This window comes from Helianthus annuus, chromosome 5, assembly GCF_002127325.2.
Source record: "Helianthus annuus cultivar XRQ/B chromosome 5, HanXRQr2.0-SUNRISE, whole genome shotgun sequence".
Classification (NCBI taxonomy): Eukaryota; Viridiplantae; Streptophyta; class Magnoliopsida; order Asterales; family Asteraceae; genus Helianthus; species Helianthus annuus.
The window spans coordinates 171,661,198-171,730,645 of record NC_035437.2 but is presented as its reverse complement, the minus strand read 5'-3'; the positions used below and the strand labels follow the sequence as shown (position 1 = coordinate 171,730,645).

General features: G+C 36.9%; 3 protein-coding genes across 7 annotated transcripts; 2 read left to right on the top strand and 1 right to left on the bottom strand.

Moving 5' to 3' along the window:
• The first annotated feature begins 13,181 nt into the window (after window positions 1–13,181).
• LOC110942120 lies at window positions 13,182–20,221 on the top strand. 2 transcript variants are annotated; one of them, XM_022183842.2, is made up of 5 exons: window positions 13,182–14,126; window positions 15,486–15,655; window positions 16,825–17,556; window positions 18,852–19,068; window positions 19,532–20,221. In XM_022183842.2, the coding sequence occupies exons 1-5, from the start codon at window positions 13,844–13,846 to the stop codon at window positions 19,885–19,887; spliced, it is 1,758 nt and encodes a 585-aa protein (XP_022039534.1). In that variant the 5' UTR covers window positions 13,182–13,843; the 3' UTR covers window positions 19,888–20,221. The 2 variants fall into 2 exon arrangements, with proteins under 2 accessions (XP_022039534.1, XP_022039533.1); XM_022183841.2 differs by having other exon boundaries at window positions 13,184–14,138.
• Window positions 20,222–25,663: 5,442 nt separating this feature from the next.
• Window positions 25,664–46,229, bottom strand: LOC110942122. Of its 4 annotated transcripts, none has more exons than XM_035990409.1 (9): window positions 46,105–46,229; window positions 45,498–45,613; window positions 44,819–44,959; window positions 44,612–44,717; window positions 44,102–44,284; window positions 43,226–43,385; window positions 41,793–42,097; window positions 40,766–40,855; window positions 25,664–25,734 (listed from the first exon to the last, which is right to left on the bottom strand). In XM_035990409.1, exons 2-9 carry the CDS (start codon window positions 45,510–45,512, stop codon window positions 25,679–25,681), a joined length of 1,056 nt encoding a protein of 351 aa, XP_035846302.1. In that variant the 5' UTR covers window positions 45,513–45,613; window positions 46,105–46,229; the 3' UTR covers window positions 25,664–25,678. The 4 variants fall into 4 exon arrangements, with proteins under 4 accessions (XP_035846302.1, XP_035846303.1, XP_022039536.1 ...); XM_035990410.1 differs by lacking the exon at window positions 25,664–25,734 and adding an exon at window positions 37,281–37,878; XM_022183844.2 differs by lacking the exon at window positions 25,664–25,734 and adding an exon at window positions 38,131–39,192.
• LOC110942121 (heterogeneous nuclear ribonucleoprotein 1) lies at window positions 27,945–35,283 on the top strand. Its single transcript, XM_022183843.2, has 4 exons — window positions 27,945–28,078; window positions 29,650–29,951; window positions 30,612–31,779; window positions 34,813–35,283. Exons 2-4 carry the CDS (start codon window positions 29,700–29,702, stop codon window positions 34,824–34,826), a joined length of 1,434 nt encoding a protein of 477 aa, XP_022039535.1. The 5' UTR covers window positions 27,945–28,078; window positions 29,650–29,699; the 3' UTR covers window positions 34,827–35,283.
• Window positions 46,230–69,448: the final 23,219 nt, after the last annotated feature.

Below are 69,448 nucleotides of genomic sequence, written 5' to 3'. Positions count from 1 at the left end.
GCTATAAATTGCCTGTGGATGGGACTTGAATCTGTGTTCGAAAATTTAGATCAAAAATGTTTCTTACTGCTCAAATTCGAAGTTTTAAGTAGGGAAACGCTGCTACGAGTACAGGGTATTAACTCGATCACTCGTACGATACAATGTCCGATCGATTGAAACCGATCCGATGGATGTTTAAGTGTTGCCCGTATTTGGGCTATACTTTATCATTCTTCGTGAGGGTTTTGATTTCGTGAGTTTATCGTAAATGTTGTATTAAGTTACTAACCTAGTTTCGTGTGCATTATTATTTAACTAGGTAACAAGGCTAAAATCAGTAGGCAAAGTTCTGTACAACTAAACTTGCAATGTGAGTCATTCTCTTTTTTTTTATCAAAGTGTTTTACAAAACCCTAAATGTTTTCCAGTTATATTTTGCAGTGATTAAGTCCTTGCTAATCTTTAATTACTGGCAATATGTGGGGGTTTTGTGCACATTACTACTAACGATTTATCACTGTCAGGTGGGCGAGCCTAACTAGTGATATGTTCACAGTCATAGATTCGGTCGAGTGACAGCTGAACCAGATAATTATATGATAGGGGCAAATATAAAAACCCTTAATGCTGCAAATTGATAACAATGTGTCTTTTGTGCAAAATGAATGACTCGCCAGTATTTCCCCGCTGATAAAAATCTTTTTAAACATGTTTCAGCTGATTTACTGTGAAGCAAGGAAAAGGTGCTATGTAGCATTATAAGCTTGAAGATGTGGCTCAATAAAAATAAAGAAACATGTTTTTGTAAAAACAGGGATTTCCCAGTGAAATCACCTTTATTGTAAATTATGGGTGTTATTCCCAATTTGTGAAATAAAATAATTGGGCAAGTTCAGTTTAAAAGATCCTGTCAAATATTTCCGCTGCCAAATTAAATAATCAATACCACGGTTTCTGTCCCGCGGCCACTGGACCGGGTCACACCGAGCCGGGGGCCGTGACATAAAAATGTGGTATCAGAGCAACTGATTTAAGCCAATTAAGTATTTAGAAATACTTATTTTTTTCTGATTGCCATTCTGTGATTTCGTGAAAAATTAATTTATAATAAATAAAATTTTAACTTAAGTTTGTGTGTGTCTTCATGTGTGCTAGCAGCATGAATGAACTATTTGAGGCACTCCGAAATTTCACTATCCATACCACCGATATGGATATCACAGGAAACCCATCCGGCTACCAAGCAGATACTGAGGAGCCCATGATGTTCCAGGCCCAACCACGGGAGAAACCAAAGCCTAAAAAGAGGAGGAGAATCTTGGACTCGAAGCGTGGGCGTAGGAATAAACCAGCTGCACAAAAGATTAAAAAGACTGAGGATCCAAATGATAAGGGGAAAGGAAAAGAGATCGGGGAAAGTTCAGGGCAAGCTCAGGAAATGCCACCATGGGAGGAGCTGGATCGTAAAGTGGCAAATAACGACCTCATCGGACCTGCCGATGAAAACCTCTTCAATTACCCAGCTGAATCACAACTTCCAGTTAATTTGGAACCTGCTATCCCAGATCCTATTGTCAACCCCCGACCTCTACCAGGAGAGCTGGAAGAATGGTGGACAACTGACTGGCAATTTCAGAATCTCTTGAATAACCCTAACACCTATTTCCCCCAGTTTGACCCTGAGCCTGCACCAAACCCACCTATGAGCACAGAAAACTTGGCTGAACTCCGCCACTATGGTGAGGAACTGATGAACGCACGAAATCGAATCCGAGAAGTGGGAGAACAGATCTCCTGGAAATACGACGAGAGGGAATGTCGTTTCTGAAATGCCAACTGACTGTGGTTGTGTGGTTATGTGTTTAATAATAATAAAATAATAATAAATAATAAAAATATAATAATGTAAAATAATTTAAAAATAAAACTTTTGTAAGATAATGGTGTGTACGGATGCATACTAAAATATATGAAATATGAAAGTCGTAAAGTCGACAATTTTGGCTATACGTGTTGACATGATTATGTGCGATTGCTTTACTGCGTTTGGTTGTAATTTCTTTTGTGCCAATAACTTATATATATATATATATATATATATATATATATATATACATATATTGTTAATTATCAGATGGAACACGCTGTTAATGAACCAGTTAACGAAGTTAACCAATCCGAGCAAAACAACGAGGATCACTTTCTTAATAGGCAAGATATAGAAAATATAGTTGCCCAGGGTATAGCCAATGCTATCCCGGCAATCGTCGCTGCTGTTAAAAGTCCTGTTGAGCCTTCGCAAGCCAACCCCAGTAAACGCACGCGCGACGATAATTTTAGTAACAGTGTAAATGGAGGCGACAACAATGATAATAACGTGATTCAAGCCCCAATACTCTAGAAAATGAAAGTGGCAACACCTGGTTGCACTTACAAAGAATTTCTTGCCTGTAAACCTGTCGAATTTGCAGGCAATGAAGGGGCGACTGCTGCACTACGTTGGTTGGAAAAAACCGAGGCAGTAATTAAAATAAGTAAATGTGCCGAGGAGGATAAAGTTATGTATGCTTCTCACCTTTTTGAAGAAGAGGCATTAGAATGGTGGAACACGGTGCTGCAAGCCAAGGGAAGTGGCATGGCTTATGCCATGGGTTGGGAAGAATTCAAGCGATTGGTGGAAAGGAAATTTTGTCCCGAGTATGAAAAAGAACAAATGGCAAATAAATTCCTGAGCCACCGGATGGTAGATGTGGATTATAGAGGGTATACCTCGAAATTCTTCGAATATGCCCGAATTGTACCAACTCTGGCTTCGCCATAACCGGTACTTATTTCTCGTTATGTTTGGGGTTTAATTAGCGAGATTCGGGATATTGTCAAAGCTGCAAGACCCCGTACAATATACGATGCAGTGGAATTAGCCAACACTCTGATTGACTGGCTGGTGCGTATGCGAGAAGAAAACAGGAAAAAGGAGTTAGCCCAAAAGATTACCTAAGGATTTCGTGTGGGTAATAATAGCAACTTCAAGAAAAAGGGAACTGGGTCCTCTTCCAGCCCGCCATTTTACAGAAATTGCAAAAAGAAACATTTTGGAAAATGTAGAGAAAATTGTAATTTCTGCAAAATTCCGGGCCATCGGGAGGAGGAATGCAAGAAGAAATTAAAGGTCTGCTACAACTGTGGGGAAGCTGGGTATTTCAGACCAGAATGCCCTAAATTGATCAAGCCAGTGGATAATAAGCCCAAACCTACTGAAGGAACTAATAAGAAGAACGCAAGAGCCTTTCAACTGACAACCCAAGAAGCCGATCTGATTCCGGATGTAATAGCGGGTACGTTCTTAGTTCACAACGTTTATGCGAAAGTATTATTTGACTCTGGTGCAAACCAAAGTTTTATAAATACTTCGTTCTGACAAACTCTTAATCTACCTTTAACCAGGCTTAAGCAAATTTATTCGGTGGAAACGGCAGATGGGAATTCTGTTAACATAGCTACAGTTTTGCAAAAAGGAAATATAGAACTTTCAGGTCATAAATTTTCTGCAAACTTGTTACCTATGAATTTAGCTGGATTCGATGTCGTATTAGGAATGGATTGGTTAGTAACCAACCATGCTCGAATCCTCTGTGATAAGAATTCCATAGAAATTCGTGCGCCATCAGGAGAAATAATCATGGTTGCAGGAGATAAGCCACGTAAGCCAATGAAGTTCATTTCTATAATGAAAGTTGCTAGTTATGAACGAAAGCAAGGAATGGTGTATATGATTTCGGTAATCATTAGCACTAAGGGTAAGGAACTTAAGGAAATTCCAGTAGTATCAGAATACCCGGATGTATTTCCGGAAGAGTTACCAGGATTACCTCCGGATAGGGAAGTAGAATTTAGAATTCATCTAATTCCTGGAACTACACCCATAGCCAAGGCACCCTACCGATTAGCACATACTGAGATGTTAGAACTGAAAAAGCAGCTAGATGAATTGCTAAGTAAAGGATTCGTACAACCTAGTTCATCCCCTTGGGGAGCTCCAGTGTTGTTTGTGAAGAAGAAAGATGGTTCAATGCGAATGTGTATTGATTATAGGGAATTGGATAAGGTTACAATTAAGAATCGATACCCATTACCTAGGATTGATGATCTCTTTGATCAACTCCAGGGAGCTAGATATTTTTCTAAGATAGATTTGCGCTCCGGATATCATCAGTTGAAGGTACAAGAAGAAGACATACCTAAAACCGCTTTCAGAACTAGGTATGGCCACTACGAGTTTATAGTTATGCCATTTGGACTAACAAATGCTCCTGCAACATTTATGGATATGATGAATAGGATCTGTAAACCGTATTTGGATAAATTCGTAATTGTCTTCATCGACGATATACTTATTTATTCCAAAAGTCAGGGCGAACATTGCGAACATTTACATGCACTCTTAACCCTGTTAAGAAAGGAAAAGCTTTACGCCAAATTCTCAAAGTGTGAATTTTGGCTGCAGGAGGTACAATTTTTAGGACACATGGTGAATCACGACGGTATTCACGTAGACCCTTCCAGAATAGAAGCAATCACCAAATGGAAGGTCCCGCAATCAGCTATGGAAGTTAGAAGTTTTCTAGGTTTAGCTGGATACTATAGACGATTCATTAAGGATTTCTCTAAAATAACAGTACCATTAACTAAGCTAACCTGTAAAACAGTTAAGTTTGAATGGGGACCTAGGCAAGAAGAGGCTTTTAAGATTTTAAAGCAAAGATTAACAAATACTCCAATTCTAGCCTTACCAGAAGGGACAAAAGATTTTGAAGTTTATTGTGATGCTTCTAAGCTAGGATTAGGATGTGTGTTAATACAACGCAAAAAGGTAATTGCGTATGCCTCAAGACAATTGAAGAAGCACGAAGAAAATTATACAACTCATGACTTATAATTAGGAGGGATTATTTTTGCCCTTAAATTTGGAGGCACTATCTGTATGGAAGTAAGTTTACAGTCTATACGGATCACAAGAGTTTAAGGTACATATTTGGGAAAAAAAGAATTAAACATGAGACAAAGAAGATGGATGGAAATTCTAAGTGACTACGATTGTGATATTCAATATCACGAAGGAAAGGCAAATGTAGTAGCAGATGCCTTAAGTCGTAAATATCATGAAAAGCAAAAGCGAGTTCGTGCTCTTAGATTAAATCTACAATTAGATTTAATGGAACAACTGAAGAATGTTCAAGAAACAGCAATCAAAGATGATGCTGAAGGAATGAAAGGAAGGATAAAGGAATTAGAGCAAGGACCTAATGGAATTTGGAAATTCCATAAGAAAAGGATTTGGGTACCTAAGCAAGGAAATTTGAGAGATAGGATTCTAGAGGAAGCCCATAAATCTAGATATACCATGCACCCTGGAAACAATAACATGTACCAAGATTTAAGAAATATTTTTTGGTGGATAGGAATGAAAAAGACATAGCTAGATATGTATCTAAGTGTCTGACCTGTTCACAAGTTAAGGCAGAGCACCAGAAACCTTCAGGGTTACTCTAACAATTAGAAATGCATGTATGGAAATGGGAACTAATAACAATGGATTTTGTTACTAAGTTGCCCAAAACCAGAAAGGGTAATGACGCGATTTGGGTAATTGTGGATCGATTAACCGAATCAGCTCATTTTCTACCCATGAAAGAAACTTTCAGCATGGAAAGATTAGCCAAGTTATACGTAGACGAAGTAGTATCCTTAGATGGAGTTCCACCCTCTATTGTATCGGATAGAGATAGTCGTTTCACTTCGCATTTCTGGACAAGTTTCCAAGAAGCCATGGGGACTAGACTGAACTTAAGCACTGCATACCATCCCCAAACAGACGGACAAAGTGAAAGGACGGTTCAAACCCTGGAAGACATGCTCAGGGCATGTGTGATAGATTTTGGTGGAAACTGGGAGACCACCTACCCTTAATTGAATTCTCCTATAACAATAGTTATCATGCAAGCATTGAAGCTGCCCCATTCGAAGCACTGTATGGACAAAAGTGTAGAACTCCTATTTGCTGGGCAGAATTAGGAGATAATCAATTATCAGGTCCTGAAATTGTACAAGAAACCATCGAAAAAATAACTCGAATCAAGGAAAGACTAAAAACGGCTCGAGATTGCCAGAAAAGTTATGCAGACAATCGACGCAAGCCGCTGGAATTTCAAGTTGGAGACAAGGTACTCTTAAAAGTTTCTCCTTGGAAAGGGGTAGATCGATTCGGAAAGAAGGGAAAGTTAAGTCCAAGGTACGTAGGACCATTCCCAGTAATTCAGCGAATAGGACCAGTTGCCTATCGCTTACAACTACCAGAAGAGTTAGCCGGAGTACATGACGTATTTCATGTATCCAACCTTAAGAAATGTTTATCTGACGAATCTCTGGTAGTACCTCTTTAGGATATAGAGGTAAATGAAAAGCTAAAATTTGTTGAGAAACCACTACAAATAGAAGACAGGAAGGTCAAGTTTCTCAAGCACAAAAGACTAGTACTGGTCAAGGTTAGGTGGGAGTCAAAAAGAGGACCTGAGTACACCTGGGAACTGGAATCAGAAATGAAGCGAAAGTATCCTCACTTATTTCACTAAATCTCAAGGATGAGATTTTAAATAAGGTGGGGAGGATGTAAGGACCTGCAAAAATGTCCCAAAACGACCCTTAAGTAGTATCCCGGACCTCTGAAACCCTAATGTTCATGAAAAACCAAGAAATTAAGAAATTCGGTTTTCACGCGGGCCGCGTAAGCCATAAGGTAAGGCTACGCGAGCTGCGACAGAACAGCAAATGACCAGATAAGCATTCAGGCCACGTGTTAGACACGTGGCGGGCCTACATGTGACACGGTAGCCCTAGTTGTAGACTAGGTGGCCCTCGCGGGCCGCGTAAGATCTTATTAAGGTTTACGCGGGCCGCGTAAAACCTAAAAATCAGCTATAAATTGCCTGTGCATGGGACTTGAATCTGTGTTCGAAAATTTAGATCAAAAACGTTTCTTACTGCTCAAATTCGAAGTTTTAAGTAGGGAAACGCTGCTACGAGTACATGGTATTAACTCGATCACTGCTACGATACAATGTCCGATTGACTAAAACCGATCCGATGGATGTTTAAGTGCTGCCCGTATTTGGAGTGATTAAGTCTTTGCTAATCTTTAATTACTGGCAGTATGTGGGGGTTTTGTGCACATTACTACTAACGATTTATCACTGTTAGGTGGGCGAGCCTAACTAGTGATATGTCCATAATCATAGATTCGGTCGAGTGACAGCTGAACCAGATAATTATATGATAGGGGCAAATATAAAAACCCTTAATGCTGTAAATTGATAACAATGTGTCTTTTGTGCAAAATGAATGACTCGCCAGTATTTCCCCGCTGATAAAAATCTTTTTAAACATGTTTCATGTGACTTACTGTGAAGCAAGGAAAAAGTGCTATGTAGCATTATAAGCTTGAAGAGGTGGCTCAATAAAAATAAAGAAACATGTTTTTGTAAAAACAGGGATTTCCCAGTGAAATCACCTTTATTGTAAATTATGGGTGTTATTCCCAATTCGTGAAATAAAATAATTGGGCAAGTTCAGTTTAAAAGATCATGTCAAATATTTCCGTTGCCAAATTAAATAATCAATACCACGGGTTTCTGTCCCGCGGCCTCTGGACCGGGTCACACCGAGCCGGGGGCCGTGACATATGTACTTAACGTTGTTAAGTTACAATTAGCTAGGTTGTGGTAACCTATAACATATCCTCCATCTTCTCGTCATCTCATCGGATGGTCACTCGTGCTCATATCGTCGTGTTTATCTTCGCGCCTATTCCATTCCTACTTTTGAGTATACTACCTTCATCCATCGCATGATGCTAAGACTATTGAACTTAATGCGTTACACTCTAACCAGACCTACATATCGGTGTTGACTACTGCTCAAGCCAACATTTTAGGTTTGGAAAGCTCGCATATTTAAACAATCAAATCCAATCCTTTGATAATTGGTCCAAATTAAAACTTTTTATAAACCAAATGCATGAATTCTTCTAAGGCGACTTCATAAAAGTAACCATTCAAGAGTTTTGTTGCATACATGTTTAGCTACCTTAAAACAGGCCCAAAATATAACTAGGGTTTGGTGATATGACAGTAACACAAAATATAATTAGATTGTTAAGTTCTGGTCTCATAACTTGATAAACCAAAAGAACATGTATGTATTCTTTCGTTGTCTTGACTTGATCTTTAGATTGATGATTTACCTTGTTGGTCCATTTTTATTGTAAGTGTTGAAAAGAAACTCCAAGAAGAACGTTTGCATCTGAGAAGTAACTGATAACAGAACGAGTCACCTGAACTTGGTAATGAAGCGTTTAAAGTCTATATAGACGCAGTTGAAGATCTCTAGAAGCGAACTTTAGATGAGGCACATATGTAATAATATAAAAAGACTAGACCAAAGATCAGACAAATGAAGCTTAATTTCAGACGCCTGACGGTGGCTTTCAACGATAAAGAAAAGCTTCAAAAGACTTAAGTAATTATCATAAGCCATTAATCCAAAACATGAGATTCTTGGAGGAAATATTGTTTATATATAGATTCTTGGAGCCTCCTTGATGGAAGACTCTGAGTGAATGCCTTCTAGAAGCGAAATAAGTCAACAGAAGCTCACAAATTGTCCACATACTTCAGAGGTATAAAGTGCAAGTTAACCAATTGGGATAAATAAACTATAAACTATTGTTTATTTATCCTCAAACTTGAGGTTTTTCTATAAATAGGAATACAACCGAATGTAGAAGACAACTAATTTGAAGAGAGCGTTCAATCTGTTCAAAATATTTTCTCTCATCCATCAACAACCCGAAACTCAACTGTTCCATATGGGTATAATTTTTATGTATTTTAATTAGCAAATGCATTTATTATTCATACTTGTAAAATGTCTACAACTTGAACAACATGAAAAATTCTATATCTCCAATATTGTCATGTATTCATTTAGACTTCCGCATTAAACACTCGGTTAAATCTGTTTTATTGAAATCATTAATTGCTTTATTCATCGTTTAATGGATTTGGGACCAACATACCTAGATGAAACCACAACAAGTTAGAACTGGTTCATACTTTCTTTATCATTGTAAAATAAAGTCGTATATTTTCCACAACCATGTTACATCCTTCCATATATGTTCCTTTCATGCCATAACCATTCAAAACTTCATACATTCATATGTAATACTTGCTAAATCTGCAGTCGAAGGTTATGTGGAAATCACTCCATGGAAACTCATGGTTTCAATCCTTTTTCAAGCATTACAAATATCTTATCCAAATTGATCTGCTTTAATAGGTTACATTCTTTCGGAATAACAACCACAACATTTTCTTTACGACTATTTCACTACACTATTTACGAACACTTGCACTTAATCTACACATCAAAACAATAAAGGTGTAAGATAGAAGACTTACCTCGTTATTGATCTTCTTGTTTTCTTAAATGACTTGGTCCTTCCTCCTTCACATCTACACATGATGAATTCACATTTAGATCCCCATGAATTCATCCTTTGTCATGTTATACTCTTAGACTTGACATTCAACTATCACATATATAAATTTACATTATAATCATGTCTATGATGCATTTGGCACAAAACCATCTACTTTTACAAACAAGACATTTATCAAACACTTGGTGGGCAACATTCAAAAGCTAATTAGGAGTCTATATTCTTTGGCATCTAACACCATAATTTCAACCAATCAACAAAGTTCATGCATCCATTTGCGTGTAACTAACAGAATTTCATGTGATTCAAGCTAATACATTAATTTAACCAAAAATTTAGTATGAGTTCATCCTCCATGTGGAAGCCCACCTTAAACCACACACAAACTCCATTCAAAACTCTAAATTACATAAATTTTACAGACACACTAATTAAAGTAGTGATTCCAAACACGAATTCTACATTGAATTTTTAGGGTTCATAGAAGATTTCTATTATTCAAAAGTCCTCCATTATGATTTATGCATTTCTCCATTGAATGAAATTTTACAAATTACCTTAGGTTTGTTATCTCAAGAAGATCCGAATTCTTCATACATGCAAGGTTTTAACATAAAATTTAACTCTTATTTTGCTGAATGTCTAAATTGTGTTCTTGACCCCTTTTATCTCTTCTTGTTGTCTCCATCCACAAGAAGGAAATCTGTTTTTTTATATACCTTTTCTCTTCCACTAACTAGTTATTACATACTTACACATTCAGGCCTTCTTGTTCGATCCTTAAATTATTTGTAATACTAACTTACATAATAAATGCAATTAACTAGATAAAAACAAGTGTGGTTATTCACATACCTAGTCCTTTAATATAATCACTTATTCCACATTTATATTTACATTATAACTATCTTAACATTATGTGCATTTATTTAACTAAATTTCATTTTTTTTTCATGCAGTTTTAGATTTGGGGTGTTACTTGGTTGTGAGTGGACGGGTATGATTAATAGACACCCTTACATGTTTCTAGACGTTTTCACAATAAAAAAAGATACCAATTCTACTCAGAAATTTAGCGTGATTTTCAAACCAACCACTGTTACGTTATCAATTCCATTTCACATGGATAAGGTATTTGGCAAGTCGAAGTTAATAAGACTCTTACTCAAAAAGATATATATGATACCGTTTATACGATACAACCTACTGTCTTTGCTGAATTAATCACCCACACCATGTCTACTTGATTCATGTGGCTTTTTACGACTATAAACTGATCAGAGAGCTTTGTTTTCCAGGTTATCCAAAACTTTAATCACATTTTGCTTTATTTTACATGTTTATAGTAACTACAAGTTCCTTTATTGTCGACATTTAGTTACTTTTCTATGCGAGTTTATATGCTAAAGGCATCAACATTACTTAAAGTTCCTCAAAGTTTGTGATTGACTTGGTTAGGTGTTTACATTCTTAATCTGAACTCAAAGACTTGCGACGTTAAATTACATTATGGGTATATGTCATATTCTCTAATGATTTTATTTATTCTTCCACGCAATAGGTATTTAAATTATATATTACATCATACTAGTCTTTGTCAATGCATACCCTTGTATACTCTCACCTTTTTAGGACGGAAACTTTCCTTGGTATTTTGATACGCCCATGAATGATCCTTAGATCTACAAGAGCACTATTGGTACATTATAGTATCCTTTCTTGATTTATTAAGAGATTACTTATGCAATACGTAATGTTTCGTAGTTTTTATATAAAACTATTGATTGCATTAGATAATTTCAAGCTTATTATTCGATAACACAAGGTACTGTCATTCATGTGTCAACTATTCACATGTCTTATAGTCTTGATTTCATGCTCACGTAGATGATGACTAGTCTGGTCCAATGATCCTTGTTCTACCACATGTTAGCGTGTATCTCCTTGACCAACTCTATGAGTTGGAGTTCCAAGAAACAACATATGATTGCTCATTCTAGTATTATACATGTGGGGTATTGTGCCTTTGCTTACATTGTTATTAGGCTTCGCTATATTACTTATGCACCTTATAAGTTATATATGCCTCTACCTAATCCACCTATAATGTGATGTGACAATATCAATGATACATATTCAATGATTCATCCGTTGTTTCATAAGAATATGAAATACTTTGAGACTGACTTGCATTCTACATGATACATGGTGCTAACATAGAGCCTTCAAGTTTGTTATATGCTTACTGTTGTTCATATTGCAAATCCTGTAATTGTCTTCAACACAAATTGGCACTATTGGGTTCAAGAGTTACACGTTGTTGTTAATGTCCAACCTAATAAAACATATCAGAGCAACTATGTAGCTAGTTCACAATAGTTATTTTATGTTATTCAATTCTATAATTAGCTTTAGCTATTTACGACATCTCTATAAGTAGAAGTGTGATTTTCATTAATGTATATATTAAATTTTTGTATATAGAAAATATGATACGTCAATACATTTATCTTAACTAAACACTTTTTCCATCTTTATACTCTTCACACACGTAAATTTTAATTGTAAACACAAATGACTTAGGGTGGTCGGAGCACTTCGTGAACGAGTATCGTGACCATCGTGAAAGACTATCACAAATGGTGTGTCACGGTTAGTGATGGTGATCATGGCTGTGATGGTGAGCGGTGAACGTTGCCAACGGTTTTTCCAGCGTTAAATCCAAGCTATTTATTTTAATTTTTAAAAAAGAGTTGCATGTACAAACCATGAAAAAGATGGTATATTTTTTTATATTTACATAACTAGCCTCTCAAGTTTATAATAATTAATTCCTTCAACTTTGTAAATTAACATAATAATAATAATTAGCCCCTTCGATTTTGAACTTTTTTTACTTTTTTTTTGTAAAATTATAACGTTTCTATATGTATAACATTTTTCTTTTATCTATTTTATTGTATATTTAAATTTTAAAACCACTCTAGAGATAGAAACGATGATTTAGTGTTTAAGTGATAGAATTAGATGGAATGAAAACACTTTTTGTGATTAATGAACTTTTAAGTGGTGTTTATTTTTCTAAAAAAAATATGCGTAAGCTTTTTTTCTGCTCAGCGCAGACCATGCACATACATTGTCATTTGCAGACTGTTTGTTTTTTCGAAGACGTTTCATTAAAAAACGTTTGCCTGAGCTCTTATTGATGTAGATTTGGCTCAGCCACTTCTAAGATATTTTAAGATCTGCAGAGGATTAAACACAACCACCCACCACCACCGTCCACCATCCACCACCGTCCATCACCACCACCACCCGTCACCGTCCATCACCACCACCAACGTCCACCACCCACCGCCACCGCCACCGTCTACCACCACCCGTTTATTTTTGAAGTCTACATATATTAAAAAAACAAAAAGTATTCTTTTTCAAGACTGCAAAGATTTGGTCATACTTTCTAGTTTTTACACACGTAAATCATGACTATAAACACAATTAGTGTACCATTCTCCTAATTTTCTTTAAAATTATGATAATCATCATGCTTTGTAACCGGTCACCGAATGCTGGTCGTCATTTTTGTGGGCCCACAGGATTACTCAGTAAACTTGCACCTCTTACCATCATACATCATACATATTTACATGATAAAACCCTCTCCCACCAATATCATATTTCTTCACAGTTTTCTTGCCCCCTTTTCCTCCTCCTCCTCAGCCGGCCTCCGCTCCACAACCCTCATCACCACCACCGCCACCGTCACCGCCGCCGGTACCACCGTCAGCTGCCTCTTCAACCCACCCAACAATTTCCAGTTTTACCCTTCTTGCCCATACCCTTTTCTCTCTCTTTATATGCATATCCATCATACCCAGAAGTACCTCACGTTTCTTGACTGTTTCTTGAACCTGCCACCATCAAACCGCCATAAAAGAGGTGTTCTTTAGTCTTATCAAGATACCTGCACATGGTTCGCAAAAGGGTTTTCAAAGTTTTGACCTTTTTGTGAACTGGGTCAGAATTGTTGAACTATTACAGTCAGATCTTCAAGAAAAAGCTGGTATCTTGGTTCTTTGTTAGTTTTATGAGATACCCAGTTCTTGTTTCTTGAATTTTAGGGTTTTAATCAAGACTTTTGGTATGTATTTGTTGAGGATTTGGTGTTTTCTTGCTTGAATTTGGGCAAGATTGTAGGTTACAAACTTACAATGGTACTTTGATAAATTAGGGTTTTCAATTTAGGGTTCCGAAATGTCTTGTTAGTCAAGAGGGCATATTCTGATTGTTGTTGTTGTTCCAAACATGGCTGCAAATAGTCAATGTTTTGTGGAATGGAAAGAACAATATGTTTCGAAAGAAAGGGGGAAGAGGGTAGTTCACTATTTCTTAAAAGATACTTCGGGTGAATCGATTTTAGCGGTTGTGGGAACCGAAAGGAGTGTTAGGCATATGTTTTATGTGGTTGCTGAGGACTTTTTGAAAGCCAACGAGACCGATTATTCGGTCAATGCGGGGTACCGATGGAGATCAAGGAGAGAGGTTGTGAATTGGCTTACTTCTATGTTATCGAAACAGCATGGGCAAGGCGAACATTCTAGTAAGTTTCTTAAATTTTTACTAAACAGTTGCATACATTGTATCTTGAGATGTTTATTAGTGTTTGGCGGCCATTGTTGTATATGTATACCTGAATTATCAATTTACAATTTATTGATAGAAATTCCGCTTTAGCTAGGGTTTCTCGAGGGGTGTTTGGAAGTAATTATGGCAACATGAATAATAGGATTAAGATAACCTGTTAACGTTGTGGGTAGATAAGGCTGATCGGTATGGTGGCGTCGTCCACCCCGTCTCCACCCGGCGCCGGCGTCACCCCATCCCGCCCCCTCCTGTCGAGCTCCGTCCCCGTCTTCAATGTCAGAATATCGACGTTGAGGACGATCCAAATGGTGGGCCTGGGCCCCCTTTCTTCTCTCTCCGACGTCCTCTCCGTCACCCCATCCCGCCCCCTCCGTCTTCATCCTGTCCCGTCTTCATCTCCGTCACCATACCGAAGATCCTAAGTCATTCACAATAATCGCCTAATCGGTTTATCACTCTTTACTCTTTACATGTTGTCAAAATCTGATTTGTCTGACCTAAATATGATAACCGTAAGCGATCAACTTCAAGTTGCAATGCTTTGTATAATACTTAGAATATAACATTTTTCTGTTGGTTATCGTCCTCCAATGGTTTAGGTGTTTTAAAATTTAATTTTTGGATATTAATTTTGAAATTGTGTTGGACGGAAGTCGGAGAGCCTGTTTTGGATTATAAAATCTTACAAAATACTATCTAGGGCATGTACTGTGATTGTCTTCTATGAATGGGCAGTCACAATAATAACAATGAGTGATGACGTTTATTTGTCGTGTTTGTTGTGTCGTATGGCTTTTGTCCATTATAGGGGAAGTCTTTTAATAAATAGAGTTAACTTTCATTTTGCTCCCTGTAGTTTGGTCATTTTAACGGTTTTGCTCCAATAGTTTAAAAATAGCCATTTTCCTCCCTGATTTTTCTAACTTATCTTCATTTTGCTCCCGGCCTCTAACTCCATCTGGGAGGAAACTTGCGACAAACTCGAAAGATTAGGGAGCAAACTGGCGACAAACTCGAAAGATTAGGGAGGAAAATGGCTATTTTTAAACTATTGGAGCAAAACCGTTAAAATGACCAAACCACAGGGAGCAAAACGAAAGTTAACTCTAATAAATATAATAAAACCCTATCAATTCTCATAAATACACACAAGCGGTTGAATCACATAAATACCATGTTCGGTTTTTATTTATTGCACTTGGATTCTATCGTCTATGACTCTAGGTATTATTTTTTATACAAGGTATTTCATTTAAGTTTCTAAAGTAGTAATAGATTTTTTTGTTGGAAATTTTAAATGCAGAATCTCCTAAAACTGATCGCATTTCGGGAGTCGGTGCTTCATTTCAGAATCGTCTTGCAAATAATTCGAATGTACGGGTACTGGATATAGTGTGGTCAGGTGCAGCATGGACCTGCAGTAAACATCTCAAACATTTCCCAGCTTTTTGCAGAAACGGGATTACAATAGCGGTAAGTTTGTTAATAAGTAGATTTACACTATTTTTTCACATGATATACTTACTTTATATATAAACGTTTTGCTTTGTATCGGTAACTGGCGTTGGTATTGCAAAACAAAATAAAAACACTAAATTAGCATCTTACGTAAAGACAGTCTGAAAAGATAATCTGTAAAAAAGTAAAACTCAAAAGTCTTAAAACACACAATCACGGAAGATGTTGCATGTACGGAGTGACCTTAATAAGTAATGAAAGTAAAGTATTTTTCCGTTATTGTGGTTTTTTTCAAGGAATATTGGATTTTAATAATCCTAACTATTCGTCATTGGCCACTAACAACCCCAACTTTAAAAATAACCACTAGCAGTCCCAACTATTGACATATTGGCCAACAATGGACCCTGACTAACAGAACCCTAACGCCGTTAGTCTCCGTTCGACGGAATACCGTTTTTGGCCGGAAAACTCAACATTTTCATCCTAAACATCTTTGTAACCTTATTACGGACCTTTAGAAACCTTTTTCTAGTAAAAGCCCCAATTATTGTAGTCGTCGGAAAACTCTTTTTTTTTTCGTCGGAAAACTTCTTTTTGGCCGGAAAACTCAACATTTTGGTCGGAAAGCTTAACATTTTCGTCCCAAACCTCTTTGTAACCTTAGATCAGACCTTTACAAACCTTGTTCTAGCCAAAAACGGTATTCCGGCGACCGGAGACTAACGGTGTTAGGGTTCTATCAGTCAGGGTCTATTGTTGGCCAATATGTCAATAGTTGGGACTGCCAGTGGTTATTTTTAAAGTTGGGATTGTTGGCGGCCAATGACGAATAGTTAGGATTATTAAAATCCAATATTCCTTTTTTCAAAGTACGAGGTTTACAACAGAAATGTGAGTTAAGTACATTAATTTTTTTTTACCGTAATCATATTCGTTATGTTGTTGGGCTTAACTATTGAGGATACAATTGACATTAAGACCATTAAACCACCAAATCATTTGGCGGGTCTGTTTTTATTTTCGTCCTAAAGTTGACTCATTTTCATAACGGTGGAAATTTTGACCTATTTAATTGTGAACAAGTCGATATGTATGAAGATCGAAAAGGTCAAAAGAAAGTCAAAGTTGTGGCTGAAGAGTCCTAATATACTATACATATTTAATTTGTGTGAATTTTTCAGGTACAATCATTCGTTTATGTTATGGCCGAAGAGGAAAAATGCCACCTTGCGTATCTTGAAGATATGTACGAGGATCGAAAAGGTCAAAAGAAAGTCAAAGTTAGATGGTTTCACCACACTCAAGAAGTACAAGCTGCCATTACGCTTAAAAGTCCGCATCCAAAAGAGGTTTTTATTACACCTTACGCGCAAGTTATCAGCGCCGAGTGTGTTGACGGCCTGGCCCTTGTTTTAGCCCGTGAACATTACGACAAGTGCGTGTCTACGCTCCCGGAGGATCTATTGAACCGGGTTCATCTTTGTTTGAGACAGTTCAAAACCAACCGTGTGAAACCGTTTAAGTTGACTAAATTGGGTGGGTATTTTGATCAGCCGGTTTTTTCGGTTCTTGATACCGACATTCTCGATGATGAAGAAAATAGCCCAAGAGATACTGTTAGGTTAGGAGTTAAGAGACCTAGGAGTTCTCGAGGGCGACAGGTGGCGTCGTGTGATTCGTCCAGCATGGACGTGAAATATGAGATTTTGAGACGAAAGCTAATCCCTAAGTATGTGAAGAACCGGGGATCGAATCTCATGTTTCTTAAGGTTAATGAAAAGATCGAGTTATTGAGCTTAGATAGCGGTATTCGCGGATGCTGGTTTAGATGTACTGTATTACAAGTTACGAAGAAACAAATGAAAGTCCGATATGATGATTTGATGGAGGAAGGCGGAAGTGGTAATCTTGAGGTATGATATTGTGCTTATTATTTTTAGGGTTGCAAACGAACCGAACTTTCTGTGAACCGTTCAGCGGAAAGTTCGTTTGTGTTCGTTTAAATAATAAATGAACACGAACAAGAATTTTCGCTCGTTTAGTTAACTGAACGAACATGAACAGAGGCGGCGTTCTTTCATTTATGTTCGTGAAATTTTGGTAACGTGTTCATTTATGTTTGTTTGTGGTCAATGGTCAATACCATCAATAATTCATTTGTGTTTTATATTTTTATATTTTTATATTTTATTCAAATACTTCAAAATTTCGATAGAATAAAATATCTAATAAGTATCAATGTATTATTTATTATGTTCATGAACGCTTGTTTGTGTTCGACTGCTTTCATATGTGTTCATGAGCATTAGTTTGTGTTCGTTTGTGTTAATGAACGTTCGTTTGCATTCATTACGTAAAGTTAACAAATGAACACAAACACAAACAGAAAATCACGTTCGGTAAGTGTTCATGAACAGTTCGTGAACACATAATTTCTTTAACAAACGTGTTCGTTCGGTTTGTTTGCAGCCCTATTCTTTTTTAGTATATTATTTTGTGTGCCATTTTCATCTTTTGTGTTCCCTTTGCTTTTGTGGTTCCTATATATCACAAAATTAAGGGCCCGTTAGTGTGTCAAAAGGTCTAACCAGGTTCGGGTCAAAGCCGGTGAAATTTCTGCAGGGGTTACAACGGGCTGGATGAGGTTGGGTTGACCCGACAATACTTATTTTGTCTATTTTTTAGTTGCATAAAATAAAAATACGCTAAATACAGCTACAAGAAACTATGAAAAGTAAACCGTTTAGGAGGTTGTAAACATTTGAGCGGATTTTAAACCACTTGACGTGTTTTGTTTTTAGTTAGAGTAAACTTCCGTTTTGCTCCCTGTGGTTTGGTCACTTTAACGGTTTTGCCCACCTTTAAAAATAGCCATTTTCCTCCAATAGTTTGCTATGGTTTTTCCATTTTGCTCCCTGCCTCTAACTCCATCCAAATTGTCTGTTTTTCCATTTTGCTCCCCGCAGGGAGCAAAATGGAAAAACCATAGCAAACTATTGGAGGAAAATGGCTATTTTTAAAGGTTTGGGGCAAAACCGTTAAAGTGACCAAACCACAGGGAGCAAAACGGAAGTTTACTCTTTTAGTTATTTAGGTTTTTGGTGTCTTTAACTTACTAGTTTTCCGATTTATATGTTTCTTGAAGAATATAATTAAAGGATAAAGAAGACAAAAGGAATTAACTTTTTGACCTTTTTCTTCTTTAAAGGAATGGGTTCCAGCTTTTAGATTGGCCGCGCCTGATAAACTTGGGATAAGATGCTCGGGCCGACCCACAGCAAGACCCGCCCGCATCGAAAATGAAACCGACGTTGCTTTTGAGGTTGGGTCCCCGGTGGATGGGTGGTGGAGTGATGGGTGGTGGGAAGGGGTTGTCACTAAAATTGGTGAATCCGATGATGGGGATGTTCAAGTTTATATTCCCGGTATGTTTCTTGATTTAAATCATTTAAGGGTAAAATGTCGTTTTCGTCCCTGAGGTTTGGCCAGTTTTGCGACTTTCGTCCAAAGGTTTGTTTTTCCGTATCTGGATCCAAAAGGTTTAAAAGCTTGTCATTTTCATCCGGCTCGTTAACTCCATCCATTTTTCTTCGTTAAGTCAGAGGTATTTTCGTCTTTTTTCTTAACATTCGGTCTTTTTCAGGGGTAATCGGTCTATTCACATAAAGTGAAAAAGACCGAATTGCCCTTTAAGTTAGCAATAAAGACAGAAATACCCCTGACTTAACGGAGAAAAATGGATGGAGTTAACGAGCCGAACGAAAATGGCAAGATTTTAAACCTTTTGGACCCAGATGTGGAAAAACAAACACTTGAGCAGTTGAGATTTAATATGATCCACATAGTATTGTTTTTTCACCCGACGGGCTCTTTTTTTGTCGACTACAGGTGAAAACTTGGTTCTCGAACTACACAAAAAGAACATTAGGGTTTCAAGAGATTGGGTTGGAGACCATTGGGTCGATCTCGAAACAAAACCGGACATTCTCTCGTTGATTCCCGTCAATCTTAACGAAATCAAGCCTGGAACTTTCCCCTTTTTATCCAACGAAAACCCTGAACCCGTTGAGCCGCCCGAGCCCGCTGAGCCCGTCGACGACTCCAACGACAACGACCCACTTCAAAGCGTGGACCCGGACCCTGAGCTCCATGACAAAGGAAAAGACCCGAGTTCAGTTCGTGATGATAATGATTTACAAATTGGTGAAAAGGGCGAGCGTACAAGCGAAAACAAGGAAGAATGATTTACTGAAAAACCGAAGGGCGGTTTATGTATATAAGTGACAAAGTGAGGTTAGAATGTGTACTTGTTTTTACTGATCTGTTTTAGGGAACATCTAACTAGGAGAAAGAGAGACACCTTATGGTTGGTGTCTCCAAATTTGTAAGGTTCTTTTTAGTAAAAAAGGCAAGTTCTTTTTGTTGATCTAGATTGCTTTGATGACTTGTACATTGTGCATTGGAAGGTGTACATTTGTCAGTATGGGATAAAGGGGGGACCATTTGTGTACCATTGTTGGTGGTGCTTACTGTAACAGTGGAACTGTTGATTAGGTTATGAAGTATGATCATCTTTTATTGTGTTTGTGTTGTAATTATTTTGTTCTTTAGGCAAAAGTTTGGAAACATCAGAATTGTTGGCTAGGGTTTTGACAAAATGTTTATGATTTTAATTTGTGACTAGTTGTTTGAACTGTTTGAAGTCTTTATGTTAGTTGTTTTTGTATTTGTTTCGAATTCATGAATTGTCAAGTGAAAATTAAAATTGACTTTGTGAAATGGGATCATGCACTTTATGCGTTAACATAGACTAGGGTTTACATGTTCTAGGTAACGAAGTGCATTTTTGTCCGTTCTTTGTGACGTTGATAGCCATTGGCACCTAAGCTTCGTAACACTAAACCCGTTAATACTCAATTACAACTGAATTAAATCTAAAACGTGTAGTAACCTTAGGTCATGAAAAGTTTAAAATACTAATGTTTTACACTTGGTAAAGTGTAAATATGGTTAACAAAACGGAATAAACGTGAGTCCCGTTAACAAAGTTATGGTTTCCTCAATTTATTTTAGGACGTCTCTACGTTTGTCCGAATCGTAATTCTCGCCTGACTAAAGGAAGCTAAGATCCTTACTGCTACTTCATTTCTTCTGCCATTCGACTTCACGTTTGGTTTTCCCTCATTATAAACTCCACCTGCTATTCCCACTTCGTATTCTTGACATTCGCACTAACGTCAACCGATATAATTATTAACTCTTAATCAGTACCGTTGATAGCTTGTGCCGTTGTCACGCTTTCAACATTACTAACGATCGTCGTTTTCATTCGTTACTTTGACTTTTTTTTTATCGCCATGTTATGCATTTATGTCATGTTTTATTGCTATTTCATGTTGTTGCAGTTTCACATTATTACTCATCACGACTTACTCTCCCCGTAGTTTATGTGAAGTGGGTATCATCAGATTTTTTCATAGACCGACCCTTCCCTCGTAACTATGGATGTAGGTACTGCCATCATTAGTCACGCCCTTTTTGGGTTTGAGACTCACACATTAGCTGTTTATGGTTTGGATATGTTTATTTAATTAGTAAGTTTGAGTCGTCGCATAGAACTAATCAAAACTGCTAACGAAGCTGATGATGAAATTTGATAAGGACATGGTGGATACGCCGTTGATACTTCCTATTTATAAGTGTTCTTATCAAGGGCTGTGACATATTTAAATATAGTTGTAGGGTTGTGACTTTTTGTATACATACGAAGGGTTGCGACTTTTTGTAAGGGGTGTGATATATTTAAGAGTAGTTTGAAAGGTTGTGACTTTTTGAAAGGTTGTGATATATTTAAAAGTTGTGACTTTTTTTGTAAGGGGTGTGACATATTTAAAAGTAGTTTAAAAGGTTATGACTTTTTGAAGGGGTGTAATCCTAACCATTGTGTCTTAAGTTACTTTTTGTATGTATATATAATATGTGAAAGTGTATTGTACAATATGCCTTATCGTACGAGCGTACGAGATTTCAAGTTCGCATGTTATAAACTAGAATCGCATGTTATAAAAAAACAGTCGCATGGTGTACAAAAACAAAATCGCATGTTGTGTATGAAAAAAAAAATCGCATGTTGAAGAGAAAAGGGAAATCGCATGTTGTAAGGCAATCTCCTACGCATCGTACGATAAGGCATATTGTACGTTAACTAACCCCTATATAATATAATAGTCAAACTGTTTGCTAAAATCTAATGAGTAAAAAATATTTGAAATTCCGAACACAAATCTGATCCGGACGTGCATAGGTTTGGAGAGGATTTAGGGAGTGAATGATCAGGGCCGGCTCAATAGGTTTAGCGGTTAGGCAAAAGATTAGGATCCTCAATTTTTTAACTTTTTTTTTCTTTTTTCATGTATTACGGCCGGCTCAATAGGTTTAGCAGGTTAGGCAAAGGATTAGGATCCTCAATTTTTTAATTTTTTTTTTCTTTTTTCATATATTACATTTGTATTGACCCAAGCCCAAATAAACAAACAAATAATTTCTAGGCCCAAAAGGTGACAAACTAATCATATCCATAAGGTGGCGCATCCTGCTGCAGTGTTGCCTCCGTTGTTCGCTCCTATTAGCCTATCGTCATCATTCAGCGTTTGTTGATTACCCTTAATTTCGGCTATCGCCATTCACGATTTCATGTAGGTTAGAATGTGGGGTGTGGGGCGTGGGTTGGGGCGGCGGTTTGGGTTCAACGCCGGCTGCTCCACCCTGTGCAAGCGTTGGGCATGGGGATTGAGCCTGGCGTGACGCGCACGCGCCGGGGGGGAGGGTGACATGGCTGGCTTTGGTTGGCTGGTTCGATCTAGCCGTTGCCAAACAAAAAAAAAATCCACATGGCTGGCTACACCACACCACACCCCTAGTTTTTGAGTATCACCTTGTGGATCCCACCCTCGCCACGTGTTGAGCAATGCCCCCAACCCAAGCAGTGGCGAAGCTTGACCCGAATAACGGGGGGTCAAAAACGTATATACCCAAAAATTTATATACGAAAACTACATATATAACACTACTGAGCGAAAAGTTCGGGGGGTCAGACGCCCCTCCCTGCCCCTTCTATACTTCGCCACTAAACCCAAGCCCCTTCACACCCCATAGAGTAAAACTATTCAAGTAATCATAAAACAAGGTTAAATGACTTAAATCAGTGAGTCAGATACATGTATCATGGCTAGAAAGGTTTAGAAATTGATAAAAGGAATTGAGGACAATGAAAGATGTGAATACGTACTGATTATTAATAGTTAATTAAATAATGGCAAACTGAATATATAACAAATTAATTACAAATATATATTCGTATAAATCATTTTGAATTTATTGATTTTCATTAAAACTTAGAGCTCTGGAATTTTAGGAATTATGGGGTGTAAACAAGTTGAGCCTGATGCGGGTGACGATCCTTGAGCTAAACCCGTTCCAGAATGGGATCCAGACGAAGATTAACTGAAGATTTGATTAATATTTAGTTTCTTAAATATCGAGTCTTTTATTAATTCTATCTTATGCAGGTGACGGCCCAAGAGCTGAATCCGTTTCGAAAAGAGATCCAAGTTAAAGATCAGAGTAAACTGCCATTTTGGTCCCTGAGATTTGGTCACTTTTGCCAATTTAGTTCTAAACTCAAACCTTTTAAATCTGGGTCCATGTGGTTTCACTTTTATTGTCATTTTGGTTCAAAAGTGAAATCAGCTGATATTTGTCTAATAAAATCCTGTTATTTTATCCTTTTTCTCAGGGGCAAAATTATCAATATAATTTTATTATAACACATTATTAATTAAATTAATTCATATATGATAAAAGAAGAACTGAATGAACAGTTCTTCTTTTATCTTATTATTATTATTCAATATTACTTTTGCTATTTTGTTCTTTTTGTTATCGGTACAACAAGGTAAAAATTGGTATCAGTCTGGTATAGAAAACGTCAAAAGTCGGTACCGAATTGATATTGAAAATTTTTTAGTTCGAGAATTTCAGAACTGCTACCCAGTACCATTTGCTCATCCTTGATCACGGGTGTCGTAAATTTTCTTCAACTTTTAATGATTTCTTTTTTTAGTTTCAAGGGTAGGGATGAGCTCGGTGCTAACCGATACCAAATCGATACTGGTAGCTAAAATACCGGTTACGGTACCGGTATATAAAGGTAAAAATCGGTACCAGGAACGCCAAAAGTCGGTACCAAATTAGTACTTAACATCTTTCGGTTCGGGAAATTCAGTACCGGTACCCAATATCGTTTGCTTATCTTTGACAACGGATTTCATACGAACAACATCATTACCATACAACTTATTTATTGATTCTCTTTCGGTTATCTTTTAGTGTTTTTTCTACATTTTCTTTTTATCTTGTCAACGGTTATGTGCGCAACGCCCTCGTAGTGATTTCAAAACACATGTAAACACAGACTAAATAATAAAAGAAGTTCGCCGCAACACGACGACGGTGATAAACCTAGTTAAATTAAATCATCAATCAGAGCTTTCCTTTATTCGTGAATCATTCCTTTTAGAAGAGTGTCGGTCGAGTTTGAGTATTAAGACCATGGGGTATGGTGGGGCTTGGGTTAGACATTTGGTGACACGTGTAAAGGGAGCCCCCCCACTGCCTGGTTACGTGTCCGCGGGGTATGGCGGGGCGTGGGTTGGGTGCACCGCGTGGCAGAAAAGTTAAAAAAAATACAAAAAATTTATAAAAAATCACACAACATTTATAAAAAAACCTACAACTTCATTAAAATTTTAAAAATTACATAATCCTAAAAATTACATAATCCTAAAAATTACATAATTTCTAAAAATTACAAAATAAACAAACCTAGAGCGTTAAAAAAATTTCAAAAAGGTCGATCTTGTCGAACGCCTTGTTTTCCTTGCCTCGAAACTCTATGTTCGCCACCGCCACCGGTCCTCGTGGCTTAACTCGCCACCGGGAACGGCTTCGTAGTAAGCCTTGAAACGCTCGAGCTTGGGCTGTAGCTCGCGCCATTTATGTTGGCATGCGTTGAGGTTGTGGCGGTCGTTACCGACGTTATGTCGGTAGGCCGCGAATGCTTTCGTCCAATATTTTGTTTGGCCTGGTGGCCGCCCCTTCATAGCGTCGACGACGCTAGTGACGAGTGTCATTTCTTCTTCACGGGTCCAGGATGCCATAGCGGTGTTGGGTTCGTGGGATTGGGGGGGGGACCAGCGGGGCAGCGGGTTCAAGAATGGGTAGCCGGTGGGGTTTCGGTTCGTGGGATGGGGGACCAGTGGTTTGGGGTTACAATATATAGAGGCCTTTGAGGGACCCGGGTGGCGGTTAGAGAAGATGGGGGATGGGGGGACCGTTTGAATTTTAAATTTCAAAATTTAAAAAAACCGCCTGACGTGGCGGGTGAGCCAATGAGATTCAGCCAAGTAGCATGGCCATACCGCCCCACGCCCGGCTTGAAAGCCAAGCCCCAAGGGGCCACGCCCCAACCCAAGCCCACCCGGGGTGGTGGCTTGGACGTTTTACCCCAACCCAAGCCCCATACCCCACGGCCTAAAACAAGTCTAAACAACAACTCAGAAACTTTACACATGAAAAATTCCACCAAAAGATCTTCTGTTCTTCGTTTGCAAAATTAGCTGGAGCAACAATCTCACCGGAATTGGATGAACTCCGGCCGTCATTGCAGTTGATCACCCTTTCGCAAATCTGTGAGTTTTCCTATACTTTCTGATTGTTATACCAACCAGAGCAATAGCCCCATACAAGTCCCTGTTTTTTGATTCATGATTGATTGAATTTTAAGATTGTAAGATCAGGGTTCATGTGTATTTCAACCAGCGCAATAGCCCCATACAACTCCCTCCATATTACAAGGATTGATAAACCACAGCTTGATGGTTTGTTGCAGCGATGAAATTGACGACCTGGGTTTTGTGTTGTCAAGGATGTTCTCAGTTGGGTTGGGACTCCACATGTGCATACCACCATTGTCGATCAGCACTGTTGCAGGAGAATAGTGTTTGGAGAAGATGGTTGATTAGGGTTTGCCCCTGAGGAAAAGGACAAAATAACAGGATTATTAGACAAATATCAGCTGATTTCACTTTTGGATCCAATTGACAATAAAAATGAAACCACAGGGACCCAGATTTAAAAGGTTTGAGTTTTGGACTAAAATGACAAAAGTGACCAAACCTCAAGGACCAAAATAACAGTTTACTCTAAAGATTATCTGAAGATTTGAATAATATTTAATTTCTTTAATTATCGCGTCTTTTAACTATTGTATATTTTATTTGGTTTGTTCATGTTTGTCACCAAGGTTGTTAGGTTATTGTTTTAGGGTATATCATCTAAGTGGTTTTTTGTTGATCCACATGCATTACACTCAAATCAAATCTTGAAATGTTTAATATTATTTAGGGTGGAGGGAGTGGTCAGGTGAGTGTTTAAACAATTTTCTAACCAATAATGTCATGTCATGTCAAGTCCTCACTCTACTTCTCATTTTGCACTCAATCACTAGCAATGGTAAAACACATGGAGAGTGGTAAAGAATTTAAAAAAAATTGTGATTGGTTGAAAGGGGTTGGGACCCACTATTAACACCCTCTCTCTCCTCTTTATATTCTCTTCTCTTTCTATACACCGACTTGGACACTCCCCATTCACCGAACAAGGGCTGACAATGGTTCCCACGCGGTAAAGTGCCATCCTCGATTCACTCCCCGCAACCACTCTCTGCCAATCTTCAGAAGGATCCTACCGAAGCCATTAATTTTGGTGCCATGTGAACCATATAAAAAAGGTGATGAGGCTATAAATTTGGTGATGGTGGATCATGCAAATTATGATACGTAGACGTGGGTTTACATGTGAATGGTTATTTTGCTGATAAAAATGGGTTAGTGGATTGCGGGCCACAAGATCAAATGAGGAGAAAAGATTACGAGAGGCCCATAATTAATTCACCATTACACCGTCTTCAAAAAGCCCAAAAGAAACTTTAGTCAATTCTAATGGCTCACAAAATAACTGTGAAGGATCTTGTGGTTTAATGCAAACTAGCAATATTACCTGTGGTTCGTGGCGAGTATTCGGTTGGTATGGTTTCGCTTCTTTATGGTAACAAAACTTGCTATAACAATCGAAAGGAAAGCCCAATGCTATAGTATTTGGAATCAAAGGTAAAAAATTATTAAGGACACATAAAAGAAATAGTTTTTATCGAGCTTATTTTGGGTGGCCAGCTCGGCTTGACTCGTTCTTTTTATTGAGCTGGAAAGTCGAGCTTGAGCCCAATCGAGTTGGTTCTTTAATTTTTTTTTTCAGAATTTTTTACAAGTACTGATAACATAAAAAAACAAAACAAAAAATTAACCTAGACTTATTTATTACTCTTTTCTAATATTTTAAAGACATAAAGATGTACTAAAAATATTATGTAGTTTTTGATATTTTTATATGTTATTTAATTAATTGAACTTAATATATAAATATTTTAACCCCTCCCACATATTTTAAATCTAATACATTGTTCATATCTAATTAATTCCTAACACCTTGAGTGATCTTTTTCTAGATTTTTTGTCCTTTCTTTCTCATACACAGTAAACCTTAATATTTAAAACTTTGATGATATAATTTTACAACAAAGTTAAATAAGTTTAGTTTTTTAAATTAATTTTTGTTTTACGCTTTTTTTTTGTCGCCGTTTGGTTGTTACATACATTTAGTCCCTCTGGTTTTTCTTACCCCCTCAAATTTTTAATACATGTTGGTATACATTCAAGTTCGTCTATGTCTTACGTCATGTAAATCACTCGATATTTAAAATTCATGATTTTGTTTTACGCTTTTTCCCAATTCTAGTCGTCGTTTGGTTGTTACTTAGCATGGTTTCACACCTCACGCCCCGCACCACGCAACGCTGGTAACACGGTTTTACGCCCTCGCCCGCAACACGATGGGTTAAGACTAGTTTAAAATTATAAAATATATAAAATAAAATAATTCGAGCCAGCTCACGAGTAAAGTCAGGCCTAGCTCGAGCTCGACTCATTTACAAATCATGCCGAGCCAGGCCAACTCATTTACATCGGAGCTGATTTCGAACCGATTTTTTTAACAAGCTACAAGCCGCGAACTTTTTGAACACACCTGATGACTTCTCTAAAATAACCCTTCAACTATGCAAAAAGTACCAACTCACCCCTCAACTTCCAATAGTCAACTAAAGCGTCCTCATTGGATTAAAAAAAAAAAAAAAAAAAAACCATACAACAACATGCCCTTTGAAAGAGAGAGTGGACAACCCACATCCTCTGTTTTCATTTTTTATGTTTCTAGATCTTCTTCGTCTTCATCGTTTCTCAAATCCACCTTCCATTAATGGTGAGTCCTCAAACACATCAAATTTCTTGTCTTTTTTCCCCAATTCCCTTAATTTCTTACTTGTTCATCTCATCTAAATCAACCCAATTGGTACACGATCTATATCATGTTCGATTAATCAGAATCTTTACTAAAGTTTACATTTTTACGTCTTTAGCATCCAATTTTTAAATTATTAATTGATAACAGTTAATGTTAGTAATCCGATCACTGGGTTTTGTTTAATTTCATCAAGATAAGGCGATTGTTAATTTGTTATTCAGTTTTGTTGGATCTTTTTGTATCTACATTTAGATCTGTTAAACTAGGGTTTATGATGAGTAAAGAGTAATGTTTATGTTTCTTGTTTATGATCGAAATTGTGTTCAGATTCATGAATTGTTTAGTATAAAGATTGAAGATTCTGCTAAAAGTTTGAATTTTTTTTTATTGCAGTTAAAAATATTTATGATGAATAATGTTTATGTTTCTGTTTATGATTCTGTTTATGATTGAAATTGTGTTCAAATCATGGTTGCAAAAGTCGCTAGGCGCTCCCTAGTCGGTCGACCGGGGAGTTGAGAGTACTCGGTCTAGGCGGAGAGTACTCGGGGAGTACTCGGAGATGTTAAATTATAAAGAAATTACTTTTTGGAGATTAAATATATGTCAAATAACATAAATTTACTAATATTAATAACAAAATACGTGAAAATGATATTCATTCTTTAATATGATAGGCATAGAAATTATGTTATATTATTGTTTAAGTCAAACTAGGCCCGAGTTGACCTACTAGATCCAATTCTGGCCGACGTTGACCGCGTTTGACCGACTCTGAGTAATTAGGCGGAGTCGAAGAAAGTCGCCTCGGTAGCCTACCTTGTAGTGACTACTCGGGGAGTACTCGGCCTTGGAAACCTTGTTTTACAACCATGGTTCAAATAGTATAAAGATTGTATAGTCTGCTAAAAGTTTGAATTTTGTTTATTGGATATTTGGAATTACAACAATTGCAGTTAAAAAAAAAAGGCAAATTGGATTTAAATAATCCCAACTTGCTCAATTTGGCCGATAATAATCCGAACTGGTCCACTTTTGGCCGATAATAGTCCGCCGTTAAAAATAGCTTAACGGAGTTAAGCTTTTTTGCGAATTACAAACCGATGTTTTATGGATTTTGATCAGAACGAGGACACGATTCGATTTATGTAAAACTTACCTCGAAACGGTGCTTCAAACGACTTGATTTTTGTTAATTGGAAGTTTAAACACCCTAATTGAAGCACCGTTTTCGTCGTTTGGGGCAGTAGTATTTCGAGGTAAATTTTATATCAATCAACTCGTATCCTCGTTCTGATCAAAATCCATAAAACATCGGTTTGTAATTCGCAAAAAAGCTTAACTCCGTTAAGCTATTTTTAACGGCGGACTATTATCGGCCAATAGTGGACCAGTTCGGATTATTATCGGCCAATAACTGAGTTGGGATTATTATCGGCCAAATTGAGCAAGTTGGGATTATTTAAATCCAATTTGCCAAAAAAAAAAAAAATACTGTTTTTTCACTTTATTTGGTTTTTGAATTGTAGTTGAAATTGAGATAGCATATAGCTTATAGCAACAGGACTATTGTAAAGTTATGGCAATTCAACAAGGGATTGTGGAGAAGGTGGAGCCGGAGCACGGTAAGTTGTTTATCGGTGGGATATCGTGGGATACGGATGAGGAACGTTTGAAAGAGTATTTTGGTAGTTATGGTGAGGTTATTGAGGCGGTTATTATGAGAGATCGCTTGACGGGTCGTGCTAGAGGGTTTGGATTTGTAGTGTTTGCTGATCATGTTGTTGCTGAGCGAGTTGTGAAGGAAAAACACATGATTGATGGTCGAACCGTAAGTTTCTTGTGTCCAAACACCTATGCAACACAATGTGATCAATAGGGGTGCAAACGAGCCGAGCCGAGCCCAAGCTTGACCAGGGTCGAGCTCGAGCTCGATTAACTTATGTGAGCTCGGGCTCGAGCTTGAGCTCGGCTCGATTCGAGCTTTGTTTTCAAGGCTCGAGCTCGGCTCGTTTGTATTTTCTCAAGCTCATGCTCGGCTCGTTTGTATTTTCTCAAGCTCGAGCTCGGCTCGTTTATTATCTATTAATTAATATATTAAATAAAAATAATATAAATAATAGACTTTTAGGCTCGCGAGCTCGATAAGTGAAGCTCGGGCTCGGGCTCGTTTACTAAATAAGCTTATTTTTAGGTTCGAGATCGGCTTATAAACAGGTTTGAATAAGCTCGGCTCGACTCGGCTCGTTTACACTAAGGCTCGATAAGGCTCGACGAGCCTAACGAGCTTCACATGCGATGCTCGAGCTCGGGCTCGATAAACAAACGAGCTTTATTTTAGGCTCAAGCTCGGCTCGGGCTCGATAAGGCTCGGCTCGTTTTGAGCTTTTTCTCGAGCCGATCTCGAGTAGCTCGCGAGTCGCTCGGCTCGTTTGCACCCCTAGTGATCAATAATAACAAGTTGGTTTTTATTTTGGTCTTAAATTTTCAGGTTGAGGCGAAAAAGGCGGTTCCAAGGGAAGATCATCATGGACTAAACCGAACCGTTAATAGCATTCAAGGATCTCCAGTGGGTCCCGTCGGGCGCACAAAGAAGATATTTGTAGGTGGTTTACCATCAACCATAACCGAAAACGATTTCAAAAGTTATTTCGATCAATTCGGTACAATCACAGATGTGGTCGTAATGTATGACCACAACACTCAAAGGCCAAGAGGTTTTGGTTTCATTACATACGATTCAGAGGAAGCGGTAGATAGAGTATTATACAAAACGTTTCATGAACTAAACGGAAAAATGGTCGAGGTCAAACGGGCCGTCCCTAAAGAGATGTCTCCAGGCCCGAACCCGAATCGTAGTCCTTTAATCGGATATAATTACGGGTTAAATAGAGCAAGCGCGTTTCTCACAAATAGCTACCCACAAGGTTACAATATGAGCCCGATTGGCGGTTATGGAGTTAGAATGGACAGTCGGTTCAGCTCAATTGTTGGCGGTCGAACCGGGTTCCCTCAATTTAGCTCACCCGGTTATGGTCCAGGCTTGAATGTGGAGCCGTCTTTGAGCCCCACCGCATTCGGTGGGTCTTCGGGCTATGGGCGGGTTATAAGTCCGTATTTCGGTGGAAATCCGAATAGGTATAGTACTCCTATTGGATATAATCAAGGTAGTGGGAGAACCGAGGGACCTATCGGGTCATCAACCCGAAGCGTATGGGGAAATGGTGGGCTCACAAGCCCAGGTGGGTCGGGGTCGGGGTCGGGTTCGTATTTGGGTTCTGGAACCGGTGGGTTCGGATTGTTTGGGAACAACGGAGCAAGTTGGGGTTCTTTGCCGTTGAATTCTCAAAACGATGGTGGAAATATAGGCGGGTTTAGTAGGGGCGAAGAGACTAATTATGGGATAGTTGGAAGAAACAATGTTACAAGTGGGACTACAACGTTACCGTTTAACGGGCCGAACAGTGATCATGACGGGTTCTATGGTAATGCGTACCGTGGGGGTTCAATGTATGGAGATGCAACTTGGCAGTCTTCGGTTAACGAGGTTGATGATTCGGGTTCGTTCGGGCTTGGGCTTGACAATGAAGATGTGGTGGGCAGGAGTTCTGAAGGGTATGTTGGGAATTATAGTATTGCAAATAGACAAACAAGTAGAGGTATGTTTATCACATCCCTTTAAAGGTTATTTTCTATTCATGCTATGATTTATGGAATTTAGAAGGATATACGGGCCAATTTGGATAATAAGTTGCCTTAGATGGGTCAAACGCGTAAACTTAAAAAAAAAAAAGTTTATATGAAAGCATGTTGAACAGGTCAAAATTCACCCAAAGTGTATTTACAATGCAAAAGACCTCATAAATCATGTTATTTCAACAATTAGATTAATAGAATTAGAATTTGTTATTTTAAATCATGAAGACGTTAACTATTATTAAATCCAAGAAAAAGAAACGAAAAAAAGTGCTCGTTGTTGGCCCTTTTCGCGCTAAAAGTTACCATTTTGGTCGTGCACTTGTGCCCATGGTTGTAAAAATCCCGACTAGTCTCCGATTAGTCGCCGATTAATCACTAATCGGAGGTTCACCGATTAATGCCCCGATTAATCGCTAGGCTGTCAATGGCGGTCCTATTCTGGCCAAATTTTGGCCTAACGCTGGCCAAATTTCTACCAAACCTTATAAATTCCTTCCAATTACTTTAAAAAATAGGTCAATGAGGTGTTAAAACATGTATACTTTAAAAACTAAATATAAATATGTGTGTGTATATATATAACTAAAAATTATATATAAAAATCTCAATCCAGTTAATTCCGATTAATCCCTATTAATCCTACCCCACCGCCCGACTAGCTCTAACGATTCTTATTGTGCCCAACCCGCACCATTTGCGACCTCTATTGTAGATACATGAAAGACAACAACAACAACAACAACCATACCCAGTAAATCCCACAAATAGCAAAGCTACTTATAGGGTCTGGGGAGGGTGGGATGTAGACAGACCTTGCCTCTATCCCTAGGGATAGAGAGGCTGCTTCCGGAGAGACCCTCGGCTCCATGAAAGAGTAGAAGGGATATAATATGTAATAATGTATAAAGAGAGTGCTTGTTATAACCTTTGGTGTTTTCTTAGCATTTCCATAAGAAAGATGATAGTTATTCTTTAATATAACCTTGTCAAAATTATAAAGTAATCTAAAGGTAATTAACATATCTAAAGTAATCTAAAAGTAAATAATATAGCAGGGGGCATCCCTACCCTAGTTGTTAAAAGCCATCCCCTCTTGCGCCTAGGCCCATTTTTCAGGCGAGGCGAGGCAGTTGCGCTTTAAGTCGAGGAAATTGCGCTTTAATTCTCGAGTTGATGGTTCATGCACACATTCCGTCCAATTTCTCTAAATTCCGACAAGATTCTAGCCAGATTTCTACCTTTATCTAAGGAAAACTACTTGTCTACACTAATATTTTAGAACTTTTGGTACTAAATAGATGATATAAAATGTTATATAATAAATTTTGTTTATTTTATTTGAATAATAGTATTATTTTTCTAATACATAATATATTTTTAATTTTTTCATTATGCGCTTTATTTTTCTCAGGCCCTCGCTTTTTTGCGCTTTGCGCCTAAGCCCCAGGCGAGGCCTATGCGCCTTGAGTGCGCCTAGCGCCTTTAATAACTATGATCACTACATGGTTTGTTGGGGCATGGCTTTATTATTTATTTTTGTAGTGTTGTATAGTGTATAAGCATGTAAGGTTCAGTTTCATATATATTGTTCTTACAGTTTTAAATTTCATATATATCCTCTTAAATTCTATAATATCATAATTACCCTCGCAGAACACCAAAACTATCTTATATACTCGTTTCTTAGTAAATAAAATAGAAATCAGTTACTTATAGCAATTTATTTCGTTGAATATTCATCCGAGTGGATAATGTTATCCTAGTTTTATATAGTGAAAACAGGCTAGTAGCCTAGTATAAATAATCAAGTTACTATGGAACGGGTAATGATATTTGTAGTGTTTTGAAACGGTAAAATATTATGCAATTTAGAAAGATATATAATGTCTTGGGGTAAGGATCATTTTAGAACTCTAAAAGTCTAAATAATTGCAGAACTTACAGAACTCCTAATAAACAATCTATCTACTTATATATTTTTATATTTAACATTGTTCAAGGGTACTTTTTATCATTTATTATGATTCCATGTGTGTTAAGAGTAGTTTTATCAATTATTCATATGTAATTTTATAATTACATATACGTAAATTGGTTCCTTTACACATAGTAAACTAGTTATTACACATAAATAATTTGGTTTTTCATATATGTAATCATAAAAATACATATAATAGATGATAGAAGTATCGTTAAGTAATGTTAAATATAAAAATATAAAATATATAAATAAAATAATTGTTTATTAGCAGTTCTGAAAGTTCTGTCAATATTTAGAGTTCTGAAATGACCATAGTTGTTAAAAGCCATCGCCTCTTACGCCTAGGCCCAATTTCCTAGCAAGGCGAGACAATTGCGCCTTAAGTCAAGGCAATTGCGCTTTAATTCTCCAAGCGATGGTTCATGCGTAGATTCTTGCTAGGTTTCTACTTTTATCTAATGAAACTACTTTTCTACACTAATAAACTAGCATTTTATAACTTTTGGTACTAATTAGACAATATTAAATGTTATATAATAGCTTTATTTTATTTTATTTTATTTTATTTGAAGAATAGTATAATTTTCTATTATATAAAAATATTTTAAGTTTTTTTTGTTGTACGCTTTTTTTTCTCGGGCCCGCGCTTTTTTTGCGCCTTGCGCCTAGGCCCCAGGCGAGGCCTATGCGTCTTGAGTGCGCTTAACGCCTTTAATAACTATGAAATGAACCCAACCCTAAAGTCTTGTACTTATAGAAGGATATGTATGAAATTGCCCAAGTTTAAAATACAAAAATATGTCACTAGTGCATTAAATTATCTTGTTATGTGACAATGAAATCTATAATAACCCGTCAAAATATGACAGCGAAACAAACACAGAAATCTTCAATTCCTTTTTTTTCTTTTCCGTCGATCATCAAGTGATATTTTCATTAATATGAAAAGATATCATATAACTTTGTTTTAATTCCTAAATAAGTATTTACTCATGTTCTCCATTGTTTACAGAAATTGCTGCATAGAAGCTTCACGTTTTGCATACGGTAACACAACTTTAGCAGGAGGACCATTTCAGTCGAACTGGATTGCGTTTCTCGTACATATCCCTGTTAGCATACGCCACATCAGCATCTTTAATGCAATGTGATCTGAGGATTCTTGATAAGGTACATTTATACATATCAAGAAAGGCAGTTTAAAAATGGGATTTTGTTCGCGTTTATGAATTTTGATTTCTAATTGACATTTAGGTTTCATTAAAGTTGTAAAATCGAGAACGAGTGATATATTGTGCATCCCTTTAATAAGGGCAGTATAATAGAGCAATAATATCTATTTTTATTCATCAAAAACTGTTGTAATTCTTGGCAGTGTTGCCAGTACTGTTTTCCAGTATTTTTTCTAGCAAATTACTTGAGTTTCTTTATTTACTGACTGTATTCCGGATACGAGTTAATAAGTTGATTATAATTTGGAATTTTTATGTTAATATAGATTATTTCTGTTTTAATGTACTTTAATCATCATGCTTATATGCAGTGGCGAAGCTTGAGATTTCTGACCGGGGGGTCGAAAACGTATTTACCAAAAATTTCTATAAAACCGGGGGGTCAAAAACGTATATACCCAAAAATTTCTATATGAAAACTACATACTCTCCGCTAACGAGCGAAAAGTTCGGGGGTCAGCCGCCCCCTCCCGCCCCCACAAAGCTACGCCCTTGCTTATATGATCTTTGTAAAATATAAATGCTTATATGATCTTGAAATATAAATGTTAAATTGTGTTATCTCATCATGTCTTGAGTTATATTTATAAGTTAACCTTTTGTACCATTTTCAAATCACCAAAGATTTCTTAGAAGTTGTTGGATGTCCTATGAATTTCTCATAATGAGTGTTTAATGCGTGTGTTCGGGCCGAGCCAACATCAACTTTGACCGAAGTCAATAACAGTACGAGTGGAGTTGACTCGAGTAAACATGTCCAATCCGAGTTGGAAACTCGGCTTGTATTTAGCTCGTATTCAACTCATGAGTCGGTTCATTTTTTTTCTTTCAAAGTTTGAAGATTTTGATGGCGGATCTAGGGGGTTTGAGGGGGTGCCCGGGTCCCGGGATACCTCTCAACTTTCTTGGCAAAGTGCAACTTTTTTTCTATTTTATATGGATCCGGCACTGTATACATTGATTTTTTTTTCTAATTTCGCATACACTTAATTTTTTTTCGAGATACCCCTGAATGTTTCCTCTAGATCCACCACTGATTTTGAATGTTTATGTTTGTTACACAAGTCTCTCTCAACACAATACTACTAGTATAAAAATGAAAGGAAATGATAAATCAAAGACGGGTTTGAGATATTATCTAAGCCAAACGAGCGAGTTATCTTACATTCGATTATACAAGCGCGTTATGCCGTGCTCAACTGAGCCAACTAGCTCAAGCCTAAGCTAAGAACACTAAAGCCCTAAGCTATAAACCCTAATCGCTAAACCATTAAACACAAGCCATCATAATCAACTTTTTGTTTTAAATTGATAGAAACTAGTCATTTGATCAAATATATTGTTTATTATTCCCTTTTTAACTGCCCATTAATAGGATTGAGACAATGGTTGGTCCATGAAGTCAACATCATGTAGTCAATTGGCAACAAATAATGTGGCAATAAAAAGTGAAAATTAAACATGTCTTCCCTTAACTTGATTAAAGGGATTCGTTAGGATTTTAGGAAATGATGGGACACTTCCCTTGAAAGATGGGATGTTGTCTGGCAATCATTCAACTTTATTCCTACTTTACAAAATCAAGATACCATTACTATCCGTTTTTTTAACGGCAAATTAGGATCATTGACGAACCATTGGAGTATCATCGTAGCACAGCAGAATTACCCGATCATATCCATCACCACTAGGCTATAATGCATATACACAAATTCAGGAGAAAATCCAATAAATCTGGGGAAAACCCCCCTTTGTGAGAATCAAACACAGGACCTAATGATCCCAAAACTTTATCCCACCCAAAGATGCCACTAGGCTCCTAGAACTATTTCTTTCAATATAATTTTTTTTTGAAAAGTAACTTTTATTCACAGACACACCCTCAAAGCCGAGAGAGGCCAAAACACCAAACAAACAAGACGAATTACATACAGTTAAAAGAGCACCAATTACTCCATGAGAGACCTCTATTTTTGGATCTATTACGGTATCACAAAAGCCTAAAACCTTAACATCCTGAAAAATGTCTAAGATTTCTTGACGTTATTGAACTTTTTTTCATTCCTAGTGCATATTTGGCTTTCCTTTTGAAAATGACTTTTCAACTTATTTGAGAAGTAATAAGTCAGGATTTCCTGACTTATTGATTTATTCACTCACACACAAAGGAATTCCAAACACTTTGAAAAGTCCTTTTTGCCTCAAATAAGTCAATAAGTTGAAATAGAAGGAACCCCAGCCTTCCAGATGCACTAACATCCCATCATAATAATACCTTGCAAAACTTCCTTAGCATTTTTCTCCAATCCAGAATACTCATGGATAGAAAGGTCTCTTATCGAAAAAGCGTAAATCGGGTTGATACGACACCATCGGCTAATAAGATACCATAAACTTAAAGCCACCGAACATGAGTAGAAAATATGCTTGGCAGATTCTGCGTCATCCTCGCACAAGGAACACAAATCACTACCATTATAGAAGTTACGTTTAACAAGAGCATCAACAGTAGCAATCATCCCCATCTCGGCTCTCCAGAGAAGAATATTGCACTTTTTAGGAACCCACTTCGACCACTTGAAAACAAAATGACTACTATAATCTTCTTCGCTTTTCAGAAATTCCTTGACCGCTTTAACCGAAAAGTCGACACTATCTCCACCAATCCACTCCCACCTATCCCGAGAATTAGATAACGACACATTATCCAGCATCGCCGTTAGATCCCTCCATCCAGCCAGCTCCGGAGCTGAACTAGGGGGCTTATTCCATTCCCAAAAGTCGGAAAACGCCTGAGTTGTTGAGTTATACCTTTCGCGGATCCAACATCTTTTGTTAGACTCAATCTGGAAGAGAAGCGGGAACATATCTTTAAGCGGCGAACTGCAAACCCAGGGGTCTATCCAGAATCTAATTTTACCACCATCTCCCACAATATAAAATTATATGATCATGATATTAGGTTTCATTTGCCTTAGTTAATTCTATGTGACAAACCACTCACTGCACTGAAAACAACAATGATATCGGGTATAATCTCACGCATAACAGAGCTATCGGTAGGGAAAAGAGAGACTGCTTTTGTAAAGACCCACAGATCCAAAAGCTAAACCACAAATTAGTGAATCATGTTCAATACAGAATTAATTACATGTTGCCTTCTTTCTCTCTTATAAAATGAATTCTAATAAAACTTCTCTATATTTACATTTGTTCAATATAGCATACCCGAGGGCTAACATATCATGTCAGACACGACCTGTTAAGACACGAACACCAAACAGATAAACACGAACACGACACGAAATCTTATCGTGTCTGTTTTTCCAAAAACAAACACGAAGTTGATAATAAGCAGGTCACACGACCTGTTAAGACACGAATTTTTTTTTTACAAACTTATCATACAACTTGTTATGACACGAGCATAACCTGTTAAGACACGAACACGGCCTGTTAAGACACAAACTCGCCCCGGAGGGGTGGTGTGTGGAGTCTTAGGCTGGCATATCATATCAGACACGACCTGTTAAGACACAAACACGAAATAGGAAAACACGAACACAACACGAAAACTAATAGGTCTTATCGTGTCGACCTGTTTAAGACACGAAACATGTTAAGGGTCAAACACGAACATGTTAAGGTCGTGTCGTTTTGTGTCATGTTATCGTGTCTGTGTCTGAAATTGCCAGCCCTAGCATACCCAGTTTTGGTTATTTTGTGGGTGAAGGTATTCGTATTTTACAGTAACCACAAAAAATAAAATAATGATAATAGTAATAACTATTATTATTAGTAGTATTATTATTATAATTATATTATATTTATTGTACAAGATGCATTGCTATTTGTCCATGCATTGCAAAAAGGGACTCAAGCCCTGTGCAAAAGATTTGACCATTGATACATTATTTAAGAATCTTATATTACCAAGATTCTGTATCCGTGATATATGCTAAAATTACAACAAATGAAATGATCAACATAATATATTTCATCCAACGGTCCAAAATAACCAGACCCTTATATTATCTTTTCTTTTCTTTTTTTCCTAAAAGTTTCTTGAAATAGAAACATTTTAAACCTAAACTAGGACTTATCTTCATCAGACTGTGAGCATGGTGGTCTAGGAATGGAATCAACAAAGAACTCGTCCACTGAAAATATATTTTAAAATATTATTAATACCAAAAAATAGCTAAAAAGAAACAGGTCATTTCGATCAATAGATTGTAGTGTCATTTTGATCATTTTGACAAATGGGTCAATTTGGGTTATGTTTTTATGGTTAAATAGGAAAAGCAGTTATAAGGGAACAGGTCAAAAGCTGCCATAAGTGTACTTTTAGGGAAAATCACGAGAATAGCCGTTGACTGGTCAAAGTTTCAAAATTAGCCATTTGTAGCGGCTCAACGAGACTTTTCACCAAAATCAAATAATCAATGCCTGCTGTAACGGCATAAAAATCCTTTCAGCATCAACCATCCACATTGCGCAATGTGTATTCTAAGCCTTTTCAGTTATTTGTAAAGGCTCGATGAGCCTTTTCACCGAAATCGAGGTATGATGTATTTTAGATATTTTCCACCATGATTTTTAAACGGGTGTAACTTTTTCATACGGTAATATTTTTTTTATAAAAATACACCATGGAAAAATATCATCTTTAATTTGGTGTATTTTTATAAAAAAAATATTACCGTATGAAAAAGTTACACCCGTTTAAAAATCATGGTGGAAAAATATATAAAATACATCATACCTCGATTTCGGTGAAAAGGCTCATCGAGCCTTTACAAATAACTGAAAAGGTTTAGAATACACGTGGCGCAATGTGGTTGGTTGATGCTGAAAGGATTTTTTAAGCAGTTACAGCAGCATTGATTTTGGTGAAAAGGCTCGTTGAGCCGCTACAAATGGCTAATTTTGAAACTTTGACCGGTCAATGGCTATTCTCGTGATTTTCCCGTACTTTTATCAACTAGTTGATTGGTGATACTGGTTTTGGTATTACAAGTACATAAGTAGAGGTCGTTTAATTTTTAATACATAACCAATTTTAAGTAAAGAACTACGAGAACCGCATAAACACAAACACTTTTTGTCATCTTGTATTGAACGTAGGGCTGCAAACGAACGAACGTTCATCGAACAGTTCGTGAACCGTTCGGCGGGAAGTTTGTTTGTTTAATAAATGAACAAACACGAACGATGTTCGTTTAGTTAAATGAACGAACATGAACAGAGGTCGTGTTTGTTCATTTATGTTCATGAACGTTTGGTAACGTGTTCGTTTGTGTTCGATAACTCACTAGTGTTTTCAATTTTTATATTTCATTTAAATACTTCAAATTCCAACAAATAAAAAGTTTGATAAGTATCAGTGTATTATATATTTTGTTCATGAATGCTTGTTTGTGTTCATGAATGTTCATTTGCGTCCGTTTCCTAAAATTAACAAATGAATACAAACACCTTCATTTCCTTAACGAACGAACACGAATAGAAAATCTCGTTGGATAAGTGTCATGAACAGTTTGTGAACACATATATTTCCTTAACAAACGAACACGAACAAGAGTTGTTCGTGTTCGTTTGATTGATTTAAATGTACCCCACATAAGTATGTTACTCATAAAACTTTTAGTTTAATATTACGGGCTGGTCAAAGTAGAACATTGCATTTTATCAAGATGGGGTAAACTGGGAAGAAAAGAACAGTGTTCTTACCGATGTCATCTTGCTCGGGAGAATCAAGCAATATATCTGAATCAGAAGGCAGAAACGGTGAACCAGGATAGTTTCCAAGAGCTCCTAGATCTGATAATTGGAATGTTATATACTTATATAAGAAGATGATGAATACATACAGCATTTTTTTATTTTTTCAAATACCCTATCTAGACATGAAGAGTAAATTACAAAATCGTCCTTTATATACGCCACTTATTGCAAATTGTGTCCTTTGTCTTCAATAATAATTACAGAAAACATACTCGATGTTTGCAAACCCTTGCAAGTTATGTCCTTTAGCCCTAACTCAGTTAATTTTTGTGGTTAAATCTGACCAAATGGACTCCACATGAGGGTATTTTTGTGGTTAAAGGACATAACTTGCAAGGGTTTGCAAACATCGAGTAAGTGACATACATAAAGGACGATTTTTGTAATTTACTCAGACATGAAAAATGTAAAAGAAACATAGAGTTCTTCTACACATGGAAAACGACTTGCAATTTATTACGGATTTTAACAACCACCCTTATTTTGACGGATGTTATCTGTAAATTGCTTGTGTGGTGAAAATGTGAAATGCCAGCCGCCACATTAGATTAACATATGCAAAAAAAAAAAAAAAAAAGATTTTTTAAAATAACTGTTAAATGTCAAATCACATGTCACATGTCAGATACATATACACTAAAATGACAAACAAGATGACATGCCTTAAACCGACCAAACAATCCCAGCTGAAGCAAATTGGTAGGTTCGGGCGGTTTAACGGTTCAGTTTTGGTGGTTTAACCAGTTGGCCGGCAATTTGAAACTTGGAACCAGTCGTTTAACCTTTATTATTATTTTTATTTTTGGAATATGCATTTATGTATATGGATTAACTAATGAACCGTCTTATGATTTATAAAACTTTTAAACAAACTCAGAGTAAGGAACCAGTTCTAACCACCAAATTAAAGCATGTCAACAACCAAAGACTTGTGAAAATATCTAACAAACAGTAAAACCGAGATCTAATTTACCTCCGAGGTTTGACAAGTCTGCGGTTAGATCGGAAAGACTGAAATTCCAAGGGATTTGACCAAGAGATCGAGAATTTCCATTATCTGGTAGTAGATGCAATCCTACTGAAGTTGCCACATCAGACGTAAATCCCGTGTCAAGTGCTGATGTGTCAGCACCCATTCCCGATAGTTCAGATGCAGTAAAAGGAAAATGACCACTGGATGCCACTGATGTAGGACTCATTGGCATATCGGATATGGGTGAAATTGGCCCGTTAGCTGGAATAGGTGTCACACCAGGTGCACTGTTGTCCATTACCATACTTCAATTGATAAATGAAACAACCATCAGCACATGTAAGAAGTGTTTAATATATAAAAGTTGAAAATGAACGGGTTGGGCATCGGGTTGTTTGTATTAAACTGGTTGCTTTTTGTACGAATCAAAACTGGCAGAGTCGGGTTGACCCACAAGCATGTTTTCTTTGTTTTTATAGTTTTATTTATACTTGATGTATTAAATATAATCACAAGAACTATTCTTACAATGACAATATAAAAGGGAAATGGGCTTTTTTTTTTACAAATTTAGGAGTGAAAGTTTAGTTTTTGGCAAATATAGAAGTTGGAGTTAAACACACAAATAAAAATCATATTTATCCTTCTAAACGAGTAATATCCTTCTACAAATCAATTTCGTATATATGCTTCCAAAAGTTCAAAACTTCATATATATCCATTCTAGTCCATGTGGTTTGGGCAATTTTGCCAGTTTAGTCCAAAGGTTTCATTTTTCGCCTGTGGGTCCAAAAAGGTTTCACCGTTGCCATTTTAGTCCACTGGGTTAACTTCATCCATTTTTTCTGTTAACGAGAAGGTCAATTCGGTCATTTTATACGTAATTCTGTTAACTAGAAAGGCAATTTGGCCATATAAAATGACCGAATTGCCTTTCTCGTTAACAGAAATAATGGAAGAAGCTAACCCAGTGGACTAAAATGGCAACGATGAAACCTTTTTGGACCCACAGGTGAAAAATGAAACCTTTGGACTAAAATGGTAAAATGGCCCAAACCACAGGGACTAAAATGGCATTTAACCCTAAAATTAAATAGTTACTCATATCAGTTTGGTTTAATAAATAAACAAATAGAAAAACGATGTTATTATTGTCAATCATCCGAATGCATAATTTTTTATCTGTTTTTTTTTTTTTTTGCCTGAACTGTTATGTAGGTTTATCTAACTGGATATATTTTAAAAGATTTTGAAATGGATATATATGACTTTTTAGTGTTTTGAAAGGGTATATATATGAAGATTATAGGATTTGGAAAAATATAACACATTTCTACATATTAACTGAAAGCTATATTTTATTAAAACTATGCTGAGCTTTCAACAGTGATTTAGAGGGTACATTAAATAAACTATATTTTATTAAAACTCACTCGTTTCCGGAGTTCATATGCATGGGTTGGAAGTTACTGGGAGCAGGCACTCCATTGACCACATGACAGCTAGACATACCCATGGAATCCATATGAGGTTGACCTGCAGTTGCCATTTGAGGTTGTGGTATAACGGGGTATCCCATCGGCATATTGTTAACTGCACTGCAAAGAGTGATATTGAATAATAGTAAAAATAACTCAAAGTGGCAATTCATAAAAAAAGTCATTCCAAAAGTTCAAACTTTCATATATATCGTTTTAAAGTTCATAATATCATATTTACCCTTTCAAAAACTAAAAAATATCATGATTATGCTTTTCATAGTAAATAAAATAAAACCCTTTACTTATAAAAGCATACTTCACTGTTCACTGATTAAACGAAGAGAACATTATGCATCGAGAGTTGGGACACATTAATGATGTTGTTTTCCTAGTTGTTTATCTGGTGAAACTTTCACAGCCTGTTATAAGTACATGTCTATTGCTATTTGCTATGGAACAGAAAATGTGATATTTTTAGTGTTTTAAAAAGGTAAATAGGATATTTACATATTCTCAATGTTTTCATGATCAGACCAGACATCGGTACCGGTCCACTGGTCGGATCGGATGTAAGAACCAGGTTATGTCGTGAATATTATAAAAATAAACAAGGTAAAATTGAAAGTTTTAATCAAAATCTAGTTCAACATCTAAAAAATCCGGTTCGACCACCCGGTTTTCCGGTCTGACCATTGGTTCCCGGTTCGACTCAATCCGGCCCGATAGGGTGACCCAGACCGGTCAGACCCCCGGTTCCCGGTCCAATCGGCTAGTCCGGTTTTCAAAACATTGGTTTTATATATTGTAGAAAGATACATATGAGGTTACCTGGCATGGGATGGATCCCGTTGTGTATGGGGGCCACTGGTAGCTTTGGAGCCATGGGATACTTTGTAAGGTGATATTGATGCTCAAGTAAATGATTGAAAAGAATGATCTGCTTCTTCAGTTTTAACCGTATGTAATACGCTCTGAAAAAATCTGCATTCTCCTCCTCCAGTTTTTGCCATACTATCCACCAAAAGAGAATTTTATTACAGTAAATATGATACCACAGTTATATTTAAATTACTCTATAATATGTGAAATGCAACTGTAGGTACATATCATTATGTTGTCATAGACAAAAATGTTAAAACTCGTATTAGATATGAACTATCAATATACAAAAAATTATATATCCTAATAAAGCAATACCATTATTTAATTCATTTATTTATCTTGTTACATTGTGGTGTAACTAACAATTTCCTTTATCTATAACTAAAACTTCAAACAGCATGGAAGGTCAAGAAACGGAACGATTACAGGAGAAAAAAATATGGTAATACGTTTTACCTAGAGTTGTAAAGCCAGGATCAATCCTTGCACGATTTAGTAGAGTTTTCACCACCTCATCTCTATTCATGTACAGCTGCAAACAGCGTTCTATCAAGTTTTGGACCTACATAATTCAATAATAGCATCAACACAGACAAATCTTGACTTATTTTATAAATCTACGAGAGAGAATGATATGCAAAACAAAATATAAAACTTATATACAAGTTCAATATCCTCCCGGGAAACTTTTCTGTTGTCATTGCTTGAAATAGAGATCGACCCAGAGTCAGGAACACGAGCTTCTGTTGCATTATTATGTCTGTCACTTTGAGACTCATGTGTTTCTGGTGTATCCAGGGACTCCTGCATAGAATATAAATTTAAATCAATAACTTCTATAATTCAATTCTTTGAAAAACTAAAAGTCATATAGATGACTCACAATGTAGCAATATTAACCAAGTGATAACTATACAACTCATTTATACTCACTTGTGATTTCGTTTTTCCCTTACATCCATTTCATAATAAAAAAAGTGTTTGTTTCAACTTTATTGATTAATACTATCAGATTGTCACAGTCATATCTTTTCCAAAACAATTCCAGCCAAAATAAGGGTAGTCATGTCAACATTAGATGGGATCCCACCAAGTCTGTGACAAAACTAAGCCATTGATTTGAATCACTCTAGGTTTTCTACAAAAAAAAAACGCCCCTATTCGGCATTAATCATCGGAAAACTGTAGAAACTTCGACACTTGTACAACGTTCTCCAAGCAATCAAGTAAATTTCATGCTTACCAGTTACCTCATGTGTTAACTTCACTTGCACTCATATAAACATACACTAAACATTATAAAAACACCTTTAAAGTTTAAAAAAAATGTAAATATCATAACCTGATTGTTCTTCATCTCAGCTAAATGCTACTCGAAGACATCTCTACAACAATATAACGTTCTCCCCCGAAATAGCCTGTTCACACTTAGCGTCGTGTCGTGTCGACAAATTTTAGCTGAAACAATTCACACAACATTTAGGATTTTAGTCAACTAATTATTCGAATTTACCGGAGAAAAAACTTATACTCCACACATATAACATATGAACATCTACTTTCAATTGCAAATTAGCAAATATGACATAATAACTGCTCAATTTTCCTTCAACACACTCAAAATGAACAAACATTTTATCATAATTCATCCAAATAAATAACCTAAATCAGTAAATCCTCATTTTCAACTAAATACCACTGATTAATATCCATATACCTTCAAAACCTACAAAATTGACCTCAATTTCACATCAGAAAAGCATACTGGATCTGTAACAACGGTTAGGTTTAAAACTGAAGCATCTACGAACAACAGATTGACAAAAAAACGTACTGTACGGATCGAAAATAGGAATTAAGAAGAATAATAATCGTAACTGATTGTTTAGATGCAAACGAAGATGATGTGTGGTTATATTATGAGATGTGGATGTGAGGACATGCCGGACCTGTGTTTTCCGGCAACGTTTTCCGGTGAAATAACCGCCGGCGTGAGTGCGTCGGTTGATAGTTTTCTCTCTGCAACTGCCAGAGTATTCGTTGGAGAATGGAGGCGCTTTGCGATATTAAAAAATAATTAGATTGTAAAATGTAATATACAAGGACCACTTTTGTAATAATGGAGTTTCTTAAGGGGTATTTTTGAGGGTGTGAAATAGAGTTGTTTACGAGAGCTGAGCTGAGTCAGGGTAAACTCGGGTCAACTTGATTGTAAATCGAGTTGGCTCAGCTCAGCTCGTATTTGAAATCGAGCTGAAAATCTAAGCTTGGGCTCGGCTTGATTTGGGTCAATTTTAAAAAGTAAAATTGATACATAGCTCTTAAAATTTAGTAGTCGAAAATATTATACGGTAGTTTAAAAGAACACAGTTCAACCTAATACATTAGAAACCAAAATCAAATTCAACAAAACAAAATGAATTTAAAATTCAAAGGAATACAATATTAATTCATTATCATGGTAATCAACTTTCAAATATGTCATAGATATCAAATTATACTCCTAACTCCTAAATACATGTACATTATAATAACTTTTTTCTAATATATTATAAGTAAAATAATCCAAGCTAAGCTGAGCCGAGCTAACAAGCGAGCCAGTCCAGCTCGTTAGGAGCCGAGCCGGCTCTGCTTATTTTCAAACCGAGCCATATCGAGCGAACTTTTCAAGCTAAATCTGAACGAGCTTCGAGCCACAAGTTTTTTGACAACGCTAATGTGAAAGAGCAAAATTTGTAAAATTAACATGATTTAGTTTAGGTTATTTAGCAATTAGATCGAATAAAACCTATCTGATAATATATTTTGTGTGAAAATATCTTAAATCGAAAATCTAAATGTTGGTATAGTTTGGTCTGACTTGGTCTAGTCATTGTTTAATTAATGGTTTGACAAGATGTCATACATTTATCATATGACTTTTGGAGCTTCGAATTTGATGTTACATACATTTGAACCCAACAAAAATGTTCTTTTGGAGCTTTGAATATATTTTACATAAAATAAATTTTAAAAAATTGGGGATGGTGGTTTGAGTCATGACCACACCATATGGATGAGAGTGGGGTGGCTTAGCACAAACATGGAGGATAATGATAGTTTTAGGTTCGATTCCCACAAGGGGATTTTCCCATATTTATTTGGTTTCCTTCTGAATTAGTATATAGACATTATAGCCTAGTGTAGATGGATATGATCGGGTGATTCTGCTGATGGCAGAATAATACTCCAGCGGTTCGTCAATAATCCAAATATACCGTTAAAAAATAGAACATGGACATAGGTTTTTGAAATTCAAACCATTTTCTATATTTTCAAATCGTTGAATTCCAAAATAAAAGAAAAGGGGGAAATTTAGTAGTTTTAATGAATTAAATTTCATGTAAATCATAGTAAATTTTTAGCGAGTGGGTCACATCTTTGTGTTGTGTAGGTGACACCGTGAGAACGGGTGGTCCCGAGGTCCGTGACTGACATACGACCGCCCATCAACTTCGGTGGAGCGTCTTTCAAAAATTCTGGTACCCACATTTTCGTTAGTTACGTATGTAATAAAACTAAAAATAATAACTTGTGACAAACACCATTTAGCCGCACATTTACATACACTCGGCTCTTTTTAGCCTTTTGATTTTGAGTATACAATCAAACAAGTTGCAAATCAAAAATAGCATATTTGTCCTCAAGCAAAAGAATATAGATCCATTTTCCATATCTACAATGTTTTCTAAATGTGCTAAATTTAAAGTTATATGTTTAAGTTGGTAAAGATTTGTCTATTGGCTACTATGTTTTCCAAATATGCTAGATTCAAAGTTATATGTTTAAGGGGCTGTTTTCCAAATATGCTAGATTCCATTTTATTTTAGTCCATTGGATTAACTTCATCCATTTATTCTGTTAATGAGAAGGGTAATTTGGTCATTTTATATGTAATTATATTAACTAAAAGGGCAATTCAGCCATGTAAAATGACCGAATTGTCATTTTCGTTGACAGAAAAAATGGATGAAGTTAACCCAGTGGACTAAAATGGCAACGGTAAAAACTTTTTGGACCCACAGGCGAAAAATTAAACTTTTGGACTAAACTGTTAAAATGACCCAAACCAGAAGAACTAAAATGACATTTAACTCGATAAAATATTTTTACACCAACTAATCTTAATGGCTCAAATTACCTAGTTCTATAATTGAGGATATACTATTGATGAAACACTAATTAATACGTGGTTATCCCAGCTGAGTTGTCTCGTATATTAGGGTTCAATCTCTTCCTCTCATCGCCAATAGTTGGAATCTTGCAAAACAGAACACCGGTGACTCGCCACAATCAAGAGAATAAGGGGGGTTCTCCTTGTGCCAACCATCCGGCGTGAGAATAAGTACATTTATGAGGAGAATAGTGTGTGTTAAGGGTGAAATGGAGAGAGAGAGAGAGCAGAATGTTAAACCTGAAGAAGGAGTCCTCTGTTTATAGCCGAAGGATGAAGGAGGAGGAGGCGACCTGCCAGCTAGCCAGCAGGCGCCAGCTGTCCGACCAAGGGGAATATCCTCTTTGTCTCCTTTGTTGTTGCCATAGTAGTGGATGACGTGGCGCGCCCTCATTCGTCCAGTTAGGAGAATTCTGGCAGTGGTTGTCGGTCTGTCATCCGGATATCCTGCTGGTCCAGTTGGCGTCCATTTATAGGTAACACGTGTCGTCGTTTATGTCTGGGAGAGCATCTTTTATAACACCTGCGATCTCTTCCAGAAGCTTCTGGATACACTCTGCTGACGTAGGCGCCATACTAAAGAAAAATGGTGTGATCCCTGTCATGTGTACATTGATCTGTGACCATACAACTATATAGATAGATGTTCGTTTAATACATAACCAACCAGTTTAAAATATATAATTATGAGGACCAGAACCATATAAATACATATACTGATATGCATGTTATTTTGATTGTGATATCTTATGCAATCAAGTATCACCTTCACTGTTTCATTATATACATATTTAACTCATTATACGTATTAATATTTTTATATATTTTTATGGTTCTCTATTTAACAATTATGTCAGGTAAAATAAATTTATTTAAAAAAAAGTCCGTGGTGAAAACAAATATATCTCTATCAAACCATGTTCCTCCATAACCATATGCCTTCGCTAACTCCATTTTTTTTTCAATAGAGACACAGGGTTGATAACTACGGTTGATATCGTATACCATTGGACACGTGTCCTGTAGTAACTGGACAATAACATCTTGTAATAAATCATACGTTGATTTAAATTTGCAATAACTATGAAGGCATAATTGGATACCCAAAAAAACAGTAATAACTATGGGTTTATGTATTATTTTGGTAAAGTTGTAGAGCAAGGAATATAGAGTGTTTAAGGTCATCCGTAGTCATAAGAACCTTTTGGGGGCGTTATGTGACATGTGGCATGCCATGTCACCACGGGGCTTTATGGGACGTTATGCAAGTTGAGGTCGTAGTCATAAAGCCCTTACCCATCATTACCTAATTATTAATTTTCAATTTTATTAATTAATTATAAAAACCTTAACTAATTTTGATTGGTCCATTTTTGAAAAGAAGCATTCATACCGGCGCCATAGAGGTCGCGCCCCACATCCCAATTTCCTTCATACCGCCACTTGTGGCGGTGTTCGGCAGCGCGATGGGGCGCTATGCCCATCCATACCGCCCCACTACGTTTGATCTAACAATTAAAAATTAGAAGTAAGAGCCGCATAAAATCGTGGAGAAGATTAAGGCGACTTTTAATGTTTGGTTAAAGAATAGAGCTTAATTCAATATTTAAAGAATTGAGCTTAATTCAAGCCATGTCTAGCTCCTTGTGAGCATGGTTTGTTTATAATAACTAGCTTTAAAGAAGTTCGCCGTGTTGCGGTGAATTTCTTTTGTTATTTAGTATGTGTTTACATGTGTTTTGAAATCACTACGAGCGTGTTGCGAACGGAACTGCTGACAAGAATAAAAAGAAAATGTAGAAAAAAACACTAAAAGATAACCGAAAGAAAATCAACCAAAAAAGTTGTATGGTTACGATGTTGTTCGTATGAAACCCGTGGTCAGAGATGAGCAAATTGTTCTGGGTACTGGTACCAAATTTGCCGAACCGAAAGATGTTAAGTACCAATTCGGTACCGACTTTTGGCGTTCATGGTACTGGTTCACTACCGTTTTTTACCTTCATATACCGGTACTGTAACCGGTATTTTCGGTATTAGTACCGATTCTGTATCGGTTGGCACCTAGTTCATCCCTACCCCTGAAACTAAAAAAAGAAAAAAAAATAAAAGTTGAACAAAATCAACAAAAAAAAGTTGTACGATACCGTTGTTGTACGGTAACCATGATGAAGGATGAGCAAATGGTACCGGGTAGCAGCACTGAATTTCCCGAACCAAAATATTTCCAATATGAATTCGGCACCAACTTTTCGCGTTTTCTGTATTTGTGCCGGTTTTTACCTTCATGTACTGATACCTTGGCGTTCATGGTACCGGTTCACTACCGTTTTTTACCTTCATATACTGGTACCGTAACCGGTATTTTCGGTATCAGTACCGATTTTGTATCGGTTGCACCGAGCTCATCCCTACCCCTGAAACTAAAAAAAGAAAAAAAATTAAAAGTTGAACAAAATCAACAAAAAAAAGTTGTACGATACCGTTGTTGTACGGTAACCGTGATAAGGGATGAGCAAATGGTACCGGGTAGCAGCACTGACTTTCCCAAACCAAAATATTTCCAATATCAATTCGGCACCAACTTTTCGCGTTTTCTGTATTTGTGCCGGTTTTTACCTTCATGTACTGATACCGAACAGAACCGTCCCGATATTTTCTATATTAGTACTGGTTCGATACCGGTTGACACAAAGCTTATCCTAACCCCTAATATTAAAAAAGATTAAACTATAATATTAAATAATAAAAGTATTAAAAAAACTATATATTATTATAATTTTTAAATCACAATTCATTTCAGTTCAAAAATTAATATATAATAATAATAATAATAATAATAATAATAATAATAATAATAATAACAATAATAATAACAACAATAACAATAATAATAACAATGGTAGAGGATCCTGTAAAAAGTGCTCAAAGTGTGAGAAGTGTATTATAACACTATATATAATACCATATAAACACCGTATAACAATATGTAACACCATATAATACCATATAACACTATGTAACACTATATATCATTATATAACAAATATAACACTATAGTTTGTCTGATAGCATGTCTATGATAGATGTATAATGTTATATTTGTTATATAATGATATATAGTGTTACATAGTGTTATATGGTATTATATGGTGTTACATATTGTTATACGGTGTTTATATGGTGTTATATAGTATTATATATAGTGTTATAATACACTTCTCACACTTTAGGAACTTTTTACACTATCTTTACCTTAATAACAATAACAACAATAATAACAACAATAACAATGTTGTCATTGCCTTTCAAAAAAGATCAACTCATGTTAACATAGATAATCATGTAATGCATATGTATTTTTTATTTTATTTGTGATACATAAAGTGTGATTATATAATTCGTTATCTAATTCTCATTATATATGTCAACGACTATTGAGATAATCCTATAACATCATGTGCAAATGTATTATAGGGTATCACTATTCCTAACTCTGATTATATATGTCAAATATCATGTGCCAATGTATTATAATATTTTCTAATTTATTATGTACTATATTATAACCAAATTACATGTTTTTTTAATACTAACCTGGAACTATTTAGTCATTTGTGAATCGCAACATCTTTGGTGACATGTTGAATTTTCAGTTGTCGTTCTTAGGGAATGGGTGAGCATCTGATTAGGGGCGAGCAATGGGCATACTATTTATATTAAAACTAAAATTTTGCCCGCTGCACGTTACGTCGACGAGACAAAGCGTTGGCTAAACTTCGTATAACTCCAATATCAATATTGTAAAAAAATTAACTCACTTATTAAGTAGGCCATGTAAAGAATTGTTACTCCAATGTATATGAAATGCTATACTTTATTGGCAATTGCCAACTCAACCTCACATCTAAAATCCAAAAACATGAATATAATAAACATATTATATTATCGTGAATTCATATTGAAACCCTGTAAACAAATAAGCTTTTGAAACAAATACAAATGTAGGGCCATACTAAACACTTAATTGTAGATTTTTTTGTCATATCATAACGTTACCATATGATCAAGTTCGCTATTCATATCAGTGTTATTCCGCTGCGCCACTTAAAAGTTAAACCTAACAAATGGTGTCAGAGTTTCGGCTCGTTGGATTCACATAAGGATTCGTAGTTTTAGTTTTCGGTTTGAATAATCACCATTTGCCGTTCTCATCTTTTTTATATGTTTTAGATTAATAGATTCATAGAAACAAAAAATAATAATAATTCTTTTTGGATGTGCGACAAGGATCAAGAAGCAATATAATATTCTGCTGTTTATGTTTTGTGTGGATATATTATAGGAATTCAGGCCGTTCAAATAAGTTGCTTTTGTTGAAAATCAAAGATAGTTTATTGGGCCGTGAACAAGAGTGGGTGGATAAGGTTTAAGTTAAATTTTGCTTTGGATCTGTGAAGCCCCACCCACCACCTGATTATTAAGAAACAACAATTTGCAATATATATATATTTTTTATTTGGTTCTTGTGTTAAGGCTGGAGAGTGTGGTATAAAGCCTCTAGAGGCTTTATCACAACATGTTAGCACTACGTCAACGCCACGTCACACAGGGGCTTTAAAACTCCTTCCTTTAACTTGCAGGGTGTGGTATAAAGCCCCCATGTTAAACAAAATTAAAAAAAAAGTTATTGGTTGAAAAGAGATAGGGCCCACCTGCACCTCCCTTTTCTTCCGTTAACACAATGGCGAGGAGAAGGATGACGCCCCCCTTTCATTTGCTCGGCGTGGACGATGGCGCCCCAGGGGCGTTATGGAGGTTGAGGTGGCAGGTGGCGCTAAGCCACACCCACCAGTCTAAGCAACAACACTATTTTTATTTTGGAGGAGGTGATCGATACAATACCGGGTTAAACCCTTTGAGCCGTCGATTGTGACATCGCTGGAACCGTCGTTTACTACTGTTTTTTCAGCCTGTGATCAGGTTAGACAGGTTCACTCGTTCTTCTTTTTTTATTAAGGTTTGTTCGGGTTGTTATTCGGGTTTTGGGTGTTCAAGTTTCGGGTTATTTCTAACGTCCAAAAATCCATATTTTACTTTACGGGTCAAGTTATTCTACAAAGGCTTCTAATTGTAAGAAGTGTAAGAAGGATTTATAAAGTGACAAGTGTCTAATAACTTAAAACTAAACCCACTACATCACCATCAAAAACCTAAACACCCACCCCCACCCCACCCCACCACCACCCAAAAACCTAAACCCCCCCCCCCTGGCAAAAAAAAAACAAAAAAAAAACTATACCTCACAAAAAAACCCCCAAAAAGCCTAAACCCCCCCTCCCCCCACCCCCCAAAAACCTAAAAAAAACCTAACCCCCCTCCCACCCCCCCCCCCCACCCCAAAAAAACCTAAAAAAACCTAACCCCCCACCCCCCAAAAACCTAAAAAAAATCTAAAAAAAAACTAAACACCCACCCCCACCCAAAAACCTAAACCCCCACCCCCTCGGCAAAAAAAAAAAAAAAAAAAAAAAAAAAAAAAAAAAAAAAATTTTTAGGGTGGGTGATGTGTGGGTGGGGGGGGGGGGTTTAGGTTTTTGGTGGTGGTGAATGTTTAAGGGATTTTTTTTTTTGTAGTGGGGTTTTTTTGTGTAGTGGGTTTTTTTAGGTTATTGGACACTTGTCACTCTATAAATCCTTCTTACACTTCTTACAATTAGGATCCTTTGTATTTGATCCTAATCCTTTACTATTATATGCCTTTAAATGTCATAGCATGAGGCGTAGTAACTATAATTAACTAACCAGGTTAAGTATGACAGTCTTTTAGTAGGAATTATAGAGGTTGTGGCCAAAAAAAACTAACCAATAGGAACTGAAAGTGTACATGGTGATACGTACAATGGTTACGTAACTAATTTTTTTCCGCACTCTCTTTTTAACTCTCGTCATATTAATCAAACATAATGCACAAGTGCTTTGTGCGATTTTTGATATATTATGTACATGCATACAAAATGTAGTTTTCAGGATTTAACTAATTTGCAAGCTCTTGTACGACTAAAAAGCATTTTCCAAATTCCTAGCGGTTGGGTGGATGTGACCAAAATTGGATTTATTAGGAGACTTTGATGGGGATGATTAGTGGATATTGCTTACACATGCTTGAACCTATCAAGAACCACAAAATACAAACTACTTCAATAATTTGATCCTTTTAGATTTTTTGACGATGACTTTGTATATTGCAAATATCATACCAAAGATTTCAACCCGTGGAAAACTTCATATGGATTTGACATGGGACAAATAAGTTTACTAGAAAAATAATATGTAATGTAATACAAATTTAAATATATTGTTTGGAGATGTTTGGACTTGTGTTGCTCAAACTTGAAGAAGTTGGATCAGTTTCTATTGAGTTAGACCCTTATTGATATAATTCATCCCGCAAAAATTAAACACCGCTATTATTGACGTTATCTTACTTAATCCATGAATCAAAAGTGGGATAATGCCGCTTTGTTTTGACATAAGGCTTGCCTTTGCGGGCCAACCCAAACGGAAGGTCGCAACACATCATTACTTTTTTTTTTTTTATCATGTTCAACTTCGTAACTAATTAACGTGCTAGATATGATTATTAAGGTGCTAGATATGATTATTAGTGTTAGATATGATTATTAATGTGTTAGATATGCTTTTTATTAAGTTCAGTTTCGTAATTAATTAATGTGCTAGATATGATTATAGACATTAGACCATGCGTAGTGGTTATGATGAATAATGCCCCACCCTTGGGTGTTGTCCGCCACGTGTCGTCCTAGTCAGCCAAGGGGCGTTTTGAAGAAAATGGCGTAGTGGGATAATGCCTCCACCCTTGGGCGTTGTTCGACATGTGCCACTCCCATAATTACCCAATTATTATTTTTTCTAATTAGTAAAACAAATAATATTCAATTAAAACTGTGATTGGTCAATTGATATCTATCTTGGGCGTGGAAAATAGAACGCCAAAAGCAGATTTTGTCAAAAAAACGCCCCGGGGGGCCGTGGTCGGGGTGTTTGGGCGTTATTAAGCATAAAAACGCCCCATAATGTAACGACTACGCACGGTCTTAGGCTAAGGGTGTGGGGGTCATGGTTGGGACATGATTCGCCACGTAGGAACATGAATGGAAGACTACACCACCACTTGCATGATCCATCATGGTTTGCGTATAAAACGAACTAAATTTTGTTTCTACTTTCTAGTAAAAATTTAAGAGGGTGTTTGGGATTACGTTTTGAAGTGATTATTTGATTATTTTGTTTGTAAAACATAAATAATCTAAAAAAGTGTTTTGATGAAAAAATGATTATCTGCCTCTAAAACGAAGTTTTGGAGAAGCATTTACCTAAATGCTTTTTCAAAACGCAGTTTTGAAAACGCAAAATTTATTTTAAAAACGCATAATCTATTTTGAAAACGCAACACCAAATACCCCTAAGTTTTACTTACTCATCTAAAACATAAAATACAATCCAACTTGATCTTAGACCATTGGGTGTGGTTTGGGTAGTCCCTTTGGGAGTATCCGCCACGTAGGCGTCACGTCACGTTCGATAAAGGACCATCCAAAGGGGACTATCCAAGGGTGTGGGGACTACCCAAAGTTAATAAAAAACTAATATATAATAAATAATTAAAAAAAACTCTATCTATCTCTCTCTATGTGCCCACCATCAGCCAATCAACATGCCTTGTCGCCTCCGTCTTTCTTCCGCCGCTGGATGTAACGCCCGGCTCTTTTGTACTTTCCATTTATAGAAAGTTCTGTTCGTATTTCTATTTTTGGAAACCTTGTATTCTTGTAATCGTTTCCTTTCATTGTAATCATTATCAAACCGAGACTTGGATCATTGATGAAGCTTGTATTTTGTTACATTATTGTTGTACGCACTCTAATTATGCTCGTATGTTCGATTAGTGAATCAATTTGTGCTTGAACGTTATTCTTGGAAACTATGTGCTAAACTTGTAATTAAACTAAACTTATGCATTGAACGTGTTTTGAACGAGAACAATACTTGGTTATGACATTTATACGCCTAATTATACTTTGATTTTGATCGTCTTACTTGATTTCACCTTATACTATGCTTTCATATCAAAACAAGTCCCTAAACTCTCAAGTTAGCACCAAAAGGGATTAAATATAAACTTCAGGGGCCTAAGTGTAATAAAACGAAAGTCAGACAAACACACCCGCCGCGTGACGCGAGGGTGCTAGGCGTCACGCGAGCCCCTTGTTTCGGCAGAATGTGTGTTTCCTCCAGCTTTGTGCACGAAATCCCAATAATCTAACCCACCCAATCACCTTTAATCCACCTCTAATCACCTCCAATCATCTTATAACTCCTCCATTATGAATACCCACCTTCTCCAACCCATTTGACACTTTCACAACTCCTAAATCTTCACTAAACTACTCTCTAATCTGCAGTAAATCTGAGTTTTGGACAGATTCTTGTATCTTCACAAAAGTGAGTGTAACTTGCTCATTTCTCAACCAAATCACTTGGTTCTTCTTCCTATTGCTTTGTTATGTCCTTGGGTTTGAATCCTTGGTTTTTCCTTGGAAGAATCATGTTTGGATTTGCCCTAAAATGGACTGAAACTTTCTGTTTTGTTTATTATTAATCAACAACTTGTTATTTCTTATCCAACTTGTGTCTAACACGTCTCACACCAATGTCCTAATGCTTACAACCTCTCCTATGGTTGGGTAAGCTTAAAAACATGGTTGAGACACTCAAAATCAGAGGATTAAACCTCATAAACTTGGTGTTTTGATTAGGGTTTTAACCCACAAGTCATGTCAAACTTAGACTTTGATACATGAGTGATTATGGAACAACTTGGGTTGTCCAAACATACAATCCTCACATGATTTGATGATTTCTATTAAGTTAGCTTATCTTACATACTCGTATAAACCTTAGTTCGTGACCCTCCTTGGTTGTCTTTACATCAAGAGAAGTGGTGAACTTCAAAGGGGTGCCTAAATGGAAGCTTAGACTTTCTACCCCATACATGACATCCTTGTAACTAAGAGGTGCCTAAATGGAGATTTAATCTTCTACCTCCTACTTGACATATTGGACCTAAATAATATGTAATATTTAGCCTAAGTATAAGCATATACTCATTCGAACCTTTGACGTTAAACTTGTGTTTACATGTTAAAGAAGTAGAATATCATCCAAGACCTAAACCTTAATATGATTCTAATGGGTTCACTACCCATGAAAAACATTAAATAACCATATTGGTTACCTAGTGTCATATGATGGTTATAAAGTCTTTTAGATGATTATTTTCACATACACATATACTTTCGTTATACTAAGTTATTTCTATATTCTTAATCTTCCGTAAACGCCAAACTCACACACCTACGTTTCCTCGTGTAGAAGGACTAGGTGCTCCAAGCTAAATCATCCACCAAACTTACTCTCGGAACTTCCAAGTCAAGACTTGTAAACCGTGAGTATACTCGATCCCTTTTTCCCCTTTACACTTTGGGATGCAACATGTATACCTATTCAAAACAACTTTTATGCTTAAACAAAACATACTCTATCTATGAACGTGACATGAAACTATTATGAATATTTGCTATGCTTGTATGCTCTATGAACGATTTGGAACGTTATATGCTCATTAACTTTGCTAGCCCACCTTAACAATTATAGCGCTATAGGATTAACGCCCCGCCCGCTATTCTAATTGGGTATTGTTAAGTTAAACATTACCACCCCGCTGAACGATTGGGATTAGGCTATTTTTATGCGTTGTATTCATGGGTTTGATCATATTGTACGCCAAAAATTGCATTGCTATAAATTTATTCACTAAGTAACATGTTGGATATGAGTTTTATTCTATTATGCTATGTAGTCAAACTTGTATACTCGCCTTTGCTTTTGCATTGAACTCTATTTTAATACATGTTGCAGGTTAATTATTGAGATGATATGCAAGACGAAACAAGATTTAGGGTGGACTAGATACACACCTAGATTAATCTATCTTTTGTTGTTATGTTACAATTTGAAACTATGTTGTTATCTTTATTTGAATCTTGTATGACAATTTAGTTTTGAAATGAAATTTGAATTTAATTAAATATTGTCGCATAGTGTTATGACGTCTCTAGCAATCTATACACACTTCGTCTCATCCCGATGTTTCCGCCATCGGTTGGGGTGTGACAGATTGGTATCAGAGCCATAACTATAGGGAATTAGGAAAAATTGCCATGCTTTTGCCCTAATCTATAGTTCTAGGAATTTTGCCTCTTATTTGTTTAAAACTTTTGTACTCTACCATGCATGCTTCCTAGCTATACTTTCTATTAAAATTATGTGCCTTTCCTAAGGCTAACACGAATACACTTATGCTATTTTTATACTCTTGTAACAACAACGAGAAGAATTTACCAAAATAGGCGTGAAACCCACAATTTGGTAAACGACTCTCATTCTACCTTTAATCTATTTTTGCACGAAATTTCACCATTAAGCTAGGAGTGACATCCACAACTTAATGGTAATTTCCATTTCAACTCTAGTGGACCCTCGTCAAAGTGTCAAAATTTTATTTTGATCGACGAGTACCAACCACATTTAGGGTACGAAATCGTCAAGTTAGGGGTGAAACCCGCATCTCGTCGATTAAGTCCCATTCCTCGATTTTTATTCTCGCCAAAGTCCCGAATGTTTCGATCATTTAGAGATGTGTAGTAACCGGAAGGGTAAGATACCGTTAATCGCTTCTCGACGAGAGTATCTTACTTATAGGCCAAAGCACAATATCTCTAAATCGAAAGAACTTTCGACCCACTTTGGAATAGTCGACGTTTCTCTACCCGAAACAATCCAATGTTTTATTGAGCCTCTCTTTTACGTATCTCAATTTATATGTGATTTTATACTAGAACGTTCGTTCATTTCAAAATGTCATTTTAATCATTTCGCACGTTATCGACATCACAAACAATAATAATCCCTCGTGAACAAACTAAATTTACGATGCTTTCGTTTATTCATGTTATGCTATGTGGAATTCATGATTATGCTATATGAGACATTTAAACTTTTATGCTATGATAATCAACTTGAAACTTTATGCTATGTGACCCTTTATGCTATGTGATCAATTTCATTTTTCTAAAACAAGCATTATGACCAAGTCTCACCTATTCGTTCTTTTGAATCTTAGATGTCTTCTCGTCACTCCAACGCGTCTAGGAAGTCAAAGTCTCGCTCCACCAAGAAGACGATGGCTTTCATGGCCGATCAATTTGCTCGCGTCGTCCCAAAGGTCATTTCCGAGATTCGTGCCTCTGAAACTCCTCACCCTTCCGTCGACTCTAAGGTTGAAACACGCAAGCCCGTCTCGTTCCGCACCAGTATCAAAGGCGGACAAAAGCTTTGTGTCCTTAGAATTCGAATCATTGTTAAATTGCACACGCTCTAAGCTACCTAAGTCGTTTTCCGTTGAAGTCGCCAATGGCAAGTCCATCTTAGTCGATTCCATTCTCCTCGATTGTCGTCTTACTCTTAACGAGCATGCTTTCTCTATTGATCTCATACCCATGCAATTGGGTAGTTTCGACGTCATCATAGGCATGGATTGGCTTCAAAAGAATCATGCTGAAATCGCTTGTCACGAGAAATTCGTTCGCTTACCTCTTCTATCCGGTGACGTTTTACACGTTTATGGAGACCGACCTTCAAGGGGACTAAAGTTGATGTCCTGCACACAAGCGAACAAGTACTTACGCAAACAGTACTTTGCCTTTTTAGCCCACGTTGTGGAAGAAAAGGGCAAGGGAAAAAGTTTAAGTGATGTTCCAGTGGTGCGCGATTTCCCTGACGTCTTTCCTGAAGATCTACCCGGTCCTCCTCCTCGATCTGTTGATTTTCGTATTGACCTCGTACCTGGTGCGACTCCTGTTGCCAAGGCTCCTTATCGTCTTGCACCTTCCGAGATGCAAGAATTGTCTTCTCAACTTCAAGAACTCCTCGATAAGGGTTTCATTCGTCCAAGTACCTCTCCTTGGGGTGCTCCTGTGCTCTTCGTTAAAAAGAAAGATGGTTCTTTCCGCATGTGTATCGACTATCGTGAGCTCAACAAACTCACCGTTAAGAATCGCTATCCTCTCCCGCGTATCGACGACCTCTTTGATCAACTTCAAGGCGCTACCTGTTTCTCCAAAATCGATCTTCGTTCTGGTTATCATCAACTTCGAGTCCTCGAAGAGGACGTTCCCAAAACCGCTTTTCGCACTCGCTATGGACATTACGAGTTCGTGGTTATGCCCTTTGGCTTGACCAACGCACCCGCTGTGTTCATGGATCTCATGAATCGTATTTGTAAACCATACTTGGATCACTTTGTGATCGTCTTCATTGATGATATTCTCATTTATTCTAAAACTCAAGCCGATCACGAGCGCCATCTTCGCCTTATCCTTGAACTCTTGCGTACTGTCGCGACCCCCGACCCACCCTGGACGGAGTCGGGAGCCGCGAGCAGTTCCAATGGTAACCATGGTATTTAATTTATGCGGCAGCGGAAGTCTTTTATTACAGGATCTTTTCACCGTAAAATGCTCGTTTAATATATTACACAAAGTTTTTAGGGATAAATCCCATAATTTACAATCAGTTGATTTCACACAAAAATCATTATTTTCCAAAACATGTTTTATTTATTTATTCACAATGAGCCACTTCTCTGAGCTTGTAGTGCTTTACAGCACTTTTCCTGGATCACACAGATCACCTGAAACATGTTTGAAAAAGGTTTTGTCAGCGGGGAAATACTGAGTGAATAATTCCATTTTCTAAAACGACCCGTTAGTTATAAATTCACAGTATTAAGAGCGATTACAATGTTTCTATCAACCAATTATCAAGAATGGGTATTTGTCACTCGACCGGATCTGTGACTGTGGTCATACCACTATTGGGTCCCGTCGCCCCAATAGTGACGGTTCACTCACATAGAGTGATACTCACTCACCTAGAGTGATAAAAAATAGTAATGTGCACAATACCCCACATACCAGTTGTAATTTGGTGATTACAAAGACTTAATCCCTGTAATTATAACCTTGAAAATAATTTGAGGTATTGTAATACTTACTCACAAACTGTGAGAAAACAGTTTAAAAAGAAGAATGACTCACATTGCAGATTAACGAGCAATAGATATAAGCCTACTGATTAGCCTTGATTAAACCTAATTTAACACAATGCACACATAGGCAGGTTAGTAACTAATACAGCAATTACGTCAATTCACGAGATTAAACCTTCACAACGATTAATCAGTGCAATACTCGATAATTCAATCGGATTCACAACGAATAACAGAGCATAGTCCGAATTCGAACAGCACTCTAATATTCAAGTCGAAGTCACGACAAATAATCAAAGTACAAGCTCAATTGAGCAGCACCTGGACTATCGTTGGATAGTTATAATCGATCGGACGTTGAATCGTAATAGCGATCGAGTTATTACCCTGATTGCGGCAGCACTTCGTGATTAGTGTGTGTTGTGTGGTAAACGAACGATATCTCTGTGTATATTTTGAGTTTTTACGTCGAATTAACGGTAAACTTCAAGTGCCACTGCCCCCTATTTATAGCTGAAAAATGTCCTCCCTCGCGCCACGCGAAGAAGACATGTGTACCCGTCGCGTGGCGCGACGGGTCTATTTACTAGCCTAGGTTGTTTCGTGTCCCAATTAGCCTTGGTGAGTCAGTATGTTAAACGTTTTTTTACTTCTACAGCAAGTTTAGAGGATAAACGTCCACTAGGGTTTAACCCCCCTGAGTTTTAGGGGCCCTGATCCTGATTCCGATTGTTACGAAAATTTTAGGGTTTATGCGGAATTACTTGGGTGTTTCAATTAGGGTTTTCTTATTACCTAATTATCATCCTAATTATTGATTTTCGTGACAGTTGTTACATCCTCCCCACCTTAAGAAAAATCTCGTCCTTGAGATTTACTGAAATAGATGAGGGTACTTTCGCTTCATTTCTGATTCCAGTTCCCAAGTATACTCTGGTCCTCTCTTGGATTCCCATTTGACTTTGACCAACACCAGTCTTTTGTGTTTGAGAAACTTGACTTTTCTATCTTCGATCTGTAGTGGTTTCTCTATAAACTTTAACTTTTCGTTCACCTCTACATCTTGAAGAGGTACTACCAGGGACTCATCTGATAGACATTTCTTGAGATTGGATACATGAAATACATCATGTACTCCAGATAATTCTTCTGGTAGTCGTAAACGATAAGCAACTGGTCCTATTCGTTGGCTTATTGGAAATGGTCCTACGTATCTGGGACTCAGCTTTCCTTTCTTACCGAATCGTACTACTCCTTTCCAAGGAGAAACTTTTAAAAGTACTTTATCTCCTACTTGGAATTCGAGCGGCTTGCGACGATTGTCTGCATAGCTTTTCTGGCGATCTCTGGCTGTTTTCAATCTTTCCTTGATCTGAGTTATCTTGTCAGTAGTTTCTTGTACAATTTCAGGACCTGATAATTGACTTTCTCCGATTTCTGCCCAACATACTGGAGTTCTGCACTTACGTCCGTACAGTGCTTCGAATGGTGCAGCTTCGATGCTTGAATGATAACTATTGTTATAGGAGAATTCAATTAATGGCAAATGGCTATCCCAATTACCACCAAAGTCAATTACACATGCTCGGAGCATGTCTTCTAGAGTTTGTATTGTCCTTTCACTCTGTCCGTCTGTTTGTGGATGATATGCTGTACTTAGATTTAGTCGAGTTCCCATTGCTTTCTGAAAACTTTTCCAGAAATGAGAAGTAAAACGACTATCTCTATCCGATACAATGGAGAGCGGGACTCCATGTAGGGATACTACTTCGTCCACGTACAGTTGTGCTAACCTTTCCATGCTAAAGGTTTCTTTCATTGGTAGAAAATGAGCTGATTTGGTTAATCGATCGACAATTACCCAAATAGCATCATTACCCTTTTTGGTTCTGGGTAACTTGGTAACAAAATCCATTGTTATGAGTTCCCATTTCCATACAGGCATTTCTAACTGTTGTAGTAGTCCTGAAGGTTTCTGGTGTTCAGCTTTAACTTGTGAACAAGTTAAGCACTTGGATACGTATTCGGCTATATCCTTTTTCATTCCTATCCACCAGAAATTATTCCTTAAATTTTGATACATCTTATTATTTCCTGGGTGCATGGTATACCTAGATTTATGAGCTTCTTCTAAAATCTTATTTCTTAACTCTCCTTGCTTAGGTACCCAAATTCGTTTCTTATGGAATTTCCAAATTCCATCATTTCCTTGTTCTAGTTCTTTTAGGTAACCTTTCATTCCTTCAGCATCATCTTGGATTGCTATTTTCTGAATTTCTTTAATTTGTGCCATTAAATCTACTTGTAGATTTAACCTCAGAGCACGGACTCGTTTCTGTTTCTCATGGTACTTACGACTTAAGGCGTCTGCAACTACATTTGCCTTTCCTTCGTGATATTGGATATCACAGTCGTAATCGCTTAGCATCTCCATCCATCTTCTTTGCCTCATGTTTAACTCTTTTTGCCCAAAATTATATCTTAAACTCTTATGATCTGTATGAACAGTAAACTTACTTCCATACAGATAATGTCTCCATATCTTAAGGGCAAAAATTATGGCTCCTAGTTCTAGATCATGAGTCGTATAATTTTCTTCGTGCTTTTTCAATTGTCTAGAAGCATACGCAATTACCTTCTTGCGTTGCATTAACACACATCCATAGCCTAATTTTGAAGCATCACAATATACTTCAAAGTCTTCTGTTCCTTCGGGTAAAGCTAAGATTGGTGCATTCGTCAATCTATGCTTTAAAATCTTAAAGGCTTCTTCTTGTCTAGGTCCCCATTCAAACTTAGCGGCTTTACAGGTTAACTTAGTTAATGGTACGGCTATCTTAGAAATTTTTTTGATAAATCGTCTATAGTATCCAGCTAAGCCTAGAAAACTTCTTATCTCCATAGCTGTTTGTGGGACTTTCCACTTTGTAATTGCTTCTATCTTAGCAGGATCTACATGGATACCTTCATGATTTACCACATGACCTAAGAATTGTACTTCTTGCAGCCAAAATTCACATTTCGAGAATTTGGCATAAAGCCTTTCTTTTCTTAACAAAGTTAAGAGAACGTGTAAGTGTTCACAATGTTCTTTTTGGCTTTTGGAGTAAATAAGTATATCGTCGATGAAAACGATCACAAATTTATCCAAGTATGGTTTACAGATTCGATTCATCATGTCCATGAATGCTGCTGGGGCATTCGTTAATCCAAAGGGCATGACTGTAAACTCATAATGACCATACCTAGTTCTGAAAGTAGTTTTAGGTATGTCTTCTTCTTGTACCTTCAACTGATGATATCCAGATCTTAAATCTATCTTAGAGAAATACCTAGCTCCTTGCAATTGATCAAAAAGATCATCAATCCTAGGTAGTGGGTATCGATTCTTAATCGTAACCTTATTCAATTCTCTATAATCGATACACATTCTCATTGATCCATCTTTCTTTTTCACAAACAGTACTGGTGCACCCCAAGGGGATGAACTCGGTTGTATGAATCCTTTGCTTAGTAATTCATCTAACTGCTTTTTCAATTCTAGCATTTCGGTAGGTGCTAATCTATATGGTGCTTTGGCTATTGGTGCAGTACCTGGAATTAAATGAATTCCAAACTCTACTTCTCTATCAGGTGGTAATCCATGTAATTCTTCTGGAAAAACGTCTGGGTATTCTGAGACTACGGGGATGTCCTGAAGTTCCTTATCTTTAGTGTTAATGATTACTGAAATCATATACACCATTTCCTGCTTTCTCGAATAGCTTGCCAATTTCATTACTGATATGAATTTCAATGGCTTTCGAGGTTTATCTCCAGTAATCAAAATTACCTCTCCTGAAGGGGTTTGAATTTCTACTGCATTTTTGTCACATAGGATTCGTGCATGGTTGGCTATTAACCAATCCATTCCTAATACTACATCGAATCCGGCTAAATTCATTGGTAACAGATTTGCAGAAAACTTATGGCCTAATAATTCTATTTTTCCTTCTTGCCAGATTTTATCTATGTTCACAGAATTTCCTTCTGCGGTTTCGACTGTGAAAATTTGCCTAAGAGTGGTTAAAGGTAACTTAAGAGTTTGACAAAATGAAGTATTAATAAAACTTTGGTTCGCACCAGAGTCAAATAATACTTTTGCAAATACGTCATGTACTAGGAACGTACCGGCTATCACATCTGGAATGAGTTCGGCCTCTTGAGTGGTCAGCTGGAATGCCCGCGCATTTCTCTTGGTTGCTCCTTCAGCTGGTTTGGTTTGGTTGGCTACAGGTTTAGCTAATTTAGGACATTCAAATTGGAAATGACCTCTTTCTCTGCAATTATAGCAAATTCTTGTTTTCTTCCTGCAGCCTTCTTCCCGATGTCCTTTGGTTTTGCAAAAATTGCAAACCATGTTGCATTGTCCATAATGCTTCTTTTTGCAAGTTTTGCAGAAAGGAGATGATGAGGATTGCCCCGTTCCTCTTTTCTTGGTATTACCCACACGAAATCCTTGGGTAATCTTTTGAGCTAATTCCTTCTTGCGATCTTCCTCTCTTGTGCGTACCAACTCATCCGTCAGGGTATTAGCTAATTCTACCGCATCGTCAATAGTACGAGGTCTCGCAGCTTTAACGATGTTTCGGATTTCACTAATTAACCCCAGATGTAACGAGAAATAAGTACCGGTTCTGGCGAAGCCAGTGTTGGCACTACCCTTGCGTATTCAAAGAATGTCGAAGTATAGCCCCGGCAATCTACTCCTGTCATACGGTGACTTAGGAATTTGTTTGCCATTTGATCTTTTTCATATTCGGGACAGAATTTTCTTTCTACAAGACTCTTAAATTCTTCCCAACTCATGGCATAGGCTACCCTTCTTCCTTTTGCCTGGAGGACCGTATTCCACCATTCTAGCGCTCCTTCTTTGAATAGATTTGATGCATACATCACCTGATCCTCTTCAGCACATTTGCTTATTGCAATCACTGCTTCGGTTTTCTCTAACCAACGCAGTGTTGCAGTTGCCCCTTCATTACCTGCAAATTCTGCGGGTTTGCAAGCAAGAAATTCTTTGTAAGTGCAACCAGGCGTTGCAGTTTTTATTCTTTTAGGGAGTGGGGCCTATTGCGGATCATGATCGTCATGATTACCGCCTCCATTTATGCTGTTACTGCCGTTATCTTCCGGAATACGTTTACTAGGAATTAATTGTGGTTCGGCAGGTTTTTGAACAGCAGCCACAATTTCTGGAATAGCATTGGCTATCCTTGGGCGATAAAGTGCTCAATATCTTGTCGGGTTATATATTGATCTTCTGATTCTTGCTCAGATTGATTTACTTCATTAATTGGTTCATTGTTAGCGTTTTCCATCTGCTAATTAGTAGGAATTATTAGTGTCTAACTTATTAATAACAAATTTAGCACAGATGAACATATAAATTACTACAACATACAAACATAACCAAAATTGTCGATTTCTCGACTTTCATTTTGTTATTGTATATTGTATATGCCTCCGTACACACCATATCTTACAAGGTTTTATTGCCAATTTTACAGAGTTTTAAGTTACTATTTACACTAGTATACAATACGGCTTCCTGTGGTTTAACTGACAGTTCTAGTAACGATGTTCCCTCTCATCGTACTTCCAAGTTAGATGCTCTCCCATTTCCCTTATCCTATTACCCGTACCTATCAGTTCTTCACCGAACTGACGAAGTTCAGCCAGGTTTTCATTACTCATGGGAGGATTCGGGATTGGTTATGGGTCAAATTGTGGAAGGAAACTATAAGGACTATTAACTATATTTTGGAATTGCCAGTCATTAGTCCACCATTCCTCCAATTGGCCTAATGGTCTAGTGTGAACTAGTGGGTCTGGAATAGCTGGTCCTAGGTTTAGTGGGAATTGGGCTGTAACAGGATAAGAGAAAAGATTATCATTGATAGGTTCTAGAACATCACAATTATCCAGTAGGCGGTCTATTTCGTCCTGGAACGTGATTTCCTCAGACTGTTTAGAGCTTTCGCCAATTTCTATTCCTTTTTGCTTAAGATCTATTCCTATTTCCTTTTCTGGTGGTTTCGAACTTTCTCCAGTTTCTATTTCCTTTCCCTTGTTCATGCTCACAGGATTTTCTATTTGAGGAAGTCTCCTAGTGGTTGGTTTCCTACGGCGTACTTTCCTCCACCCTACGTATCTTCTTTTCTTTTTAGGTTTGGCTTTTTCCAACGGTGGAGCTTTGAATTCCACAGGTTCTTCTATGTCAGCAATGTAACCAGTAAAGTCGTGAGAGACTTCGATAGGCACTGGATATAAGTTGAGATTCTGGAATGCTTCCGACATCTCATTCATGCTGCATAGTATATATGCAAAATACAAGAATGCAATGTTAAAACTTTGGAACAAAGTTTAACAAACAAACACTGAAGTTTTATTGCATACTAATTTATACAAAGGACAACAGAAATAAACACACTAGGACTTTATTTATTTACTGGATTGTGATTTCTCTTACTAGACCCAACTTATCGGGTATTTAGAGATTGGCATTTTCTGCTACAGTAGCTAGCATATAGAGATTTGCCCATTTCTTGTCTATTTTATCTTCCCAAGGTGTACTATTACCCAACTCTTGGACTTCTGGGTTAAACCTAACTCTCTTGGTTCGGGGTTTCTTTTTCTCCTGACTCTTTTTAAGTATCGAATCCCTTTTCTCTGGGGAAAGAGGATTTTCATAATTTACCTTGCGGACAAAGATTCCTTCTTCTAGGTTTACAGGGTTTCTAGAAGAAGATGCAATATCTATTTTGTGGTAGATAGCAGACAGCTTTTGTTTACCCATACTGTAATTAACAAATAATCAGTTAATACAACAAATAATCACAGAATGATAACTAGTAGGATTAAGTATTTTGTCAAATACTTAATTCCGTAAATAGGCTTAAATCAGTGGCTCGATCAGTGGCTCAATAGTTATTAATTATTAATTATTAGCTCTGATACCACCTTCTGTCGCGACCCCCGACCCACCCTGGACGGAGTCGGGAGCCGCGAGCAGTTCCAATGGTAACCGTGGTATTTAATTTATGCGGCAGCGGAAGTCTTTTATTACAGGATCTTTTCACCGTAAAATGCTCGTTTAATATATCACACAAAGTTTTTAGGGATAAATCCCATAATTTACAATCAGTTGATTTCACACAGAAATCATTATTTTCCAAAACATGTTTTATTTATTTATTCACAATGAGCCACTTCTCTGAGCTTGTAGTGCTTTACAGCACTTTTCCTGGATCACACAGATCACCTGAAACATGTTTGAAAAAGGTTTTGTCAGCGGGGAAATACTGAGTGAATCATTCCATTTTCTAAAACGACCCGTTAGTTATAAATTCACAGTATTAAGAGCGATTACAATGTTTCTATCAACCAATTATCAAGAATGGGTATTTGTCACTCGACCGGATCTGTGACTGTGGTCATACCACTATTGGGTCCCGTCGCCCCAATAGTGACGGTTCACTCACATAGAGTGATACTCACTCACCTAGAGTGATAAAAAATAGTAATGTGCACAATACCCCACATACCAGTTGTAATTTGGTGATTACAAAGACTTAATCCCTGTAATTATAACCTTGAAAATAATTTGAGGTATTGTAATACTTACTCACAAACTGTGAGAAAACAGTTTAAAAAGAAGAATGACTCACATTGCAGATTAACGAGCAATAGATATAAGCCTACTGATTAGCCTTGATTAAACCTAATTTAACACAATGCACACACAGGCAGGTTAGTAACTAATACAGCAATTACGTCAATTCACGAGATTAAACCTTCACAACGATTAATCAGTGCAATACTCGATAATTCAATCGGATTCACAACG

Coding starts and splice junctions, on each gene's coding strand:
- LOC110942122 (XM_022183844.2), bottom strand. Junction 44,718..44,818: donor CCCGGGAGGATATTGAACTT/GTATATAAGTTT, acceptor TGAATTATGTAG/GTCCAAAACTTGATAGAACG. Junction 39,193..40,765: donor TCCCGAGCAAGATGACATCG/GTAAGAACACTG, acceptor ATATATTTTCAG/TGGACGAGTTCTTTGTTGAT.
- LOC110942120 (XM_022183841.2), top strand. CDS start 13,844: ATGGCTGCAAATAGTCAATGTTTTGTGGAATGGAAAGAACAATATGTT. Junction 15,656..16,824: donor GAAACGGGATTACAATAGCG/GTAAGTTTGTTA, acceptor TGAATTTTTCAG/GTACAATCATTCGTTTATGT. Junction 19,069..19,531: donor TGTTCAAGTTTATATTCCCG/GTATGTTTCTTG, acceptor TGTCGACTACAG/GTGAAAACTTGGTTCTCGAA.
- LOC110942121 (XM_022183843.2), top strand. CDS start 29,700: ATGGCAATTCAACAAGGGATTGTGGAGAAGGTGGAGCCGGAGCACGGT. Junction 29,952..30,611: donor ACATGATTGATGGTCGAACC/GTAAGTTTCTTG, acceptor TTAAATTTTCAG/GTTGAGGCGAAAAAGGCGGT.